The following is a 72089-nucleotide window of genomic DNA, read 5'->3' as shown; positions in this document are numbered from 1 at the left end:
AGCTATCAAAATAGGACTTTTGCATTTTATGCGATTTAGTCTTTTTTCTTAATTGAGCTCACGAACGCCAAAATTAACACACCAAATTTTCCATGCATTCAATAATCATGCTATAAGATCAAAATAATTATAAAATAATTTACTCGACTCTGAATTTTTTATTTCGAGACCACTATTTTGACTAGGCCCTAAATCGGGCTGTTACATAAGAGCGCAAAGTAATAGCATATGCTTCGAGGAAATTAAAGCCACACGAGAAAAATTATCCAACACACGACTTGGAGCTAGCTGCCATTGTATTTTCCTTGAAGATTTGGAGACACTATTTGTATGGTGAAACTTGCTGTATATTCACAGATCACAAGAGTTTGAAGTATTTGCTAACTTAAAAGAAATTAAATATGAGAGAACGAAGATGGTTAGAATTGATTAAAGATTATGAGCTGATAATTGATTACCACCCGGGAAAGGCGTACGTTGTCACTGATGCCTTGAGTAGGAAGTCCTTGTTTGCATTGAGGGCTATGAACATGCATTTGGCATTATCTGATGATGGTTCAGTTTTGGTTGAGTTAAGAGCTAGACCAACATTTCTCCAAGAAGTTTGCACAGCTCAGATTAATGATAGTGACTTATAGGCCAAGAGAGCACAATGTGAGAAGGGCATTGAATCAGACTTCTAGGTTGACTCTAATCGTTGCTTGATGTTTAGAGATAGGGTCTGTGTACCCAAAGATGATGAACTTATTCAAAAAAAATTTTCAAGATACACATGGTAGTCGTCTGTCCATTCACCCGGGAAGTACTAAGATGTACAATGACTTAAAGACCATGTATTGGTGGAATGGTATGAAAAGAGATATCTCTGAGTTCATGTCAAAATACTTGATATGTCAACAGGTCAAGGCTGAACATCAAGTGCCTTCAGGTTTATTACAGCCCATGATGGTCCTTGAATGGAAATGAGACATATTTCTCTTTTGATAGATTGGCCGACTTGTACATATCTGAGATTGTGAGACTACACGGGGTACCATTGTCGATCATTTTAGATAGGGATCCAAGATTCACTTCAAGATTTTGGAAGAAGTTGCAAGAATCCTTGGGTACAAAGTTGAGTTTAGTACGACATTCCACCCATAGACTAATGGTCAGTCTGAGCAGACGATTCAGACTCTCGAGGACATGTTAAGGTGTTGTGTCCTTGAATTTCAAGGCAGTTGGGAAAAATATTTACCATTGCTGGAATTTACCTAAACAATTTCCAGATGAGTTTAAAAATGGCACCTTATAAGGAATTGTAGGTCTGAAAGTGCCGGATACCATTGTACTGGACAGAACTCAAAGAACACCAGATTCATGGAATTGATTTGATCAAGGAAACTGAAGAAAAGGTTAAAGTGATACGTGATTGTTTGAAAGCGGCATCGGATAGGAAAAAGTCATATGCTGATTTGAAAGGAAAAGAGATTGAATTTCAAGTTGGACACAAAGTGTTCTTGAAAGTATCTCCATTGAAAAAGGTCTTGAGATTTGGTCAAAAAGGTAAACTGAGTCCAAGGTTTATTGGTCCCTAAGAGATCACTGAGAAAGTTGGACCGTTAGCCTACCGCTTAGCATTGCCATTCGAATTAGAAAAGATTCATGATGTATTCCATGTATCTATGTTGCGTAGATATAGATTGGACCCCTCTCATGTGATTTCACCCACGTAAATTGAGATTAGACCGAACATGACCTATGGCAAAGAACCGGTTAAGATTTTGGCTCAAGAAGTCAAACAATTGAGGAATAAGAATATAGCCTTAGTGAAAGTTTTATGGCATAGACATGGAGTAGAAGAGGCCACATGGGAACCTGAAGAAACCATGAGAAGTTAATATCCAAACTTGTTTACTGGTAAAACTTTCGAGGACGAAAGTCCCTAAAAAAGGAGAAATGTAACATCCCAAAATTGGGCCAAGTCAGAATAGTGGTTTTGGAACCACAAATCTGACGTAAAAATATTTGTTTTATGATTGCTATGAGGTTTAGAATCTAAAAATAAGCATGTGTTAAAGTTTCATGAAGAAATTCTAAGTATAAGGTGTCCAATTGGAAATTAGGGACCAAATTGAATAAATGGAAAAACTTGGGTTCTAGAAGCAATTAGTATGAAACTGCTATGGATTATTAATTAGGAGGCCTTAAGTAGCAATTTTCCCAATTTTTAAGTTTTTGGACAAAAATGGACATGTATGGAAAATTTTGAAAGGTTAGTAAGGAAGGGCATTTTGGTCATTTGGCAATAAAATTAATAAAAAGGGAAAAAGGAAGCAAAATTCAGCCATATTCTTCTCCATGGATGCCGAAAATTGAAGGGTCTCCATAGCTAGGGTTTTCAACATTTTCAAGCTCAATAATAAGTGCTCCCTAGCTCCGTTTTTAACGTTCTTAATATTTTTATATCCTCGTAACATGTTTTCTTTATTTCTACCCCTATTTCAAGCTAGGGTTCATGTTAGAAATTTGACCCATGCATGAGATGGTTGTTCTTTGATGATTTATGGAGGGTTATGAAAGTTATATGTTAGATAAACATCTTTTGCTAAGTGATTTCTCATAAAAACACCAAAAAGGGACCTAATTGTAATAGGCATAAAATGTGGGGCAAAAATGCAAAATAGAAGAAAATATGGGCTAGCATAAGCATGAAAAATATTTTTCTAGGCTTGGGTATTCAAGAAATTTCATGCATTTCATTATATGAGCCTAGGGACTAATTTGTAAAAGTGTGAAAGGTTAGGGGCAAAATGGTCAATTTGTCGTTGGATAAGTTTTAGGCTGGAAATAAACAATGTGAGGCATTAATAATTCATTTTTACTGATATAGACCCCGAGGAACCAACTTCGGAGGTCGACCGTGGAAAATGAAAGGTTTTAGAATAATTGAAATACAAAACCGAAACAATTACCAAGTAAGTTCGTGTAACTCGAAGTAAACTTTAAATATACTTGAAAATGCATATTTTTAAATGTATGGTAATTTAAATATTGATTGCATGACAATCCATGAAATGTGATAGTGTAAAATGAAAAAGATGACAGTTTTCCCGGTTGAATGAAAAAGGGAGATTCGATGGGTAAATTCTTGTTTACATGCAATGAGATCCTGCATGTGTTGCAGAAAGGGATTTATCCCAGATGGGTAATCCGATGATCTCAGCATAGTAAGGATCCAACCCGAACTGGTGTTCCTTAAGTGATTGAACCTCCCAATGAATATATGTGCATTGTGGAATTAGCCCGGATAGGTAATATGATTAAGGACTGAAATTAGCCTGGACTGGCATTTCAGATCTGAGCGTATTGGAGTAATTTTTGTTATAAGGGATTTAGCCTGGAATGGTAATCTTATCTTTCTTTGGTATATAGATACCTTTACTTTGTTTCAAGGCATGTATAGTTTTTTTGGTTATTTTGTTATATGTGTCATTAGTTAGCCAATGTAAGGGCTTGAATGATATACCTATTCATTTTGTATATGGCCATAAGACATGGCTCATTTTGATGTAGGTTGTAACTTACTAATTGTGCATGTTGGTGTTACATGTATGGTAATTCCGAGTATCCTTTGTATTCCAAGTGGTTCAACAGGTAGCCCGAGGATGTGTCAAAGAAATGATGATGTATAATCATGTTGAAAGGGTATAGGTATGCACGCCAAGCTTGTAGTCATTAAGATTATGAAATGATAAGGCTTCGGTAAGATGAGAATGAAGGCATTAAGATCTTAATGTTCCATTGAACCTTATGTAACTTGAATGAGATAGGATACGACTACCATGATTGTTGAAAATGAGATGATTTAAGTTTGTTATGTATGTGTGTGAAAATGCATATTTTTATTGCTTATTAATTATATGCAAGCTTACTAAACTTTATGCTTACCCTCTCTCTTTTTCCATTTCCTTTTAGTATTGCTAAGCTAGCTCAGGGATCATGGGACATCGGAGGCTCGTTCACACTATCAACTGGATCTTTTGGGTATAGCTAGTCTCAATATTTTGAGTATGGCATGTATAGGGACTTGGTCTTTTTGTTATATGTCATATTGGTCTAGCCAATTGTGTTTGCTCATAATGATAGTTGAATCATTTTGTATATGTCCATAAGATATGGCTGATGATGATTGTTGAGTTGTAAACTTATTCATCTATGTATGTATGTGCCGATTTCATTATGATATGACCTATGGTTATGGATGATTGAATGTTGATAAATGATATGTGAATGTATGTTATGTTATGGGAATGCATGCATGCAAGTCTAGGAGATATTGTTTATTTGTACATATGCGTTTGTTTAAATAAGGGTGGCAATTGGCTTGGAAAATAGCCCTAAAGTTGTCCACACGGGTAGACACATGGGCGTGTGTCTAGACAGTGTATGACACACTGCATTGCCCCATTGGTGTGTGATACGGCCGTGTATCGCTTGCACTCTAATTAATGCCAAACAGAATGCCCAGTAGTAAACACACGGGTAGAGACATGGCCGTGTGAGAGGCACAGGCTTAAAACATGGGCGTGTGCCCAGGCCGTGTAATGTCTGCTCCTGATTTTGGAATTTAATCCGCCACACGGCCTAAGGACACAAGCGTGTGCCTTGGTAGTGTGACTTTATTTGGTTGATGACGTCATAGTTAGAGAGTTACATGGGCTGAGGACACGGGCGTGTCCTAAGACATACGGGCGTGTCCTAAGACACACGGGCGTGTGTGACCATACGATCTACCCACATGGGTGTGTGACTCTCCAACACATGAAAATTTTCTAAATATTTTAAAAGTTCTGAAAGTTTTCGATCTAGTCCTAAATCTTTTCCAATACATGTCTTTGGCCTTGTAGGCCCGTATAAGGGATGTTGTGTATATGTTTGAATGACCTTAATTGGAACAAAATTTTATGGTTTGGTTTTGTGTGTTTGATTACATTTACGTCTGGTACCACCTTGTACCCTATTCCAGCGTTGAATACGGGTAAGGGGTGTTACATTTAGTGGTATCAGAACTACGGTTTAGTCGATTCTCAGACTAACGTAGCGAGTGTACAAGTCTACCTGTACATGCTGTAAATACATTGTGATAGTGTGATGACTCTTGACCTTTTAATTGTGTTTTTATATAGTAATGGATCCCAATCGAGCTGAAGTTGACGACGTAGAAAGTAACGCGCCTGCTCCCACTGAAGGTACATGCCCCAAGAGAGTAGACCTCCCACAGTTAGTCAGGGACGAGGAGATGGGGCTTGGGTAGCCTTTCTTTACATGATGGATGCTTGTTACATAGAGTTTGTTCTGACGAACCCGAATGCTCAACCACCTGCACCCCCATCTATTCCCCAACCTATTCTAGTGGCACCCCATGGTATGGATTTTATAAGACAGAATAGACCTCCGGTGGATAAAATTCGAAAGCAAGGAGCTGAAAAGTTTCGAGCTAATATTGATGATGATCCAGAACAGAAAAATTTTAGATCGAAGACACTGTAATGCCCCATACCCGAGACCGTCGCGGAGTCGAACACAAGGTGTTAACAGACTTAATTCATTACTTAAACAGCTCAAACAATTTATTTTTAAAATTTTCAGTCAAGCTAGCAATCTGCGTCACAGTCGCTTAAAAACTCATATCTCGAGTTACAAAACTCGAAATCCAATTCCGTAAATTTTTTCTGAAACTAGACTCATATATATATTCACTAATTTTATTATAGAATTTTTGGTCGAGCAAATTAGTACATTTTATTAGTTAAAGTCTCCCCTGTTTCAGAGTTTGACTGCTCTGACCTCTGTGTATTACGAATCAAATATCTCCCTGTACAGAGTTTCAATGACTATACCGTTTGCTTCTAATAAAACTAGACTCAATAAGGAATCTGTACATATATATCATGACTTCTAATTATCTTTGAAAAATTTATGGTGAATTTCTAAAGTCAGAACAGGGGATCCAGAAATTGCTCTGGCCCTGTTTCACAAAAATTTAAACATCTCATAAAATATAACTCATATACCTATTTTGTTCCATCCATATGAAAATAGACTCATAATTATTCAATTCCATATATTATTCATCATCTAATTGTATCTCTACTATTTTTAGTGATTTTTAAAATTCACGTCCCTGCTGCTGTCTGAATCTATTTTATGGTAATTTTACCTATTTCATGGTTTCCATGGATTAGCTAGCAATTTAGCATACATAACACCAAATATGATCATGATTAGCCATTCCAATGGCTAATCATTACCAAGAATTTCCATACCACTCAATAAAATGGCTAATCATTACCAAGAATTTCCATACCACTCAATAACCATATCATAAGACCATATACACAAAATGATTATAAAGCTATACATGCCATACTCAAAATATACAAGCCATTATGCCAAGATGGTATACAGGTAGTGTGAGTGTGCCTCCGACCGTTTCCGATTTCCGAGCTGGCTTGTCAACACTACAAGGAATGAAAAGGAGGGAGTAAGCATAAATGCTTAGTAAGCTCACATGCAAATAGAAAGTAACACAACTATATACGCAAACATAAAACATCATTTGCATAATCATCACCGAGACATTCATATCACATTTTCATTTATCATCTTACCATATTGTTGTTATATCGAGTTTTCAACCCGAGGGTTAAGTACATACCTGTTCAAAGTATTCATTTCACAACACTTACCAATATGTCCCTTTCATCTCGAGTATTCCTCCATTTGAGTAGAATTTTACCCGTTGAACACATCGGAATATAATTCGGATACATGGAAAGTTTGCATATAAGTGCCACATATGTAGCCAAGCTACCATGTAACCCGCCCATAAGTGAACTCAGACTCAAATCAACGAGCTCGGGCATTCGCATCCATAAGTGAACTCGGACTCAACTCAACGAGCTCGGATGCCTAGTTACATCTCTCGAACTCGGACTCAACTCAACGAGTTCGGACATTTGCATCCATAAGTGAACTCGGACTCAACTCAACGAGTTCGGATGCCCAAACATCCTAGTGACATGTCACTTGTATCCTAATCCATTCCTAAGGTTCAACGGGACCTTTTTCCCGATCATGTGTCTCAACCATCTTCTACGGAATGCCGTTATCGATATTCGGTAGTATTTCACATTTTCCAAGTATATCACATAATTTGACATATTAACAAACAATTATCACAGTATAATATTTCATAATAATTATCATATCATTTAAATAACATTAAAACATTTAAAATAATAACTATGTTACCAACATTTACATATGAACTTACCTCGTATGCGAAAATGGCTACTTTTACCATTTCGTCCACAACTTGGTATTTTCCCCATTTTAGCCCAATTATAGTTTTCCTTGCTCTATCATTTAAAATATAGTCTAATTAGGACTCACACTATTCAAATTGACCCAAAATCATATTTTGGCAAAATTACGCTTTTGCCCTAAACTTTTGCATATTTACACTTTTTCCCCAAAGCTCGTAAATTAAACTTCAGCCTATTTTCTTATGTTTTATGACATGCTGATCATTTTTCCTTCTATGGTAACATCAAATTCTCACTCTAACATGTACTTATGACTATTAGGTATTTTTACCGATTAAGCCCTTTTGCTCGTTTTCACTTAAAACAGAGTAGTACAAGTTGTCTAACATAATTTAAAACCTCATATTCTATCATAAGACACCAAAATACACAAATTTCACCTATGGGTATTTTTCCAAATATGAACCCTAGGTTGAATTATTGCTAGCATAAGCTTAATCGAGCTAGGGACTCAAAAACGTAAAAATCATTAAAACGAGGCTAGAACGGACTTACAATCGAGCTTGGAAGCTTGGAAAACCCTAGCCATGGTTTCTCCTTGCTATATTCGGCCATGGGGTTGAAGATTAGCAAAATTGGCTTTAATTTTGTATTTTAATTCATTTTACCCTAAATGACCAAAATGCCCTTACTACTAAACTTTCCAAAAATTCCATCCATGTCCAATTTTTGTCCATAGACTTAGAAATTGGTAAAATTTCTATTTAAGACCTCCTAATTAATATTTCAAAACAATTTCATACTAGAAACTTCTAGAATGCAAGTTTTACAAATTATTCGATTTAGTCCTTAATTTCAATTTAAGCACTTTATGCATAAAATTTCTTCACGAAATTTTCACACAATCATGCAATCATATCATAGACCTCAAAATAATCATAAAATAATTATTTCTATCTCAGATTTTGTGTTCACGAAATCGCTATTTCGACTAGGCCCAAAATCAGGATATTACAACTCTCCCCCGCTTTAGGGATTTTCGTCCCCGAAAATCTTACCAGAAAAGTGGACTTCACTTTTAATCTCATATTCGGTGTTGAAGAACTTTCACTTAGGCTGTACCTCCAATACATCTCTTTAATTTCTCATATGATCTAAAAGCTTACAGTCTCAACTCTCAACTGTTCTTAAATTTTCAACCCTTCTCAGTTTCCCATGATATCATGACATAAAACTCGGATCTTAACTTGATTTAATGGAGACCGGAATTCCAAGAAATCCAACAATCAAAGAGACCTGAAATTTCATGAATCTGATGAGTAGGAATTCATTCAATACATATATGATTTATAAATCTCGCCAAATATTTAACAATAGGATACATCACATTTTCCTCTTTCCGCCATGGAAATATTTCTGATATGGCCTCAAGAATTATCCTTCTCATTTCCATCCCAATATCAACACTGACAAGGATAATTTTGATAGATCCCAATGTTCAGCTTTAACCCCTTTAACAACTCCGATTTTATGTAACATCGAATGCTCTAAACTATCACATTACCTCACTGTCTTGAAACACATCACAATTCATACAACAGTACATTACTGAAAGTCAGGAAGTCTTTACTCAATGTAGACTAGTCTAGTTCAGACGCTTCGGTTACCAATATTCTCATCTATCCAAACTTTTTCAACATGTAATAAACTTTTCAGCTTTCACAAGATGAAAACCTTATCATTCGTAGTGATTTTAACTAATATCCAACTCTTTCTAATAAATATACACTTCTCGTTCAGACTATTTACTCTTTTATCCGTACAAAATGAAATTATATTATCGGACTTGAGAAAATAATCCGACATAATTGTCACATGAAATCTTTCAAATAAATAATTCACCATACCGATGAAACTCGCTTTTATCACCTATGCCTTTCTCGATGTCAAATCCTTACGAAATTAGAAAAAAATCCCAATACTAAAATCACCACATTACCAAGATCAAATTAGAAGTATAGTCATATTTGACATGATTATCACGAGTGAAGAACGACTTGAACATGAGTCATAATTGACAAATTATAGAACAAAGATAACAAGAAAACTGAATAAAGAAATCCAAGATACGATACTATGCCGAGAATCAAAACCAAACTCATAGAGAAAATACGAATACCCGATAATTCTTCAAAGAAAGAAAGTCCAAAAGAAAACATCATTTAATCCCACTGGAATCAAATATAACAAGAACAATATATCTTCCCATACATATATATCGATGAAGCATCAAGTAGAAGAAAGCAGAATCATAATATCATATGTATTCTCTCATCAATTCTTATCGACGAAATGGAATAGAATACCCGATGAAATAGAGCAATATAAATTATAAACTAGTCGACTACCAATGCTTTCATCCAACACTAGAATTAGAAGACATTCCCATATAACAAGAATTTCTTCAAAAGATCAATAGCCATAGAAATATTTCTGAGAACGGGTAAACACATAGAACATCTCAAAAGAGACTGCTAAATCTGTCCAGTCATAATTGTCACACTCAGATAGTTCACATTTCAAATATCATTTCCCCAACTAGTTCTGCCATCACAAATTTCATATTAAACCATTCACTAAAAAAGGTCAGTTCTGAATAAATTTTGATTTACACTTTTCTCGACCTTGCACCTGAGTAATTCGATTTACCAAAGAGAATTTCCTTCTCTAACTGGGACAGTGCATAATTCCAATAATCTTTATATCAATCCGATACTTTACTGACTCTGACTTTACTTATTAGCTCATTTTCAATCTCTGATCATCCTTATAATTATTCTATCACTGAACTCTTTGGGTTCTCAACCGAAACTTATTCAATACAAATCTCATGAAATTCTATTATAAGTATCACTTTGGTAAGGGGGAGGGGTTGTAGGACCTCTGACTCAACTTTCTTATACATACACATATGACATAACTTCCATCATCATAGCAACATCATCAAAATCATGTCATTCATTCAGGCAATGCAACATTCATGTTGGCTTACACAAATTTTCCTATTGTCCCATTTAGACAATATACTTTTGCATACATTCTATGTTTTCTAGATAGCTTTACTTATCCATTCATTTAATTAAATTAATTCATGCTGATGACATCATATAAGGCTAAACAAACATAGATATTTGCATCACAATCACAACATTCATTTCGTGCATCATCATGTACATATCATTACAATCATATAATTCAGTCCAACAATTTAACATAGATAAGTTCATTTCATTATAATCCTTTATCTCATAAAAATTATATATCATTAGCATTCATCAACATTCGACGTCCAAATCAAGACAAGGACATTTTCATTCGTATCATAATATTATGACTTTTATTCATACCTCTACTACTTTCTATTTATTCCGTTCATCTTATCAAGTAAGCCATATACACTACATCATATGAGCATGAAGCAAATATGGATATTTATCACATATGTATCATAAACTTTCATTCATACTTTTCTGAACCGAGACTTATCATAATCATAATTTTACTCAAATACCTTCACATAACATTGAACATGGTCGGCAAGACTCGGTTGGAGAGTACCTGTCTAAATAAGGCGGTACTCATACGCGTCGGAAGACATCACACTATCACAGATCAGTGGCATGTATAGCTAAACTTTTACACATGCTAGGTTAGTCCAAGAACCGACTAAACCTTCTCTGATACCACCAAATGTAACGCCACGTACCCGAGACCGTCGCCAGAGTCGAACACGAAGTGTTAACAGACTTAATTCATTACTTAAACAGCTCAAACAATATATTTTTAAAATTTTCAGTCAAGCTAGCAATCTTAAAAACTCATATCTCGAGTTACGAAACTCGAAATCCAATTCCGTAAATTTTCCCTAAAACTAGACTCATATATCTATTTACTAATTTTTTTTATAGAATTTTTGGTCAAGCAAATTAGTACAGTTTATTAGTTAAAGTCTCCCCTATTTCAGAGTTTGACTGCTCTAACCTCTGTGTATTACGAATCAAATATCTCCCTTTACAGAGTTTCAATGACTATACCGTTTGCTTCTAATAAAACTAGACTCAATAAGGAATCTGTACATATAAATCATGACTTCTAATTATCTTTTACCAATTTATGGTGAATTTCCAAAGTCAGAACAGGGGATCCAGAAATTGCTCTGGCCCTGTTTCACAAAAATTTAAACATCTCATAAAATATAACTCATATACCTGTTTTGTTCCATCCATATGAAAATAGACTCATAATTATTCAATTCCATATATTATTCATCATCTAATTGTATCTCTACTATTTTTAGTGATTTTTAAAACTCACATCACTGCTGCTGTCTGAATCTATTTTATGGTAATTTTACCTATTTCATGGTTTCCATGGATTAGCTAGCAATTTAGCATACATAACACCAAATATGATCATGATTAGCCTTTCCAATGGTTAATCATTACCAAGCATTTCCATACCACTCAATAACCATATCATAAGACCATATACACAAAATGATTATAATGCTATACATGCCATACTCAAAATATACAAGCCATTATGCCAAGATGGTATACGGATAGTGTGAGTGTGCCCCCGACCATTTTCGATTTCCGAGCTGGCTTGTCAACACTACAAGGAATGAAAAGGAGGGAGTAAGCATAAATGCTTAGTAAGCTCACATGTAAATAGAAAGTAACACAACTATATATGCAAATATAAAACATCATTTGCATAATCATCACCGAGACATTCATATCACATTTTCATTTATCATCTTACCATATTGTTGTTATATCGAGTTTTCAACCCAAGGGTTAAGTACATACCTGTTCAAAGTATTCATTTCACAAAACTTACCAATACATCCCTTTCATCTCGAGTATTCCTCCATTTGAGTAGAATTTTACCCGTTGAACACATCGGAATATAATTCGGATACATGGAAAGTTTGCACATAAGTGCCACATATGTAGCCAAGCTACCATGTAACCCGCCCATAAGTGAACTCGGACTCAACTCAATGAGCTCGGATGCCTAGTTACATCTCTCGAACTCGGACTCAACTTAACGAGTTCGGACATTTGCATCCATAAGTGAACTCGGACTCAACTCAACGAGTTCGGATGCCCAAACATCCTAGTGACATGTCACTTGTATCCTAATCCATTCCTAAGGTTCAACGGACCTTTTTCCCAATCATGTGTCTCAACCATCTTCTACGAATGCCAAATATCGATACTCGATAGTATTTCACATTTTCCAAGTATATCACATAATTTGACATAGTAACAAACAATTATCACAATATAATATTTCATAATAATTATCATATCATTTAAATAACATTAAAACATTTAAAATAATAACTATGTTACCAACATTTACATATGAACTTACCTCGTATGCGAAAATGGCTACTTTTACCATTTCGTCCACAACTTGGTATTTTCCCCATTTTAGCCCGAATTTTAGTTTTCCTTGCTCTATCATTTAAAATATAGTCTAATTAGGACTCACATTATTTAAATTGACCCAAAATCATATTTTGGCAAAATTACGCTTTTGCCCTAAACTTTTGCATATTTACACTTTTTCCCCAAAGCTCGTAAATTAAACTTCAGCCTATTTTCTTATGTTTTATGACATGCTGATCATTTTTCCTTCTATGGTAACATCAAATTCTCACTCTAACATGTACTTATGACTATTAGGTATTTTTACCGATTAAGCCCTTTTGCTCGTTTTCACTTAAAAGCAGTAGTACAAGTTGTCTAACATAATTTAAAACCTCATATTCTATCATAAGACACCAAAATACACAAATTTCACCTATGGGTATTTTTCCAAATATGAACCCTAGGTTGAATTATTGCTAGCATAAGCTTAATCGAGCTACCGGGACTCAAAAAACGTAAAAATCATTAAAAACGAGGCTAGAACGGACTTACAATCGAGCTTGGAAGCTTGGAAAACCCTAGCCATGGTTTCTCCTTGCTATATTCGGCCATGGGGTTGAAGATTAGCAAAATTGGCTTTTAATTTTGTATTTTAATTCATTTTACCCCTAAATGACCAAAATACCCTTACTACTAAACTTTCCAAAAATTCCATCCATGTCCAATTTTTGTCCATAGACTTAGAAATTGGTAAAATTTCTATTTAAGACCTCCTAATTAATATTTCAAAACAATTTCATACTAGAAACTTCTAGAATGCAAGTTTTACAAATTATTCGATTTAGTCCTTAATTTCAATTTAAGCACTTTATGCATAAAATTTCTTCACGAAATTTTCACACAATAATGCAATCATATCATAGACCTCAAAATAATCATAAAATAATTATTTCTATCTCGGATTTTTTGGTCACGAAATCGCTATTCTGACTAGGCCCAAAATCAGGATATTACAGACACCATCCGGGTTTTTGAGGAATTGTCATGCACATCGAAAGAGTGAATGAAATGTGTTTGTCATTGCTTAGAGATTCGGCTTACCACTGGTGGAAGACACTTGTCTCAGTTGTGCCGAGGGAGAGAGTGACATGGGAATTTTTCCAAGAGGAGTTTTAGAAAAAGTATATCAATTAGAGGTTTGTGGATCAAAAAGGAAAAAGTTTCTTGAGTTGAAGCAAGGTAGAATGAACCTAACTGAATACAAGCATGAGTTTGTGAGACTCAGCAAATACGCTCAAGAATGTGTGTCGACCAAAGCCAGTATGTCCAAGAGGTTTGAGGAAAGATTAAACAAAGACATAGGAATGTTTGTCGGTATACTTGAGCTGAAGAAGTTCGTTATACTTGTCGAAAGAGCTTGTAAGGCCAAGGAATTGGCTAAAGAGAAGAGAAAGACTGAGTTTGAGGCTAGGGATTTAAAGAAAAGATCTATGGACAAGTCATTTCAATCCACATCAAAGAACTCGAGGGACTTCCATACTCGTTCCAATGCTTCTGTTGAGTTTTCAAATAGAAATAGAGGTAAACAGTATTCGGGTACTAAGGCCCAGACCACCTCGATTGCTAGTGTCGGTAATGCTCGATCGATTAGACCAGAATGTCCTCAATGTGGTAAACATCACTCCAATGAGTGTCGAGGGAGTGACAGGACCTGTTTCAAGTGTGGACCACTTTATTAGAGAGTTCCCTGAAATGGCAGAAAAGGAGAGGTACCAAAGTGTAAGTTTGGGAAGCACTGCTAGTCGAGGTAGATCACAGAAAAAATTTAGTGGAGCTAGCAGCAAGAATGCTCCTAAAGATTCCACTATGAGACTCGAGGGTAGAGCTCCTGCAAAGATGTACGCCATTCGTGCTCGCGAAGAGGCTTTATCCTCGGATGTGATTACGGGCACCTTTTCTATCTATGATGCTACTATTATTGCTTTGATTGATCCAGGATCTACCCATTCCTATATTTTTATGAAATTGGTGTCTAGTATGAGCATGCTTGTTGAATCTATGGAATTTTTAATAAAAGTGTCAATCCGTTAGGAAAATGCGTGTCAGTTGATAAAGTATGTAAGAATTGTCCTTTGATGATTAGGGGTCACTGTTTTCTGGCTAACCTTATGTTTTTGCTGTTTGATGAGTTTGACATAATTCTTGGTATGGATTGGTTAACTGTTCATGATGTAGTAGTAAATTGTGGGAGAAAATTTATTGAACTGAAATGTGAAAATGGTGATATTCTCTGGGTTGAATCAAATGAGTCGAATAGCTCGCTTGTAGTGATTTCTTCTATGACCACTCAAAAGTGTGTAAGGAAGGGTTACAAAGCTTATCTTGTGTTTGTGTTGAATAAAAAAGAGTTTGAGCTAAAGATTGAGTCAGTACTGGTAGTTTGTGGGTATCCGTAAGTGTTTCCGAAAGAGTTGCTTAGATTGCCTCCAATTAGAGAAATAGTGTAACAACCCGATTTAGACCCTATTCGGAACGGTGGTTTTGGGACCACGAATCTGAGTTAGAAAAATATTTTAAAATTATTTTCTGTGTTTATTATGTGTGAATTTATATCTGTGAAATTTTCGTGTTTTAATTTTATCGTTTGAGTGGTCGATTTAATAAAAAAGGGCTTAATCGCGTAAAATGAAAATTTGGTGGTTAATTGTGAAAGGGCCAAATAGTTGCTGTTATTTTAATATGGAGGTTTTAAGTTGCAATTAGACCATAATATTATGTGATGGACGGTTGTGGACAACCATTATAAAGATTATATATTAAATTGCAAAGGTTAATTTAGTAAAACATGTAATAATATATGAGTTAATAAAACATAAAAATTAAACCAAGTGTTCATATTTTCTTTCTATGACCGAAACCTAAAATAAAAGAAAAGAAATAAATTTTTCTTATATTCGGCCATTGCTAGGCGCAATTAAAGTATGTAGCTAGCTCGATTTTTGATAATTTTTACGTTTTTGATATCGTTGCAGTGTAATGTACAAAGCCCATGCTTGAATTTCTAATTTTGATGAATATTTTGAGTTATGCCATTGATGAATATTTGAGTTTTGTGATTTTATTTGATGAAATATGAAAGATCTGTTTTGGATTGATATGTTTTGTATTGGAATTTTTGACGATTTTGAGTAATTAGGACTAAATTGAAAAAATAATAAATTGAGGGACTAAAATGTAAAATAAATGAAATGTATGGACTTGTATAAACATAAGAAAGATTCAGCCTAAGCATGATATATTGAAATTTTGCATATTTTGTGTTTTGTGAAATTTGGACTAAATTGTAAAAAGTGTAAAATGTCAGGGGTAAAATGGTAATTTACCCATTTATGTGTTTTTGGACTAAATTGAGTGAAAATATGTTTGAATAACTTTAATTTGAATATGTTTAGATCAAGAACCAAAGTAATCGAATTTGGATCGTGGGAAAACTAAAGTTGTCGATTAGTCGTCCCGTTCCAATTTTCATCGTCCGAGGTAAGTTTATAAGCAAATAGATGTTGTTTATTTTAAATAAATACGATTTTATTATGCTGAAATGAATTATGTGAAGTGTAAATGTTGTTAGCTGAATGTGAATATGATAAGGAATTATGTTTAAGAATTCGTTCCGACCGAGTTACGACATCCGAAACTCCCGTATGAACCTTAGGAATAGCTAGGATACATATGTCATGATATAGGATCCGATATGTGTTTTTGTGTAACACCACGTCTAGGACGTTGGCATCGATATATGTGGTTATGTGTAAGACCATGTCTGGGACATCGGCATCGTATTTGATTCGTGTAAGACCCTGTCTGGGACAGTGGCATCGATATGAGATATCATGTAAGACCACGTCTAGGACGTTGGCATTGTTCGATATATGTGATTATCCGAGTATCCTATTCAATTCCGAATGGTTCAATGGAAAATATCAAGTTAAGATCGAATGTGAAATCCAGCTAACATGTCTAGTATGTGCTAAGTAAGTTGATTTGAAAGATAAGGTAAGTATATACCTGAAATGAACAAATGAAATATGCATTATGAAAGTGAGAATTATATATGCTTATGAACTTATGTGTATTCGGCCAAGTCAATATAATTAAAATATCATTCATGTGATGGTATATGAGTTTTAAGCATGAAATATGTGTATTTGATTAAAGATTATTTTATTTGGTTTAGTTGATTAAATACAAATGTTCATTTGATTATTATTTGCTTATGACTTACTAAGCTTTGATAGCTTACTCTGTGTTTATATGTTTTGTAACACCCCTTACCCGTACCCGAGGCTGGGATAAGGTACGAGGCGTTATCGGAAAAACATACAAACATTAAACTAAAATACGGGCCATAAAATTTCATTCATATTTCAAAACGTTCATTCACTTACACATAGTCCCTTATTTGAGTCTACGAAGCCCAAAACATACTTTAGAAAGGGTTCGGGACTAAACTGAGAACTTACAAAAATCTTGGAAATTTCATGCTTTAAGGCTCCACACGCCCGAGTCCCAAAGTCGTGTTCCATACACGGCTGAGACACATGGTCGTGTCTCTGCCTGTGTGGAATATACCTAGGCTATTTTCCAAGCTTTGATCAACCTTAATCTCTTACACACTTATACAAAATCAAAAGCATATAACATGGTATTCATTTAATGATTAAATATTCTCAATTAAACCACAAACATAGCATTTGCATGTCATCATACATGTGTCTCTCATACTCATTTTACCTTGTTTATTATAGTACCACTTATACATTTATACCAAGATTATCATCTTACCAAATATCTTCAACTTAATCATCAAGCATTCATATTTAAAACTAGATCATACCTTTATAAAATACCACAATTCAAATGCGCAAAATAACATGTTTGCCTGAAACATTTCAATTCAACTCCATACCCAATAAGCATTACATTGAGACCAGTCATATATATATATACATGTCATGATACATATCATTCTCTTTCTGTTTTCTTATAAACACATATCATTTATTTCATTATATCAATATTTCATATACCATAGTTTCCATGTATTCCACATATATTTATTTTCCTCCTCCTCCTCTCCATTCCACATCCTTAATGTATATAGCATTCTTGTAAGTACGATTTCACAATTTACTAATAAATGCTCACATCAAACTGTCCACACGAGTCATAGTCACTTACTTATTTATAATTCGAGCTAAAGAGCTCCAAATTAATATCCATAAATTTCCCATAAAACTAGACTCACAAATGTTTCCACCATAAAATTTTCATAATTTTTGGTTTAGCCAATTAGTACAGTTTATTCATTAAAATTTCCCCTATTTAACTTTCTGATAGTTCTGACCTCTCTTCACTAAAAATTAATTATCTCATAGTACAGAACTTCGATAATGTTCTTATTGATTTATATTGAAAATAGACTCATTATGGATTTTAAAAATATAAGTTTAAGCCTCTAATTATTTTTATCCAAAATTTTGTGATTTTCCAAATTCAGAACAGGGGATCACGTAATCATTCTGAACCAGTCTCACAAAAATATAAATATCACAAAATATAGAACTCCTTTTCTTGCTCTATTTCTTTTATATGAAAATAGACTTATTAAGATTTAATTTGATATCTTATTCAGTCTCTGATTCAATTTCTACTATTTTTAGTGATTTTTAAAAATCACATCACTGCTACTGTCCAAAACAGTTTTATTGTTAATTCACTCTTTCACACTTTCTTTGTATTAACCTCATTTTAACATACATATCACGAATCATTTTCACCACATTTCATACATCACAAGTATAGGCCCATGATCACAAGGTCACCATAAAATCATCCTCATGTATAACTTACTTGTTTATAACCTCACCACATCCTGGTCACTTAATGAACACATCATTCACATAATCAAGTTCCTGCACTTATTCATCACAAAACTCACAAAGCAATACATAGAGAGTCTCCCGTTGAACACTTCGGATCAATCCTTGATACTTGGTGGTTTCAGCACATAGCTCCACCCATCATATAGTTCGGCTCTCTTGTACACATGGTGAACACTCAGTACCACACATGTGACCTAGCCAATTTATCTCGTAGCTCTCTTGTCTGCATGGTGTCCTTCACCTGGAACCACGCATGCGACCTAGCTACATATATCCTATAGCTCTCTTGTCTACATGGTGTACACATAGTATCACCCAGGCCACCTAGCTACATCATAATGTCTTGTAGCTCTCTTGTACACATGATGTGCACTCAGCACCATACATGTGACCTAGCTACATACTATCTCAGTATCATCCAATCTTTCCAAGGTTCAACCGGATTTCTCTCTTTTCCAACAATTTCACCAATCAAGTAATTATCCACAAACATATTTCCAATATTATTATAAAATATCGAATACAAGTAATATTGATGTATTACTTACATATAAACTTACATCTCATTTAATATCAAGGCAATAACATTAAATTATACATTGCCTTATTAAAAATCATATGAACTTACAATTTCCCATAATATCCATAATCATAGAAATCACATTTATGTAAGATAATTCAATGCACTTCATGTACCATAGACATATTTTTAAATCAATTCATAAACTTGGCACCATAATCATTTAATTTAATATAATTCAATTAATTCACTAAATTTAACTTTCAAATATAAATTACAGTATTATTGCTGTATTATTATCATACCAACTTACATACTTTCAACACCTCGGAAATCATAATGAATATATCAATTTTACATTCAAACATGGATAAATTAATGCTTATTATACATATGAACTTACCTCGATACTAAAACGGCCATTTTACCAACTTTCCCAATTTTTGATTTTTCTCTCATTCTAGGTTCAAATCTCATTTTTCGGGACCTAAAACATCATATTTTACTTATTTAATTAATGTACTATTCAAAACAGTCCTTAACTCAAACTTTGGAAAAATTACAATTTTGCCCCTAAACTTTTGCATATTTAACTTTTGCCCCTAGGCTCGGGAATTAAACTTCATCCCTTATTCTTATGTTTTATGACATGCTGATCACTTTTCCTTTCTATGGCAACATCAAATTCTCACTCTAACATATACTTATGACTATTAGGTATTTTTACCGATTAAGCCCTTTTACTCGTTTTCACTCAAAGCCGAGTAGCACAAGTTGTCTAACATAATTTAAAACCTCATATTCTTTTATAAAACAGCAAAATAAACACATTTCACCTATGGGTATTTTTCCAAATATGAACCCTAGCTTAAATTATTGCTAGAATAAGTTTAATCAAATTACCGGGATTCCAAAAACGTAAAGAACTTGAAAAACAGGGTTAGAACGGACTTACTATTGAGCATGGAAAGCTTGAAAACCCTAGTCATGGCTTCCCCCATGCTAATTTCGGCCTCCATGAGAAAGATGAGTCAATTTTGGCTTTATTTTCCCTTTTTATTTCTTTTAATTACCAAATGACCAAAATGCCCTTCCTTACTAAACTTTCAAAAATTTCATTTATGTCCAATTTTTGTCCATCACTTAGAAATTGGTAAAATTTCTATTTAAGTCCTCCTAATTAATATTTCAAAGCAATTTCATACTATAAACTTCTAGAATGAGAGTTTTGCAACTTATTCAATTTAGTCCCTAACTTCAAATTGAGCACTTTATGCATAGAATTTCTTCACGAAATTTTCACACAATCATGCAATCATATCATAGACCTAAAAATAATCATAAAATAATTATTTCTATCTCGAATTTTGTGGTCCCCAAACCTCTGTTCCAACTAGACCCAATTTTGGGCTATTACAACTCTCCCCCCTTTCATAGATTTTCGTCCGCGAAAATCTTATCGGAGGGAAGTTTAGTATCTGTCTCATAATTTCCAGCATTACTAACTAATTGTTTTCAAGACGATACTTTCAGAAACACTCTGTCATCAATTTGAATCTTAAGATAACTCAGTCAACTCTGATATTTCTTTAACTCTGTCCTTCACTTGTCAACCATTCTCAGTCTCTGGTCATATCTATAATTATTTTATCACTGAACTCTTTGATTCCACATTTAGGAACTTAGTCAACATGATTCTCATGAATTTTCGTTATATACACCTTATCGGTAAGGGGGTGAGGTCGTATAGTCTCTAACTCGATTCTGACATATATCTATATGACACATTTTTTTCATTATCCACATATTTCATTATAATCATACTATCCACTTCAAACAATTTATTATTCATATCTGTCTTACATAAAATTTCCAATTATCTCATTTCAAACAAGTGCACTCACTCATACATTCTATGAATTTTGATTAACTTTAGTCATCACATTTACTAATTAATTTAGTCAAGCATGCAACAGCATATGTAGACCAAACAAATATGAATAAATATATCACTATATAAACTTTCATCTCACATATTATCACATATACATATATCACGAATTCTTATTCATACCATCCCGAGTTTAACACATCATAGCTACACTTTATTCAAATACTTCAATATTACTATTAAATGGTCAGATGTAGCTCGGTTGGAGAATACTTCATTTTAAACAAAATGATCCTCATTAGTGTCGGGAGACATCACACTATCACATATTTGTGGCATGTATAACTAAACTCTCACACTTGCTATGTTAGTCCGAGAATCGACTAAACCTGCTCTGATACCACTAAATGTAACAACCCTTACCCGTGCAGAGGTAGGGATAAGGTACTGGCGTTATCGAAAAACATACAAACATTAAACTAAAATACGGGCCATAAAATTTCATTCATATTTCAAAATGTTCATTCACTTACACATAGTCCCTTATTTGAGTCTACGAAGCTCAAAACATACTTTAGAAAGGGTTCAAGACTAAACTGAGAACTGACGAAAATCTTGGAAATTTCATGCTTTAAGGCTCCACACGCTCGAGTCCCAAAGTCAGTGTTCCATACACTTTGAGACACATGGTCGTGTCTCTGCACTGTGTGGAATATACCTCGCTATTTTCCAAGCTTTGATCAACCTTAATCTCTTACACACTTATACAAAATCAAAAGCATATAACATGGTATTCAGTTAATGATTAAATATTCTCAATTAAACCACAAACATAGCATTTGCATGTCATCATACATGTGTCTCTCATACTCATTTTACCTTGTTTATTATAGTACCACTTATACATTTATACCAAGATTATCATCTTACCAAATATCTTCAGCTTAATCATCAAGCATTCATATTTAAAACTAGATCATACCTTTGTAAAATACCACAATTTAGATGCGCAAAATAACATGTTTGCCTGAAACATTTCAATTAAACTCCATACCCAACAAGCATTACGTTGAGACTAGTCATATATATATATACATGTCATGATACATATCATTCTCTTCTGTTTTCTTATAAACACATATCATTTATTTCATTATATCAATATTTCATATACCATAGTTTCCATGTATTCCACATATATTTATTTTCCTCCCCCTCCTCTCCATTCCACATCCTTAATGTATATAGCATTCTTGTAAGTACGATTTCACAATTTACTAATAAATGCTCACATCAAACTGTCCACACGAGTCATAGTCACTTACTTATTTATAATTCGAGCTAAAGAGCTCCAAATTAATATCCATAAATTTCCCATAAAACTAGACTCACATATCTTTCCACCATAAAATTTTCATAATTTTTGGTTTAGCCAATTAGTACAGTTTATTCATTAAAATTTCCCCTATTTCACTTTCTGACAGTTATGACCTCTCTTCACTAAAAATTGATTATCTCACAGTACAGAACTCCGATAATGTTCTTGTTGATTTATCTTGAAAATAGACTCATTACAGATTTTTAAAATATAAGTTTAACCCTTAATTATTTTTATCCAAAATTTTGTGATTTTCCAAAGTCAGACTAGGGAATCACGTAATCATTCTGAACCAGTCTCACAAAAACATAAATATCACAAAATATAGAACTCCTTTTCTTACTCTATTTCTTTTATATGAAAATAGACTTATTAATATTTAATTTGATATCTCATTCAGTCTCTGATTCAATTTCTACTATTTTTGGTGATTTATCACATCACTGCCACTGTCCAAAACAGTTTTATTGTTAATTCACTCTTTCACACTTTCTTTGTATTAACCTCATTTTAACCTACATATCATGAATCATTTTCACCACATTTCATACATCACAAGTATAGGCCCATGATCACAAGGTCACCATAAAATCATCCTCATGTATAACTTACTTGTTTATAACCTCACCAAATCCTGGTCACTTAATGAACACATCATTCACATAATCAAGTTCCTGCACTTATTCATCACAAAACTCACAAAGCAATACATAGAGAGTCTCCTGTTGAACACTTCGGATCAATCCTCGATACTTGGTGGTTTCAGCACATAGCTCCACCCATCATATAGTTCGGCTCTCTTGTACACATGGTGAACACTCAGTACCACACATGTGACCTAGCCAATTTATCTCGTAGCTCTCTTGTCTACATGGTGTCCTTCACTTGGAACCACGCATGCGACCTAGCTACATATATCCCGTAGCTCTCTTGTCTACATGGTGTACACATAATATCACCCATGCGACCTAGCTACATCATAATGTCTTGTAGCTCTCTTGTACACATGATGTGCACTCAGCACCATACATGTGACCTAGCTACATACTATCTGTATCATCCAATCTTTCCGAAGGTTCAACCGGGATTTCTCTCTCTTTTCCAACAATTTCACCAATCAAGTAATTATCCACAAACATATTTCCAATATTATTATAAAATATCATAATACAAGTAATATTGATGTATTACTTACATATAAACTTACATCTCATTTAATATCAAGGCAATAACATTAAATTACACATTGCCTTATTAAAAATCATATGAACTTACAATTTCCCATAATATCCATAATCATAGAAATCACATTTATGTATAATAATTCAATGCACTTAATGTACCATAGACATATTTTTAAATCAATTCATAAACTTGGCACCATAATCATTTAATTTAATATAATTCAATTAATTCACTAAATTTAACTTTCAAATATAAATTACAAGATATTATTCAGTATTATTATCATACCAACTTACATACTTTCAACACCTCGAAATCATAATGAATATATCAATTTTACATTCAAACATGCATAAATTAATGCTTATTATACATATGAACTTACCTCGATACTAAAACGGCCATTTTACCAACTTTCCCAATTTTTGATTTTTCTCTCATTCTAGGTTCAAATCTCATTTTTCGGGATCTAAAACATCATATAACATCCAGATTTTCGGGTTTATTTGCGATTTTCAATATTTTGTAAAGATTTTTAAAATTTTGTATTTGGATGTGGAATTAGTATTTTGAGTAGGTAAATGGGCTTATAGAAGGCCCATGAGTTGGCCAAAACCAGTTGAATTTTTGGAATTTTAGACTTAGGAGTTAGGGGTTCGGCTAAGTGGCCTTAAGTGGAGTGATGGGTAAATTGCATCACAAAAGAGCCTTGGTTAAGTGGCAAGGGTGACGCCACTAGGCTCCTAGAAAAGTGGCGTGTGGAGCTTTGGGAAGGCAAGGATCGATTCCTGTGTTGGCAAATAGATGCATTTATTTTTTAGTGCGGGAGGGTAAGTGTTGGAGTTCGGTGGATTCTGCTAAAGGAGAGTTGGATCGGTTTAAATGCTTGGATTAAGGAGGGATAAGGGAGAGATTTAAGGATTTGGATGAGGCTAGGAGTTGGTCAATTATGGGAATTGAAGAGGGAAAAATCGGCGGGGGCTATGTTGTTAGTATTTGGCACTTAGGGTATTGAGTGGTGCCGTTTTCTTCGCTTTAACACCTTAGGGTTGTTTTCCTCTCTTTTTCCTCTCTAGCCAAACTACCACCTCCCTATTCCTCTTCTTCTATTTTTTCTTTCTTCTTCTTCAAAACTATTCATCATACCTGCTATTCATCAATACTTTTGCCGAATCCATAAAAGCCGAAATCCGTGATCATTGCTTGTGCCGATTTCTTCAAAGCCGTGTTCTCCTATGTTCTTTTGTTTTTATTAATTTGCAATTATCTTTTCTTAATCCTAGATCTCGACCGCAATTCTACTTCAAGGTTGTAGCCCCACATTATCATCTTCTTCATCACATAAAAGTCGAAAAACCATAGATTTGGGGGCTTATAGCCGAAACTTCAAGACTTTGGGGAATCGAGTTCTGCCATCGTTTGATAGATAAATCTACACTAGATTGCGTGGAAATCAAGTGGGAGTAAGGGGTAAGTACGTATCATCTCGGATCTGTTCTTATTTTGCAAAGTTAAGAAAAGTCAAGTCCCTAAAATTAGGGAGGCTGTCGATTTGGGCATATGGCTCTAAGAGTCTTTAACGATGTTTTGTTTGGTGACTAGAGTCTTCTTAAGCGTTGAGTCTAAGGCGTGGTTCATTGGAGCAATCGAATTGAGCTAACTATCGATTTTGGCAAAAGGTAAGGTTTCAAAGGTTTTAGGGATATGGTTCGATCATGGATAAGTAAGTTTTGGGGTTTAGTGATTATGGTTTGTAAATAAGAACTGTGCTAATAAATTGTAGGACATCGAAGGGATCTCGAAGCGATCGTCATGAATCGTGTGTCTAGAACACCCTTTCTTAGTTCAATTAAGCAAAAGTTTAAATGCCAAATTCCGGCATTTCATGGTCATGTAAGTATGTGAATGCTCTCAAGTCATAGAGGAATTGTTAGATCCGCACCGCAAGGTGGTAAGCACGTTCAGCGTGATGCTTTAGCGTATTTGGAAAAAGGGCTTGATGGGCCAAAACGGGCCCAATGGGCTTACGGACCAATATGGGTAAGAGATGGGCAAATTAGCACATTAGGTAGATGGTGGAATCAAATTGCATAAAACGATAAAATTACTGAATTAGCTTGCGATAGCGTAGATCACGAAATTACCCTAAAGAGCAAAATTACCAAATTACCCCTAAAGAGCAAAATTACCGATATACCCCTAGGGTTTTAAATTGGTGAACGCATGATTGATCAATGTTGTATTTTACATGATATGCTTTTATTAATATCATTGCATGGGGTTGGGGTATTAATGGAGGAAATCTTGAAAGTGGTTCATCCACGTCTTGGAGGCTTTGCCTCAATCGACTCGAATTTGAGTGCGTTCTGCGCAACTGTGGTGTGTAGGGTGGGTGGGTTGAGATATTCCCACATGGTGTGTAGGGCTGGTGCAGGCGATGTAGCGGTTGGTGGGTTGAGTAGTCTCCCGGATGGGCTTGCATTCATTATTTCTGTTGATACTCATGTTCTTGAATCGGGCCTATGGGCCACACTTGTTATGTAAAAGGGCTAAGGCCTTGCTATCAGATACGAAAAGGGCTTGACCTCTGTATCTTGTTATCTGAATAGGGCTTAGGCCCAATGGGCTCGAGTGAATTGGGCTTTGGATGGGTTTTCAGATACACCGAGTTTTCCAAACTCACCCCTTCCTCTTCCTCCTTGCGGGTGAGCCCTAGTTGGTGGACTTGGAGTTGGGCGGGATTCAGAGTGGCCATGAAGATGGATTGCCAATTTTAAATAAGTTTAGCATTTAATTTGGATTATTTTATTTTTATTATGTTTAAAGTTGTAATAAGACTACTCTTTTTAATTATTTTTATTTTGGGGATTATTAAACTGGTTAGCACTAGGGTTCGTTTTATAAAAAAGCTACTTGATTTTTAAAAGATCACGATGACGCGCAAAGTTTCCGCAAAGTAAATGTTTTTCCAAGGAAATAAATATTTTAAACAAACGTTTTCAACTTAAACATTTTCTTAAGACGAACATAATCAAATGATTTTCTCAAAATTATACGAGATGTTAGAGTGTGGCAATGGTGGTGTGCATGTCTAGGATTGGATCCGGAAGAGCTTGGTACTTAAGCAAATCCGACGGACTCACCTCCTCTTTTTCTGGTTTCCTACTTGGTGCATGACTTCTATTCACTTTAACCTACCTTTAAAAGTGTCTTTACAACACCAACTCAGCTTTTCCAAACTAAGTAATCTGAGAATGTTTTGAACGCATCAATGTGGCGATCGATCCGGTCATAACGCCCGGTAGGGTTTGGGGTGTTACATTTAGTGGTATCGAGCCAAAGTTGCAACAACTCGGTACGTGGATCGGGTCCAAAATCTGTTCAAAAACTTGGGCCTAAGAAGGGTATGTTTTAGAAATGGTAAGTCTTTCGAAGATGTTCAAGTTTTTTTTTTCTATTTGTTAAACGGGGTTAAATCAATAGTTTTAAAATAAAAGTGTTTTCAAATAAAATCTTTTTATTTTCGGTAAACAAAAACATGGTATTTGAAATTTTAAATAGACTGATAAATGAGTGGCACACTGAATCCCCGGCACCAAGTCTGTAAGTATCTTTCGCTTATATATATATATCTTGCATCTTGTCATGTAAATATCGTAGATAATCTTGAGCCTTAGAGATAGAGCTATTGATGATGTAGTATTAGGACTACAAGACTGGAACCATAGCTAAATTATGATTGCGCGAAATAACTTTAAAACTTTATCTGTTCATAAGACATTCGGTATTAAACAGTGAAACCAGTAAACTAATGTCATAAAATTCGTAATCAGATAAATTGTTATGAGTACAAGGGCTACTCGAGGAAGAGGCCGTGGTCGAGGCCGAGGTAGCACTCAAGCTGGATCGGCGTCATCTGAACACGTGCCGGTGGCGGGTACGCCCACCACCGATTAATGAAAATGGGCCGTATGACCGGCTGCAGGGATGACGCTTTGTCTCGTGCCATGTTGAGGGTTTTGGAAAGGGTGGTCGAGCTAACGTCGGGCCCATGAATAGGGGTCCATTTCGAACGACTTCGCCAACGGAGTGAGATTTTAGGGCGATCTGGAGTGGCCCCAAATGTGGTAATCTTGGTTGGAAGCCACAGAGCGGATCATGGACGACTGACCGCTCGGGAGAGCGAAGTTGAAAGGGCGATGTCGTTCTTTGCGGGATGAAGCGTGTCGATGGTGGATTTCTTGTGAGAGAAGGTACCCCAGCTGAGAGGGTAACATGGGAGCTGTTCAAACAGACCTTTAAGGCGAAATACGTTGGAGCTAGCTATGTAGATGCACGCAAAAAGGAGTTCCTGAATCTGACTCAGGGAAATAAGACCATTGTTGAATATGAGGCGGAGTTTCTACGATTGAGTCGGTATGCTAATGGCATCATTTCCACTGAATATGAGCGCAGCGTACGTTTTGAGGATGGCCTTAGAGATGAGTTAAGGGTGCTCATAGCTCGCAGAGGGAGCGAGATTTTCTCTGACTTGGTAGAGAAGGCTAAGATAGCCGAGGAAGTGAAGCAAACCGAACGGAGGAATCGTGATAAGGACGGAATCGGTTCGGGAGGGATCTTGGACCAACGGTGTGTAAATCAAAATGTTAAGAGAGCTAGGATGGGGAACCGGTTCGGCGATTCCGGTGAACAGTGTAGACCGCAAGCTTGTGGAGATTGCGGCGAGAATGCATCAAGGAGAGTGCTGGAAGCGTTCTGGGGCTTGTTTTCGTTGTGGGTCTAAGGAGCATAGGATTAAGGATTGTCCTAGGAGGGCCACTCCAGCTCAAGTGGCCGAACAAGGGGCTGAGCGACCGGCTCAACCTGTGAGGGATGGACCACCGCTGCCAAGAGGTCGTGGACAAGGTCGCGGAGGTAATGGCCGTGGACGTGGGGCACCCGGTAGGGGTATTGGTAATGCGGATGCTCGTCAGCCAGCTTTGGTGTATGCTGCTCGTCGCCGCGAGGAGGGTGACACACCTGATGTCATAAGCTGCACGTTTTTATCTATGGTGTACCTTATCTCGCTCGATTGATGTGGGATCAACCCATTCGTATGTGGCATATAACATTTCGGGGCTTTGGGTGTGCACTTCGAGGAGACCGTATGTGGGGTGTCGTGATAAGTCCTTTAGGTCACTTTCGGTTAAGGTAGAGAAACTCTTCAAGGAGGTGCCTCGGAGATTCAAGGCAAGGTTTTCGTGGGGATTTGATGGAGTTACCGCTTGAAGAATTCGATCGATCCTAGGGATGGATTGGTTGACCAAGCATAAGGCAACTTTGGATTGTGCACTAAGAGGATGGTGTTAAGAACTGTCAATGATGAAGAGGTTATAATCATTAGAGAACGAAGGATTACTTATCCAATATAGTATCGGCGTTGAGGTCGAGAAACCGATGCGCAAGGGATGCGAGGCATATCGGCTTTGGTAAGTCAAGTTGGCGAGGATCGATTGTGGAGACCATCGAATCGTTAGGGAATTCAGGATGTTTTCCGGAAGAGCTTCTGGATTACCTCCCAATCGGAAGTTGAGTTTGGAATCGATTTGTTACCGGGACAGCTCCGGTCTCTATTGCACCCTATAGGATGGCACGAAGGAGTTGGTGGAACGAAGGCTCAAATTCAAGAGCTATTAGATAGAGGCTTCATTAGGCCTAGTGTGTCTCCTTGGGGAGCACCGTCCTGTTTGTAAAGAAGAAGGATTTAAACGATGCACATGTGCATCGATTATCGCCATTGAACAAACCGACGATTAAGAATAAGTATCCACTACCAAGGATTGATGACTGTTCGATCAATTTAGGGAGCTTCGGTATTCTCCAAAATCGATCTTCGATTCGGATACCATCGCTAAGGGTAAAGAAGGGATATTCATAAGACAGCATTTGAACTCGATATGGACATTATGAGTTTGTGGTCATGCCGTTTGGGCTAACGAACGCACTGCAGCTTTTATGGATCTGATGAATCGAGTATTCCAACCTTACTTGGATCGGTTTGTAGTCGTCTTTATCGACGATATCTTGGTATACTCAAACAGAGGCGAAGCATGATGAGCATCTCCGTATTGTCTTGCAAGTGTTAAGGAGAAGGAGCTCTATGCGAAATTTAGCAAGTGTGAATTCGGTTGAAAGAGGTAACCTTCCTAGGGCATGTGGTCTCTGCCAGGGGATTAAGGTGGATCCTCGTAAAATTGAAGCTATTCTGGAATGGAAGCCACCTAGGTCAGTATCAGAAATTCGGAGTTTCCTAGGGTTGGCAGGTTACTACAGAAGGTTTGTGGAGGGTTTCTCGGTAATGGCGGCGCCCTTGACAAAACTCATAAGGAAAGGAGTACCATTTGTCTGGACCAAGAAACAGCAAAAAGCTTTTGATCAGTTGAAAAAGGTATTGACCGAAGCGCCAGTGTTGATTCAACCGGTGTCTGGGAAGGACTTCACCGTATATAGCGATGCGTCGCATGTGTGGTTAGGTTGCATACTGATGCAAGAGGGCAAGGTGGTCGCTTATGCATCACGACAGCTTAAGGCTCATGAGGTGAATTACCCTACGCATGATTTGGAGCTAGCAGCGGTGATTTTTGCGTTAAAAATTTGGAGACATTACTTATATGGGGAGAAGTGCATCATATACACAGATCATAAGAGCTTAAAGTATTTGTTGACTTAGAAGGAGTTGAACCTTAGGCAACGAAGGTGGGTGGAGTTGCTTAAAGACTACGACTGTTCGATAGAGTACCACCCAGGAAAGGCTAATGTGGTGGCGGATGCATTGAGTCGAAGGGTTGTTACAGATTTGAGAGCCTTGTTCGCACGATTAAGTCTATTCGATGATGGAAGCTTGTTGGCAGAACTGCAAGTAAGGCCTACTTGGACTTAACAGATTAAGGAAAAATAGTTGAAAGACGATTCATTAGCTCTTCGGTTCCAGCAAGTTAAGAGTGGTGAGAACGAGGATTTTGGGTTGAACAGTGAAGGAGTTCTGTGTTTTCGTGGAAGGGTTTGTATTCCAAAGGATCCCGAATTGAGGCGATCAATTCTAAAAGAGGCTCATGGTGGACTCTGTGCCATGCATCCTGGAGGGAATAAGTTATACCGAGACTTGCGAGAGGTGTCTTGGTGGCCGGATTAAAACGAGAGGTGACTGAATTTGTTGGGAAATGTCTGACGTGCCAGCAAGTTAAGGCTGAGCACCAACTGCCGTCGGGATTACTACAACCGGTGAAAATTCCACTATGGAAGTGGGAAAGAGTAACAATGGACTTTGTGAGTGGGTTACCTTTGACACCCACCAAGAAAGATTCATGTGGGTAGTTGTGGATAGGTTAACAAAATCGCTCATTTCATACTGTTCGCACCGACTACTCACTACAAAAGTTGGCTAAGCTATATGTGGCGGAGGTAGTGCGTTCGCATGGGGTGCCGTGTCAATAATCTCGATCGAGACCCTAGGTTTACGTCTCGGTTTTGGCGGAAGTTGCAAGAAGCGTTGGGAACACGATTGGATTTTAGCACGCTTTTCACCCACGCATGATGGACAATCGAGAAAGGGTTATTCGAGTTCGGAAGATATGTTAAGAGGTTGTATCATCGATTTTGTGGAAGTTGGGAGGACTACTTACCATTGGCGGAGTTTGTGTACAATAACAGCTATCAAGCAAGTATTCAGATGGCACCATATGAAGCGCTTTATGGGCGAAGATGTCGTACGCCGACGTGTTGGACAGAGTTGGGTGAACGACGAGTGCTTGGACCGGAATTGGTGGCAGACACTGAAAGCAAGGTTAAGCTGATAAGGGGTCGGTTAAAGGAGGCGTCCGATAGACAGAAGTCGTATGCGGATTTGAAGCGCAAAGAGATTGAGTTCGCTGTGGGGGATATGGTTTTCTTGAAGGTATCCCCTTGGAAGAAAATTTTGAGATTTGGTAAGAAGGGTAAGCTGAGCCCACGGTTTATTGGGCCTTACCGAGTTGTTAAGCGGGTTGGACCAGTGGCTTATCAGCTAGAGTTGCCACCAGAACTGCATTGTATCCACGACGTTTTTCATGTATCCATGTTGAGGCGGTATCGATCTGACCCAACTCATATCATACCAGTTGCTGAAATTGAAGTACAACCAGATTTAACCTTCGAAGAGGAACCTGTGCAAATACTTGATCGTGACGTCAAGATGTTGAGAAGGAAATCAATTCCACTAGTGAAAGTACTTTGGAGAAACCATGGCAAGGAGGAAGCTACCTGGGAGACTGAGGAGGCTATGCAGCAACAATACCCTCAACTGTTCTGATAAAGTAAAATTTCGAGGTCGAAATTTCTTTAAGGAGGGTAGAGTTGTAACATCCTGATTTTCGAGTTTATTCGCGATTTTCAATATTTTGTAAAGATTTTTAAAATTTTGTATTTGGATGTGGAATTAGTATTTTGAGTAGGTAAATGGGCTTATAGAAGGCCCATGAGTTGGCCAAAACCAGTTGAATTTTTGGAATTTTAGACTTAGGAGTTAGGGGTTCGGCTAAGTGGCCTTAAGTGGAGTGATGGGTAAATTGCATCACAAAAAGAGCCTTGGTTAAGTGGCAAGGGTGACGCCACTAGGCTCCTAGAAAAGTGGCGTGTGGAGCTTTGGGAAGGCAAGGGATCGATTCCTTGTGTTGGCAAATAGATGCATTTATTTTTTAGTGCGGGAGGGTAAGTGTTGGAGTTCGTGGATTACGCTAAAGGAGAGTTGGATCGGTTTAAATGCTTGGATTAAGGAGGGATAAGGGAGAGATTTAAGGATTTGGATGAGGCTAGGAGTTGGCGAATTATGGGAATTGAAGAGGGAAAAATCGGCGGGGGCTATGTTGTTAGTATTTCGGCACTTAGGGTATTGAGTGGTGCCGTTTTCTTCGCTTTAACACCTTAGGGTTGTTTTTCCTCTCTTTTTCCTCTCTAGCAAACTACCACCTCCCTATTCCTCTTCTTCTATTTTTCTTTCTTCTTCTTCAAAACTATTCATCATACCGCTATTCATCAATACTTTTGCGAATCCATAAAAGCCGAAATCTGTGATCATTGCTTGTGCCGATTTCTTCAAAGCCGTGTTCTCCTATGTTCTTTTGTTTTATTAATTTGCAATTATCTTTTCTTAATCCTAGATCTCATTGCAATTCTACTTCAAGGTTGTAGCCCCACATTATCATCTTCTTCATCACACAAAAGCCGAAAAACCATAGATTTGGCGACTTATAGCGAAACTTCAAGACTTTGGGGAATCGAGTTCTACCGTCGTTTGATAGATAAATCTACACTAGATTGCGTGGAAATCAAGTGGGAGTAAGGGTAAGTACGTATCATCTCGGATCCGTTCTTATTTTGCAAAGTTAAAAAGTCAAGTCCCTAAAATTAGGGAGGTCTGTCGATTTGGGCATATGGCTCTAAGAGTCTTTAAGCGATGTTTTCTTTCGGTGACTAGAGTCTGCTTAAGTGTTGAGTCTAAGGTGTGGTTCATTGGAGCAATCGGATTCGAGCTAACTATCGATTTTGGCAAAAGGTAAGGTTTCAAAGGTTTTAGGGATATGGTTCGATCATGGATAAGTAAGTTTTGGGGTTTAGTGATTATGGTTTGTAAATAAGAACGTGCTAATAAATTGTAGGACATCGAAGGGATCTCGTAAGCGTCGTCATGAATCGGTGTGTCTAACACCCTTTCTTAGTTCAATTCAAAAGCGAAATGCCAAATTCCAAGCATTTCATGGTCATGTAAGTATGTGAATGCTCTCAAGTCATAGAGGAATTGTTAGATCCGCACCGCAAGGTGGTAAGCACGTTCACGTGATGCTTTAGCGTATTTCGGAAAAAGGGGCTTGATGGGCCAAAGCTGGGCCCAATGGGCTTACTGGACCAATATGGGTAAGAGATGGGCAAATTAGCTGTTAGGTAGATGGTGGAATCAAATTGCATAAAACCGATAAAATTACTGAATTAGCTTGTGCAAGAGCGTAGATCACTTAAATTACCCTAAAGAGCAAAATTACCAAATTACCCTAAAGAGCAAAATTACCGATATACCCCTAGGGTTTTAAATTGGTGAACGCATGATTGATCAATGTTGTATTTTACATGATATGCTTTTATTAATATCTGTTGCATGGGGTTGGGGTATTAATGGAGGAAATCTTGAAAGTGGTTCATCCACGTCTCGGAGGCTTTGCCTCAATCGACTAAAATTTGAGCGTGCGTTGTCGCAACTATGGTGTGTAAATTTGGGTGGGTTGAGATATTCCCACATGGTGTGTAGGGCTGGTACAGGCGGTGTAGCGGTTGGTAGGTTGAGTAGTCTCCCGGATGGGCTTGCATTCATTATTTTGTTGATACTCATGTTCTTGAATCGGGCCTATGGACCACCTGTGTTATGTAAAAGGGCTAAGGCCTTGCTATCAGATTCGAAAAGGGCTTTGGCCTCTTGTGTAATCGTTATCTGAATAGGGCTTAGGCCCAATGGGCTCGAGTGAATTGGGCTTTGGATGGGTTTCTCAGATACACTGAGTTTTCCAAACTCACCCCCTTCCTCTTCCCTCCTTGCAGGTGAGCCCTAGTTGGTGGACTTGGAGCTGGGCGGGATTCAGAGTGGCCATGAAGATGGATTGCCAATTTTAAATAAGTTTAGCATTTAATTTGGATTATTTTATTTTTATTATGTTTAAAGTTGTAATAAGGCCGCTCTTTTTAATTATTTTTATTTTGGGGATTATTAAACTGGTTAGCACTAGGGTTCGTTTTATAAAAACTACTTGATTTTTAAAAGATCACGATGACGCGCAAAGTTTCCGCAAAGTAAATGTTTTTCCAAGGAAATAAATATTTTAAACAAACGTTTTCAACTTAAACATTTTCTTAAGACGGACATAATCAAACGATTTTCTCAAAATTATACGAGATGTTAGAGTGTGGCAATGGTGGTGTGCATGTCTAGGATTGGATTTGGGAAGAGCTTGGTACTTAAGCAGTCCGACGGACTCACCTCCTCTTTTTCCTGGTTTCCTACCGGTGCATGCTTCTATTCACTTTAACCTACCTTTAAAAGTGTCTTTACAACACCAACTCAGCTTTTCCAAACTAAGTACTACGGAATGTTTTGAACGCATCAATGTGGCGCATCAGATCCGGTCATAACGTCCAGGCCAGGTTTGGGGTGTTACACATCATATTTTACTTATTTAATTAATTTACTATTCAAAACAGTCCTTAACTCAAACTTTGGAAAAATTACAATTTTGCCCCTAAACTTTTGCATATTTACACTTTTGCCCCTAGGCTCGGGAATTAAACTTCATCCCTTATTCTTATGTTTTATGACATGCTGATCACTTTTCCCTTCTATGGCAACATCAAATTCTCACTCTAACGTATACTTATGACTATTAGGTGTTTTTATCGATTAAGCCCTTTTACTCGTTTTCACTTAAAACCGAGTAGCACAAGTTGTCTAACATAATTTAAAACCTTATATTCTTTTATAAAACAACAAAATAAACACATTTCACCTATGGGTATTTTTCCAAATATGAACCCTAGCTTAAATTATTCCTAGAATAAGCTTAATCAAATTACCGGGATTCCAAAAACGTAAAGAACTTGAAAAACGGGGCTAGAACGGACTTACTATTGAGCATGGAAAGCTTGAAAACCCTAGCCATGGCTTCCCCCATGCTAATTTCGGCCTCCATGAGAAAGATGAGTCAATTTTGGCTTTATTTTCGCTTTTTATTTCTTTTAATTACCAAATGACCAAAATGCCCTTCCTTACTAAACTTTCAAAAATTTCATCTGTCCAATTTTTTTCCATCACTTAAAAATTGGTGAAATTTCTATTTAATTCCTCCTAATTAATATTTCAAAGCAATTTCATACTAGAAACTTCTAGAATGCAAGTTTTGCAACTTATTCAATTTAGTCCCTAACTTCAAATTGAGCACTTTATGCATAGAATTTCTTCACGAAATTTTCACACAATCATGCAATCATATCATAGACCTAAAAATAATCATAAAATAGTTATTTCTATCTCGAATTTTGTGGTCCCGAAATCTCTGTTCCAACTAGACCCAATTTTGGGCTATTACATGTTTTCCTCTGTTTTATAGATTTAGAGATCTAGTTATGAGCTTAGGGATTGTCCGCAAATTCTATTACACTATCGACTATCTTCAGTATTTTATGAGCTAAATTTTCGAACCTATGTCATGTTGTAACGCTCGGGTTTGTGCAAGTGTACACAGTCGTTATCAAGTAATAAGTAAGTATCAAGTTATCGTCTCTACATGGATTGTATTTGTGCTAAGTCACTTAATTTGTAAAATTGTATTAACAATTTGATAAATAAAAACAATATAATTGAGAAGTGATGAAAAATTAAGTATATGAAACTAAATGCAATGACCCCTAATGCAATTTATCTTAAGTATGCAAAATATATGAATGAGATAGATTTTAGCAGAATTAACACAACAAGTAATAATTATAACATAAATAAGCTAGGACAATTACTTTAATTAAACTTAAATTATTATCAACATGCTTATTAATATTCGAAAAAACATTCCATGACAACTCGATCTTTCATGAGTTTGGAAACCACATTAGGCCCTATCAGAATCCTTTACTTAGTAAATACGCATTTTACTGATCCTTATTTACTAAGGGTTTCTTAGTATTCGTGCGAGGTAACAGGGACGTGTTAGGTTTGAAACAGTTTAATCACACAACTCTAAAACCTATGCAGATAACAGAGCCTGGTTAGGGATGTTATGCCACCTGCAATTTAATTGGGTTAGAATCTAAATTGAGCAAGCACATTTCAATTATGAGTCCATTAACCGTCATCTGGTTAGGATCGCTCAGCTAATTCAGGTGCATTTCAATCACGTATGATCGAAATACAAACTTGATTTTAATTGAAAACATGATCGATTGAGACACAAATATTATAAGCATGAATCAAATAATTATTATTAAATCAAAGCAATCATCCTAGCTTAAAGAAAATTAAGCTATCATTGTTGTAAACAAGAACAAATAACACATAGCAAAAATTCTTGAATTAAATTAAAGCAAGAAAGATTAAACCCAATTTAGAGTGGCTGTCACCCAAGACTCTGACTGATGAGGGCTCCTTTGTTCCTTCAGTTTGCTCCTTTGCTGATGGCTCTCTGAGGTGGCCGATCAAGGGTTCTTTAAGAGGCTAATTTGCTCAAAATCTATATGCAAAGATGATAGGCGTGAGGGATAAGAAAGCTAAGAGAATTGAGAGAGGAGAGAATGATGAATGAGCACTACAAGAAAATAGGGCTTTAGCGGCGTTTGGGCAAAAAGCACCGTAAAGATTATGCATTAGTGGCATTTGAAACAAAACACCGTAAAAAACTCAATAATAGCAGCATTTATTTTGAAAACACTACTAAAAACTGAGCAATAGCGGCATTTTTGGTCCAAACGCCGGTAAAAAATGAGAAATAACGACAAAACACCATTAAAAACTAAGCAATAGCGGCGTTTCTGTTAAAAACGCCACCAAAAGTTGATCTATAGTGGCGTTTTTTTGTCCAAACACAACAAAAAGTTGAGCAGCCATTTTCGATACGGTAACCGACACTCATTTCGATTTGATCCGATTTAATTTTCATATTATTTTCTTATTTTTGTTTTGAATTCGATTTTATTTTGATATTTGAAACTGACTTTATAAAAAATATAAACTACACCATTTACTTAGCAATGAGAAAGTTTCATTTTAGTTACTTAATTATGAAAAGTTACAAATTGATAACTAAACTAGTTAGAAGTTTTCATTTAAGTTACCAAGCTGTTAAAATCAACGCCGTATGGCTTTTTCTAAACCCCTAAACCCTTAAACCCTAAACCTTAAATTCTAAAACATATATAAACCCTAAACACTAATCCATAAACCCTAAACCCCCAAAAAAATTCGTATGGATGTTGATGTGTATATGCATAGATATTAATGTAAAAGCTTATGTTTTTAATAAATTGTGGAAGCAATACTTAATATTGATTAAATTTATTTTTGGGTTTAGGGTTCAATATGTAAGGTTTAAGGTCTATGGTTTAGGTTTTTGTGGTTTAGGGTCGTTTAATGGTTATCATGTTAAGTTTATAGTTTATGGTTTGTTATTTTGGGTTTAGGGTTTAGTTTTTTAAATTTTTTGTTTGTGGTTTACTATTTAGGGTTGAAGGTCTTAGTACGTGTTTAGGGTATTATGGTTTTAGGGTAAAGAGTATTGATAAAAATGAGAAAAAAATCTAATTATTTTAGGGTTTAAACAAGCAATAAGAGTCTTGACATTTATGGTTACAAATTTAGGGTGCATGGAATCAGGGTTTATGGTTTAGAATTTAGATTGAAGATTTAGGGTACGGTTTTGAGTTTAGGATTTAGTTTATAGGGGTTAAGGTTTAAAGTTTAGGGTATTGGGTTTAGGGTTTAGGGTATTGGGTTTAGGGTATTAGGTTTAGGGCTTAATTATACTTATAAAAATTTGTGTCTAAATCAAAGGCTAAAACACCGCAAAAAAAAATTAACTTCAAATAAAACGACGCCGTTTTGGTTTTGCATTAGTGGCAAATTGTAAAAAATACCACTAAAAATATGGGAAAGTGAATAAAAACGCCGTTGTTTTAAGTGGCGCGGTAGTGGACTTAGCAGCGCTTATTTAAAAACACCGCAAAAAAATGATAAATTGAATGAAAACGACATCGTTTTAGTTGGTGGGTAGTGTACTTAGTGGCCCTAGGCAATAAACGCTGCAATAGATCAGAATTAGCGGTGCTTATTAGAAAACGCCGCTAAAAATATGAGAAATTGAATGGAAACGGCGTCGTTTTTGTTGGCGGGGTAGTGGATTTAGTGGCGCTAGGTAATAAACGTCGCAATAGATCAGCATTAGCAGCGCTTATTAGAAAACGCCTCTAAAAATATGAGAAATTGAATGGAAACGGCATCGTTTTATGTGGCTCGGTTTAGGAATTAGCAGCGCTATGTTGGAAATGCCGCAAAAAATTAGCATTATTGGTGCTTATTCAAAAACGCTGCAAATGTCATTTTGTTTATACCAAAACTGTGTCATTTTGGTTTCATCTATTTTATCCCAATCCCTCCCCCGATACTTGTTAGTTTTCCCCTTAGCAAAATTTCCCCAATTCCCAAAATTCCCCCTAAATCCTTAAATTTTCCCTAAATCTAAATCCCAACTGATTCGCTACTGAAGACGCTGACCCTACCACTGCTGCATCACCCTCGACTAACCCCTCTGCTACGTCGCCGTTGGTCTCTGCTATTGCAGTCAATCGGTAAATCTATCTCCTCTTTTGACACTTTCTATTGTTTATGTTAATAGAAACCCAGGGAACGCAGATTTCTATTGTTAAGGCTTGCTATTGTTAAGCCTTTGATTTGTTTACTTTTCGGTAAAGGGGAAGAATTCAAACCCTCCTTTAATGTCAGTAGTCACAAAGCACGGCCAGAGGAATTATAGGGTTTTATGTTTTCGATTTTTAGCATTACCGAGAACTTCCTGTCTAATGATGAAATTATCATTTTTGTGCTATGGATTTTTAGTTTTTATGTGTATACATACACACAAGCACATAATCATGAAGCTCTCTGTTTGGTAGATTTTCCATAACCTATCCTGGAATTGTATCAAAATCATCTTCCAAAAGATACTGACGAATCAAGTCCAAGAGGCTAAGATCAAAATTTGAAGCACTATCACAGTACATGTTTGTGTGTTGGTAAAAACGACTTTGACGCTTTGAGACTGCCAGGTATGGATGTTAATTTCAATGGCTCCGTTGAGTTTCTATAATTTGTTGTTTGATTATATATATATATATATATATACCTTGAAAATTTGGGTATTAAAATATGGTTATTTGCTTTCTATTTCTGTTTTGTTTAGACAATTCCAGGAAATAGCTAATGACCGAGATCTGAAACTATTTCATCATGTTTTTGAGGTGCTGCAACTGTTCATTTATTTAATTTACTTTTATACTTTGCATTTTTTATGCATTGAACATTTATGGTCATAAAAGCTCCATTACTTCATATTCCATAATTGTCCATTTAAGAATCAATGAATAAACTAAAATTAATTCTTATCCATTTGTTGAATGATTTCTCAACAATATGGTAAAGGCTCCAATTAAATATTCATCCTATAATTGAAAGGTTTAAATATAATTATTAAATCTCTCTCCCTCCCTATTCTTGAAAAGAAAAGTCAAATTGGTTGGCAGAAGCATTAGTCCGTAGATTTACTGAAATGTAATAATACATAATAATCTTAAATTTTGTCCTTATACTATACTATACTATACTATACTATACTAGACTGCATCAAACAATATTTTTACCCTTTAAATTTAATTTTCCAGGCTAATGTTGCAAAAATCTTTAGTTTTCTACCATCCTGTTTGCTTAGCTAAAATCCACATTCTCTAAGGTAAGTCAGTTCTACTTCCTTTCTTTCTCCAATTTTTGTTGCTTGTTTTCCTGTGCCGTTAGCAACTCAGCATCATTGGCTTTAAATTCTTTTAAATTTTATTACCATGTTCTTCTCTAAAATTTATGTATACCTTTTGTCTTTGACATGCACACCTCGTGCTGTGAAATTGTCGCTAGCCCTCTGTTGCTTCTCCAGTTTGCTGCTCTCTAGTTTTCTGTTATCTCCAGTTTTGGTATGTATGATAGAATCTCAATTTTTTTGTCTAGTCACTTCTTCAATCACTACGTTATTGTTCATGAGCCTAATTTTGATTTTAACTTTTTCAGGTGAAAAGGGAACCAAACATATCTTACATCTGTTCTAGGTACTATCGAACACCTGAATTAATATTTGGTGCAACTGAATACACCACAACCATTGACATCTGGTTAGCTGGTTGTGTTTTGGCTGAGCTATTGCTTGGGCAGGTGCATGTTTCATTGCATACTTTTTTTGCTTATTTATATGCATTTTCCCTTTAAATTACTTAACAATTACTATTTTGCTGACTCCAACCTCTGTTTCCTGGTGAGAGTGGAGTAGACCAGCTTGTTGAAATTATTAACGTACGTTTTAGTTCAAAATTCTCATCAATAATAGTTTATCATGATGATTTTGGAAAAATTAATCTTCTGGGGCTCCAATTTTGTATAGATTTAATTGCCATTTTTCCTTTCAAATATTGGATCATTTTACTTACTTTACATTTGCCATCTAGTTTTCTGCCTTATGTTTTCTGTTATCTGCCATTCAGTTTGCCATGTTCCTTTTTTGGTAAAATTTTATTTCAATGTTCTTTTGTAAAAATTAGTTGTGAACAAAATAATATACAATTTTGAAATGAAATATGGAAGCAAAACTGAATTTGATGCCATAGAAATCATTTCATTCGCTAAACAATACGGCTTCCACCTATAAATTTTTTCAATTACCTAGAAAAGATTTAATTATGTTATTTTATTTTTAATATCAATTACTATTATTCTTATTTTTCATACAAACATAAATTGGATAATAACACAAATATGGCTTTATTTCTGTTATTAAATTGGGCCAGTGTAGTCATAAAATAAACTTCTTTTCCAGTTTAGTCATTTAAACATATACAATGATGGTGGTAGTTTGGATGATTGAGATGACATTGTACTAACCTTATCTTGATTTAATTCCATAGCTTGCGTGTCTATTAAAATAACAATAATGACCCGACTTTTCTCTAACCTTTTTAAGTATTTTATTTTATTTTAAATTACCTAATTGAATTAAATTGTATTTAAAGTTTTATTTTGAATAAGTTATTTTATTTTATTTTATTTTAATCACGAAAAATATTTTGTCTACTTTTATTTTATTTTTAAATTACCTAATTAAATTAAATTGTTTTTAAAGTTTTATTTTAAATATTTTATTTTATTTTATTTTAATCACGAAAAATACTTTTCTGCTTTTATTTTATTTTATTTTTAAATTACCTAATTAAATTAAATTGTATTTAAAGTTTTATTTTAAATATTTTATTTTATTTTAATTTAATCACGAAAAATATTTTGTTTACTTTTATTTTATTGTTAAATTACCTAATTAAATTAATTGTATTTTTAAATATTGTTCAAAAAATTAGACTTGACTTACTTGGAAAATAATTTTTTTAATTTATTTTAAGGAATTAGTCCATTTATTCCCATGTTGATTTAGCATTCATGTGACTCAATAAAAATAACCATAATTGAGCACACATGATGGACCTAATTAAATTCAAAATAAATAATTAACCCTAAACTTGTAAATTTAATCTAATAACCAATTCTTCACTTCCCTTGTGTTTTCCCATCAACACAATCACAATCCTATCAACATAAATATATATCATATCTTACATAATTTACATAACTTACAAAATACATAAAATATATCATATCTTACATAATTTACATAAGATAAACAATTTACATAATTTACATAACTTACATAACTTACATAATACATAAATATATATATCATATCATAACTTACACAACTTAATCATACTTATAAATAAACAACTTACCCATGTAATATATTGTCAACTTTAGATTTCAAGAACTACGAAATGGATAGGAGTTGGATGAATTTGTCAAGGGTAAGCAACGCCTATCAAAATGGAGTACAAACTTTTCTAAATTTCGAATTTCAAAATGCAAGCCAAGAGAATATGATTCTTTGCCTTTGTAAGAGGTGTGGCAACATCAATTGACATTTTCGTGAAGTTGTCTATGAACATCTAATTGTTGATGGCTTTATTCAGGGGGTATAAAAAATAGATTTTCCATGGAGAGTGTACATCTAGTGGAACTTCTTCAACGATTAATCCGACTTATCCTGATACTTCTTATTGTCAGTATGTTAGACAAGATGACATGAAAGGTATGCTGTGGGATGCATTTAATATGCACAGTCATGGTGAGCAATCGTTTCCACCTGACTTTATTGCATCCGATGATTGTAATATTGGTGGAAATGTTTTTTGCGAAATGGGAACAAGCGCACCTGATGAGGAGCCAAATGAAGAAGCGGCGAAGTTCTACAATTTACTTAATGAAATGAACGAAGAACTTTACGAGGGATCAAAATATTTGAAATTGTCCTTCTACATTCGTCTATTTCACTTAAAATGTTTGGGAGGATGGAGCGGAAACTCTTTCACAATGCTGCTAGAGTTTCTCTGAGAGATGTTTCCGTTTGCAAAAATCCCCCAGTCTTGTCAAGATATGAAGAGACTAATAAAAGATTTAGGACTTGGGTACGATAAAATTCATAGTTGCCCAAATGACTGCATGTTGTAGTGGGGTGATTAGAAAAAACCAACAGTCTTATCATGTTTGCGGTAAGTCTCGTTGGATGGATAGGAATATAGAATATGTGAATGCGGATGAAGGTGGGGCACAGTTAATAAAGAAGCCAGTCAAGGTTTTATGATATTTTCCCCTAATATTAAGACTTTAAAGGCTTTTCATGTCGTCAAAGACAGCCGATTCTATGAGGTGGCATAATGATGAATGGACCGATGATGGATTATTAAGGCAACCTGCTGATTCTTTAGCTTGGAAATCGTTTAACAGCAAATTTCCAAGCTTTGCAAGCGATCCTCGAAATGTGAGGCTTAGGCTAGTAGCTGACAGCTTTAATCCTTTTAAAATCATGAGTACTTCCTACAGTACTTGGCCTGTAGTGCTTGTTCCTTACAATTTGCCTCTATGGATTTGCATGAAGCAATCTTCTTTTATATTATCTATGATTATCCCTGGAGAGAAAGGTCCCGGAAATGATATCGACATTTATTTGCAGCCACTTATTGAAGAGTTAAAATAATTATGGTCAAGGGTTGAGACATATGATATGTTAAGAAAGGAGAACTTCAATTTACATGTAGCTTTGTTGTGGACAATTAATTATTTCCTGGCTTATGCTAATTTATCTGGTTGGAGTACCAAAGGACGTTATGCTTGTCCTTGTTGTGCTGTGCAAACATGTTCGAAATGGTTATATAATGGGAAGAAGTTCTGTTATATGGGGCATCGTCAGTGGTTGGATGGAAATCATAGATTTAGATTTCAGAGGACTTTATTTGACAGTACTGAAGAGTTTAGAGAAGCTCCTGAGCAGACCATTGGATCTGAAATCTTGTTCATGTTAAAAGATATGGATTTCAGTTATGGGAAGATGAATCAACCATCCAACATACAAACAAGGAGAAGATCGAGGGATGAATCTTATGAAGAGGATGATCCTAATGAGGCAAACTTGTGGAAAAAAAGAAGTATTTTTTTTAGTTGCCTTATTGGGAGCATCACATTTTATGACACAATCTTGATGTCATGCATATTGAGAAGAATGTTTGCGAGAACATCATCGGGGCAATTTTGAATGTCGATGGAAAATCAAAAGACAATCTTCAGAGTCGAGTTGATTTAGTTGACATGGGAATTCAGCGTGATCTTCATCCTCAAGTACTTCCGAATGGGAAATATCAGTTGCCGCCTCCAATTTTTGCAATGTCGAAGGAAGAGAAAGAAGCATTTTGCACGGTGTTGAAGGATATAAAGGTCCTATATGCGTATGCATCAAATATATCTCGATGTGTGAGTATTAAAGATCGAAGACTATATTCTTTAAAATCACATGATTATCACATCTTGATGCAAGATTTACTGCCACTTGTTTTACAGTCTATATGTTAAAAAAGTTTACGTCCTGTATAATTGAACTTTCCAATATAATGAAAGCTATTTGTGGCAATTTTTTGGATGTTGAAGAACTAGAGAAAGTACAGGATTGAGCTGCTTTGACTTTGTGCAATTTGGAGAAGACTTTTCCACTTTCCTTCTTCACTATTATGGTGCACTTGGTAATCCATCTCCCTCGTGAAGCAATAATTGGAGGACCAGGTTTCTATCGATGGATGTATCCTATAGAAAGGTAGTAATTTATTTGTAAAGTATTCATTCATTCACCTTTATACATTTAGTTACAACTTTTGATAATGTTGTATATCGTGTTTAGGTTACTAAGCAAATTGAAGTCTTATTGTTGAAATAAGCATTATCCAGAAGGATCAATTGCTGAAGGCTACTTGGTAGAGGAGTGTATGACCTTCTGTTCTAGATATTTAGAAGATGTTGAAACAAGATTGAATACACCAAGTAGAAATGCTGGGCTCAATGTTCCCAACTTTGCTGAAACTTATTTATTTCAAAGTTATGGAGAACCAATCGGTAAAGTTGAAATTGTAGAATTAGATGAAAGATCTTGGGTACAAGCACATATATATGTTCTTTTTCACCACGATTCAATTGAACCATTAGGAAAGTAAGTTCTAGAATATGATAAATATTCATCATTTTTATTTGTTTATTTTCTAACCAATTAAACCTTTTTTTAACATAGTGAGTACAAACAAATCTTGAGATCTCGTTCACGCTCTAGAAGATTACAACAACGAGAGATTAATAAGTTATTCACAAAATCTTTCCATGAATGGTTAAGCGAAACGGTATGCAACTCAACCTTTTATCGACAACTAATAATGTTTTCTCATAACATTTATAATTACTCAATTTACTTTCGATTCAATAGGTTTGGAGTGGGAAAGACGTTAATGACAAAGTTAAATGGATTTCCCAAGGCCCGAATAGAATAGTAAAAAGAGTAGTAAAAAGATATAGTGCCTTCATCATCAATGGATTCAAATTTCATACAAAATATCGCGAGAGATTGAGGAGAACTCAAAATTGTGGAGTAGTTGTTAATTCTTCAATTACAAGTTATGCTAGTGCTAGGGACAGTAATCCCTTTGAGGGAAATGTGGAGTATTATGGACTTCTTACTGATATTATTGAGTTAGATTACTATGGAAAATGGAAAGTTGTCTTATTTCGATGTGATTGGGCTGATGGTAATACTGCTCGCCGAATTAAAAACGATGAACTTGGTTTTACAATGGTGAATTTCTCTCGATTGATTCACACTGTAGAACAATTGATAGATGAGCCGTATGTATTTTCTTCTCAAATGAAACAAGTTTTTTACTCAAAAGATCCAACTGATGAGGGTTGGAACGTTGTACTCCGAAACAACCCTAGAAACTTGTTTGACTTGGGTAATAGAAGTAGAGATGACATCGTCGAATGATCAGAAACTTTGTCTTTTCTAGAACAAAACTTAAATGAAAATATCCCTAGTACTAGTACACAATTTCAATGGGTTCGTCAGGATGTGGATGAAGATATTTACGAATTATGATGCAATAAGATTTTGCGATTTTTTAATTATATGTAATATTATAATTTTAATCTTGCTCATGTTATATAATTTAACTATTTTATATGTACGATTATTGTTGTAATTTGTTACTAAAATTTCAAATATTTTATGTGTATTGCAGGAAAAATGCATAGAAGAAGATTACGAGATTTAAGTATTGTCCAGAATACTCCAAATTCGGAAGAAGCAAATAGTGAACAATAGATAGTAATTGGATCTTCGAATCTGCCGGAGACACTTGACGAGCCTACAGAATTTCAAAGTAATGTTAAGTTTATTTTACATGTGTGTTTACTTTTATTATTGATTTATTTTTTATTTTTAATATAAATAATAACATATCGTTTTTCAGCTGAAAGTGGTGGGACGCCCAGAGGTCGAGGACGTACGCTACTTAAAGATTTATACGACTTAAATCCTGTCGAGCGTGTCAAAGTAAGTAGAAACAGTCATGGTCAGTCGGATCTGAAGCTCGACTTTTAGCAGGATATTTGGACATTATAGCATGAAATGTGTAACGCCCCGTACCCGAGACCGTTTCCGGAGTCGAACACGAGGTGTTAATGGACTTAATTCATTACTTAAACAGCTCATACAATTCATTTTAAAATTTCCAGACAAGCTGGCTAACTGCATCACAGTTGTTTTAAAAATCATATCTTGAGTTATGAAACTCGAAATCCAATTCTGTAAATTTTTCCTGAAACTAGACTCATATATCTATCTACTAATTTTTTTCTAGAATTTTTGGTTATGCCAATTAGTAAATTTTATTAGTTAAAGACTCCCCTGTTTCAGGGTTCAACTACTCTGACCTCTGTGTATTATGAATCAGATATCTCCCTGTACAGAGCTTCAATGACTATGCTGTTTGTCTCTAATAAAATTATACTCAATAATGAATCTGTAAATATAAAGAATGACTTCTAATTATCTTTGTAAAATTTATGGTGAATTTCCAAAGTCAGAATAGGGGATCCAGAAATCACTCTGGCCCTGTTTCACAAAAAATTAAAGATATCATAAAATATAGCTCATATACCTGTTTCGCTTCTTCCATATGAAAATAGACTCATCAAGATTCGATTCCATAACTTATTCATTATTTAATTCCATTTGTACTATTTTTAGTGATTTTTCAAATTCACGTCACTTTTGCTGTCTGAATCTATTTTATGGTAAATTTTACCTATTTTATGGGTTCCATGGATTAGCTAGTAATTTGACATACATAACACCAAATATGATCATGATTAGCCATTCCAATGGCTACTCATTACCAAGCATTTCCATACCACTTAAAAACCATATTCTAAGACCATATATACAAAATGATTATAATGTTATACATGCCATACTCAAAATATACAAGCCATTATGCCAAGATGGTATACGGATAGTGTGAGCGAGCCTCTGACCGTTTCGAGCTGGCTTGTCAAAACTACAAGGAATGAAAAGGAGGGAGTAAGCATAAATGCTTAATAAGTTCACATGCAAATAGCAAGTAACATAACCATATAAGCAAACATAAAACATCATTTGCATAATCATCATCAAGACATTCATATCACATTTTCATTTATCATTTTACCATATTGTTGTTATATCGATTTTTCAACCCGAGGGTTAAGTACATACCTGTTCAAAGTACCCATTTCACAACACTTAACAATACATCCCTTTCATCTTGAGTAGTCCTCCATTTCAGTAGAACTTTACCCGTTGAACACATCGGAATATAATTCGGATACATGGAAAGTTTGCACATAAGTGCCACATATGTAGCCAAGCTACCATGTAACCCGCCCATAAGCGAACTCGGACTCAACTCAACGAGCTCGGGCATTCGCATCCATAAGTGAACTCGGACTCAACTCAACGAGCTCAGATGCCTAGTTACATCTCTCGAACTCGGACTCAACTCAACGAGTTCGGACATTCGCATCCATAAGTGAACTCGGACTCAACTCAACGAGTTCGGATGCTCAACCATCCTAGTGACATGTCACTTGTATCCTAATCTATTCCTAAGGTTCAAACGGGATTTTCCTCAAACACATCTCCTTGCCATCTTCCGTAAAATACCGAAACCAATACTCGGTAGTACTTTATATTTAACAATTAATACACATAATTTGCATTTTATTCGAAAATAACCACAAAGCATAATATTTCATGATAATAATCAGCATCATATCATATAAACAACACTAAATTGCTTAAAATGACAATCATGTTACTACATTTACACATGAACTTACCTCGTATGCGAAAATGGCTACTTTTACCATTTCGTCCACAACTTGGTATTTTCCCCATTTTAGCCCGAATTTCAGTTTTCCTTGCTAATCGAGCTTGGAAGCTTGAAAAACCCTAGCCATGGTTTCTCCTTGCTATATTCGGCCATGGGGTTGAAGATGAGCAAAATTGGCTTTTAATTTTGTATTTTAATTCATTTTACCCTAAATGACCAAAATGCCCTTACTACTAAACTTTCCAAAATTCCATCCATGTCCAATTTTGTCCATAGACTTAGAAATTGGTAAAATTGCTATTTAAGACCCCCTAATTAATATTTCAAAATAATTTCATACTAGAAACTTCTAGAATGCAAGTTTTGCAAATTATTCGATTTAGTCCCTAATTTCAATTTAAGCACTTTATGCATAAAATTTCTTCACGAAATTTTCACACAATCATGCAATCATATCATAGACCTTAAAATAATCATAAAATAATTATTTCTATCTCGGATTTTGTGGTCACGAGACCACTATTCTGACTAGGCCCAAAATCAGGATATTACAAAATGTCAATATGTTACCCATCAACTACGAATCATGGCATCACATGCCTGATAGCAACAAAAATCAAGCTCTCGATAATATTAAGGTAACAAAACGTGAATGTAATTTATAATACTTTGGTTTAAGTTTCATTTATATTTATATTCTAAACTTGTGGTTTTTTAGGAGAGATTTGCTTTAGAGGTCTTGGATGACTATATTAAGAAGGCATTGGGTAAAAAATGGAGAGACCATAAAAGCACTTTGAAAAAACAATATTTTAAGAAAGACATAAGCCTCGAAGAAAAATTGCAAAATGTCCCACCGAGAATGCTGAGGTACCAATGAGAAGATGCGGTTAGATTTTGGAATTCAAAGAAAGGAGAGGTATTACATCCTTCCAAATTCTTATAAATTTTTTTGGTATATAGTGTTTACTATATACATAATAATAATTACATTATGTAGGACCGTGAGCGAGTTGGAACAAGCAGTAGGCAAAAACAAAAATTCACGCACACGGCAGGGTCGAGAAATTTTGCTTCTGTAGCTGAGGCCTAGGTATTATGAATTTATTAATTTTATCAAATATTAATTATTTTCTACAATTAAATAATATTTTTACTACTATATTGTAGGAAGTCTCGTCTGGTCAAAAAGTTGGACGCCTTCAGCTTTTTTAGATTACGCATAGGAAAAAAGATGGATCTCCTATGACATCCAAAGCTGGAGAAATTATGGTATTGTTACTTAATAAATTTTGATTCATTATAAATATTTATAATGTTTAATTATAATGGTTTAATTCTTTGTTAGTAGTTTTAAATAATGTTAAGTTATGTTGCATTCCTTTTTATTATATATTTCGTTTCTAACTCTTTGATTGATTTATTAGGACAAACTAAATGACAAGAAGGCGGAGTATGAAGCGATTGCTTCGACTGATAGTTTTGTTAATCTTGAGAACATTGATAACAGAATTATTACTGAAGTTTTAGGTCCTGAAAGGTATGGTCGGATTCGATTTCAAGGATCTAGTGTTACTCTGACCCAATATTTTGGATCCGGCTCCTAGCAATACATGCCTTCCGGGAGTCAAGCTCAAGCTGAAGTTCAGAGGTTAAAAGACCAGATAGCTCAGATGCAAGCGAGCACATTTGAGCAAATTGTTGAGGTTGAAAGAAAATATGAAGAACTCCAGCAACAACTTAGAGCGGATACAAGAATGAGGAGGCAGAGGCGAATGATGGCAAGCAGAAAGCGAAGCGAAAGTACGATGAGCTCCAGCTACAGCTTTAGCATATGATGAATATGTTTCAGCAGTCACAAAAGCCGCCATCTTAGACATTTTTTTTCTCATTGTAAAAATATTTTTAACATTGTCACATTTAACATTATTGTAAGAATATTTTGAGTTACTTCATTTATTAATTTACATCGAAGTATCATTTTCATTTAAAGTTTTTTGTTGTATTTTTTATGCTACATTTGTTATTTTGGTTGGATTTCATGTTATATTTCCTGTTTTTGGTTGGATTTAATGCAAGAAGGGTTACTAGTGAAAAATCTGGATTGCAAATCTGCCAAAATTAGCGGTGTTTTTACCACAAATGTCACTAAAAGCCATGACTTTTAGTGGTGCTTTCCCCACAAATGCCACTACAAGCCATGACTTTTAGCGGAACTTTTCTCACAAATGCTGCTAAAAGCCATGATCTTTTGTAGCATTTTTTTCAAATAAACGCTGCAAATTTTTTCGGCGTTTTTTGCGGCGCTTGTGGAAACGCCGCAAATAGTTCTAGTGGCACTTTAAGTGCCTCTAAAGGCCAAAAAAAATGCCGCTAAAAGTCTGTTTTCATGTAATGGAGTGAGGGATGAATGAGGGATGACGAATGATTGAAAAAGTGAGAAAGGGGCTCTTATTTATAGGTGAGGCATGGGAGCTAGTTTGCTAAAAATAGGAGTCCATCTTTCAAAACTCCTTCCAAGGGTGGCCGGCCATGAATTGAGGGAATGTGGCTGATTTTGCTTGATTCTTGGTCAATTTGAGTGCCACAACAACTCAGGACTAAGACTCGGTCACCAGCAAATCTTCGGGCAAATCTCTGATTTCTTCAACTCTTTAAGGACCTTGTGTAATTAAACCAAAAGATGGTTTATGAACCTCCATATTCAGCTGAATTTTGGGTTTACTTGGCCCTCCATTTGGACGGTTTTGTAATCAAATTAAAGCTCTCACACTTGTCCAAAAATAAATCAATAAGTTAGAGGACCAAAATATTAAATTTTTCCAACCTAATTAAATTAATTAAAACCCAAATTATTAATGAAATATTTTAAAATGAATTATTAAATATGATTTTATATTTTATTATTTAATTTAATCATGCATGGTCCACTTAATGTCATAAAAATATAATATGCTCAATTTAATATAAAATAAGCCATTTTATGCATGAAAACTATAAATAAAGCATAAAATCACATTTTAATAATTTCTATGTCATGTTTTCATATTTTCACATATTTCATTAATTTATTAAACAATTACTTGGTTTTAACAACAAATTTAAGTAAATAGGTGATAATTTATATAGGAAAAATCCTATATATTTTTAGGTTTACACATGTATAGGCTGAATTATATTTTAAAATGTTGGATTTTGGTTTATGTAAACATGAGCCATGTGAAAATGGCTTATTATTTGTTAAGTTTGGATTTAATGCTTCGTTTAGGTGATGGTCATGTTTGATTTTGGTGTTTGGCTATTGCTTATATGTAAATATATGCATATATATATATATATATATATATATATATATATATGTGAATCTTAGTTGATATGTTTTGATAAGGTTTTGTTAGAGACTTAATATTATTGCTTTCATGCATTCATTTTTGGCATAGGAATTTTAACAAGGCATATTATGGTAAATATGTTTCATGATATATTTGAAAGGTAAATTAGGTATAATATGAAATTTTGTGGATAGATCTCCTTGTTAAATAAATATGTATGTATATATATATATATATATATATATATATATATATATATATATATATGTTTATGTTTGGTATATACTTATTATTTAAAGTAATAATATGGTTAACTTATGACCATTCATTTTGGCAAGCTTGTTATAATGGTATGTTTTGTATATGCATATCTTTATGAATTAGCTTAAATGAAGTAAGCATGGTTGATGGATATATATTTATATGTAAATATTTCAATTATAAATTAATTTTGGCTTATTTGAAATACACGATTTGTATTATGAATTAGATAAAATTAGTAAGCTTAATACAAAGTTCATATGTTTGTTATATTGGTTATATGATTCGGTAATGGGTTATTGATAAGTATATTGTATTCGCTATGTGACTAAACTATCTAGAATTGTTTCTATGACCTAATTTATGTGATAGAATAGTATGATTGTTGTATATATATATATATATATATATATATATATATATATATATTTGATGACTAAAATTATAATCATTTGATTCGTTAAAATGATAAGTTATAAGTAAAATAATTGCGCATATCCCTTGGTATAAGTATGAGTACTTGGCTATGTGATTGCTATTTATGTATGATAGTTAGCATGTATACAGGGTATTCGATGGTCTGTATTTTGTACTCTTTTAATGGTTCATTGTAGTATGTTAAAAATATGCCTAATATATATATGTATAAACTGCATTAAAGCCACGTTCTACCATATAGTAATGATATTAAGTTTGCATATGCGTTTGAACAAATACTTGGTGTGTAAAGATATGTTTGGTTACTAATATGCACACATGTAGAGCTAAAGCAATGACTTGTTGCTATTTATTTAATTAAAGAAATATATTGGCACGCATTTGATAAACATGAATAGTAAAATTGACTTTCTTAAGTTGTGTATGGTTAGGTAATGCCTCGTAACACTAATCCGGCAACGGATACGGGTTAAAGGTGTTACAAGTAGAATTTGGTATTGATCTAGTTCTAGGTACAGCACCCATTTCTATTGCTCTGTATAGGATGGATCCAACTAAACTAAAGGATTTGAAAATCCAATTACAAGAATTGATGAATAAAGGTTTTGCGAGACCTAGTTATTAACTGTGGGGTGCATCGATTTTATTTGTGAAGAAGAAAGATGTTTCGATGAGACTACGCATTGACTACCAACAACTCAACAAGGTAACGATAAAGAATAAGTTCCCTTTTCCGAGTATAGATGATTTATTTGACCAATTGAAGGGAGCCACAGTATTATCCAAAATAGACCTGAGGTCTGGTTACTATCAGTTGAGAGTTAAAGACTCGGATGTACTGAAAACTACATTTCAGACGAGGTATGCTCACTACGAATTTTTAGTGATGCCTTTTGGTTTAACAAATGCTTTTGCAGTTTTCATGGATTTAATGAACCGAATTTTCTGTCATTATTTAGATAAATTTGTTATGGTGTTTATTGATGATACCTTGATTTATTCTCGTGATGAGTCTGATCATGCTGACCACTTAAGAACTATTTTGCAAACCTTGAGAGATAAGCAGTTGTATGCTAAGTTTAGCAAAAGTGAGTTTTGGCTTAGAGAAGTCAGATTTTTGGGGCATATCGTATCAGGTGATTGGATCCGAGTTGATCCGAGTAAGATTTTGGCTATTGTTGATTGGAAACTGCCAAGGAACATTTCCAAGGTTAGAAGCTTTTTGGGCTTAGCCGGCTATTATCGAAGGTTTGTTAAAGGATTTTCCATGATTTCCTCTCCAATGACCAAATTGTTGTGAAAAGACACCAAGTTCGAATGGTCAGAAAAGTACCAACAGAGTTTTGAGAAATTAAAGGCATTATTGACTGAGGCTTCGACATTAGTACAACCCGAGCCGAGAAAAGAATTTGTGGTTTATAGTGATGCGTCCTTAAATGGATTGGGGTGTGTGCTTATGCAAGAAGGCAAAGTGTTAGCCTATGATTCGAGGCAATTGAAACCACGCCAGAAAAATTATCCGACACATGATCTATAGCTAGCCGCCATTGTGTTTGTGTTAAAGATCTAGAGACGTCACTTGTATGGTGAGAGGTGTCGGGTATACACCGATCACAAGAGTCTTAAGTACTTGATGACTCAAAAAGATTTAAATTTGCAATAACGGAGGTGGCTAGAGTTGATAAAAGATTATGAGTTGGTGATTTACTATCACCCGGGTAAGGCGGACGTGGTCGCCGATGCCTTGAGTAGGAAATCCTTAATTGATTTGAGAGCCATGAATACTTAGTTGTTTTTGTTTGATGATGGTTTGATACTAGTGGAGTTGAGAGCTAGACCGATGTTTCTCCAAGAGATTTGTGAAGCATAGATAGGTGATAGTATTTGCAAACCAAGAGAGCTCAATGTAAGTTGGGTGTTGAATCAGATTTTTGGATTGGTTTCAATAGTTGTTTGATGTTCAAGGATAGAGTTTGTGTACCTAGAGATGACGAGCTTATTGGGAAAATCCTACACGAGGCACATAGTAGTTGTATGTCAATTCATCCAGATAGTACCAAGATGTATAATGACTTGAAGAGATTGTATTAGAGGCCGAGTATGAAAAGAGACATCTCAGAGTTTATTTCAAAATACTTAATTTGTCAGCAAGTGAAACCCGAGTACCAAGTACCTTCGGGTTTACTTCAGACTGTGATGGTTCCCGAGTGGAAATAGGACCGGATTACTATGGATTTTGTGACAGGATTGCCATTGTCATCAAGAAAGAAAGATGCTGTGTAGGTCATCGCTGATCGATTAACAAAATCAGCTCACTTTATTCTAGTACATACCGACTACCCACTCGATAAGCTAGTCGAGTTGTATGTTTCTGAGATTGTGAGACTTCATAGAGTACCTTTGTCGATTATTTCGGATAGGGATCCGAGATTCACATTACGATTTTGGAAAAATCTACAAGAAGCATTAGGTACAAATTTGAATTTTAGTACCACTTTCCATCTGTAAATTGATGGTCAGTCAGAGAGTATAATACAGATACTTGAAGACATGCTCCGGTGTTGTGTTCTTGAATTTCAGGACACTTGGGAAAAGTACTTGCTGTTGCTGAAATTTGCCTACAATAACAGTTTTTAGTCGAGGTTGAAAATAACACCTTATGAAGCATTGTATGGGCGTAAGTTTCGGACACCATTATATTGGATAAAACTCAGAGAGAATCAAATTCATGGGGTCGACTTAGTCAAAGAAACCGAAGAGAAAATAAAGGTGATTCGAGATTGCTTAAAAGCGGCTTCGAATAGGTAGAAATCTTGCGCGGATTTAAAACGAAAGGAAATTGAGTTTCAAGTCGGTGATAAGGTGTTTCTAAAAGTGTCCCCATGGAAGAAAGTTCTCAGGTTTGGTCGGAAAGGCAAGTTGAGTCTTCGTTTTCAGACCATATGGGGTGATTGAGAGAATAGGACCAGTAGCTTATCGGTTAGCCTTACCACGCGAGTTGGAAAAGATTCATGATGTGTTCCATGTGTCTATGTTGTGCCGATACCGATCAGACCCTTCACATGTGATTACACTGATAGAGGTTGAGATACGACTAGATATGACTTATGGTGAAGAACCGGTTAAGATTTTGACTCGGGAAGTCAGGCAATTAAGAAATAAAAGCATTTCCATTGTAAAAGTGTTATGGCAATGACATGGGGTTGAAGTGGCCACATGGGAACCCGAGGAAACAATGAGAAGCCAATACCCAACTCTTTTTACCGGCAAGATTTTCGGGGACGAAAATTCTTAAGGGGGAGAGTTGTAACATCCCGATTTTGGGCCTAGTTGGAGCAGTGGTTTCGGGACCATATATTTGAGGTTGTAAAATTATTTTAATATTATTTTTAGTGTTTATAATATGTGAACATGTATGTGCACAAATTTCGTGAGCTAATTTTATTGTTTAGTAGCTCCATTTGAGAAAAAGGACTTAATCGCGTAAAATGCTAAAGTTGTGTTCCATTAGCTAAAGGTGTTAAAAAGCTATAGAACTTAAATTTTGAGGTCCTTTATGAGTATTTAGGCCGTTATATATGTGTATGGCTGTTCATGAAGAGTAATAAATGAAAAGTCAAAAAGTCAAAAATTGGGTAGGGTTGGTATTTGATGACATTAGCTAAATGAATAAAAAAATAAAAATCAAAGGGGTCATCTTTCTTCTCCATCTTTTCCACCAAAAATTGAAGTGAAAAACCCCCCATAAGATCTTGAAAATTTTCAACACATTAAAACCCCTACATATAAGGCATTTTGATGGTTATTTTTGTTGATTTTTGTGTTTTTGGAACCCTTATAGCTTAATCTATCTAATGAGGGGACTATTTTTCACTATGGCTAAAAGTATAGTGTTTTTCCAAGAGAGCATTAATATTGTTTACTGAATTTTTATGGAATAAAATGAATCTTGGTTGTTAAATATACAACTTTTGTTAAGTGATTTTCATGAAAACACCTAAAGAGGACCTTTTTGTAAAAGTTGTAAAATAGGTGGTAAATGTGTAGAATCATTGAAATTGTGAGCTGTTATAAGTTTAATAAAGGTTTGACTGGGCTTGAATAGTGAGTAAATTTGATGAAAATCATTTTACGAGCCTAGAGACTAAATTATAATTATGTAAAAATTTAGAGGCAAAAATGTAATTTTGCCAAAATATGATTTATGAGCTGTTTTGAATAATGTGATAATTAAATAAGTGAAATTTGCTATTATAGATCAAGAAAAACAGAGTCTGGGACTAGACTGGGGAAAGAGAAAGATCTTGGACTAAATCGAATTAGTTGTCCATATTTTGTACCGAGGTGAGTTTTTGTGTGACTGATACAACTTTTTATTATGCATTTAGCAATTAATGTTATATGAATGTATAATTGTCTTCGTGAATATTATTGATGTTGTTCGATAAAGATTTGAGGTGATAAAAGCCGGTTAAACTTTTGGAATACTTAAGGTACAAGTAGTATGACATTTGGGTTGGTGAGATCCCGTACAAGACCACATCTAGGATATGGCATCGAAATCAGCATGAGTTATCATGTAAGACCATATCTGAAATATGGTGTTGATACGAGATTTTGTGTAAGACCACATCTAGGATATGGCATCGAAATAAGAATTCGTATAAGACCATATCTGGGATGTGGCTTTGATGTGAGATCCCATGTAAGACCATATATAGGACATGGCATTGGCATCTTATTATGTATAGTAATTTTGAGTATCCTTATATATGGTAATTCCGAGTATCCTTAGTATTTCAAGTGGTTCAACGGGTAGCCCGAAGATGTATCAAAGAAATGACGATGTATAATCATGTTGAAAAGGTACAGGTATGCATGCCAAGCTTGTAGTCATTGAGATTGTGAAATGATAAGGATTTGGTAAGATGAGAATGAAGACATTACTATCTTGATGTTCCATTGAACCTTATGTAACTTGAATGAGATAGGATATGATTACCATGATTGTTGAAAACGAGATGATTTAAGTTTGTTATGTATGTGTATGAAAATTCATATTTTTATTGCTTATTAATTACATGCAAGCTTACTAAGCTTTATGCTTACCCTCTCTCTTTTTTCATTTCCTTTTAGTACCTCCAAGCTAGCTCAGGGATCAAGGGACGTTGGAAGCTCATTCACACTATCGACGGGATCTTTTAGGTATAGTTAGTCTCAATATTTTGAGTATGGCATGTATAGGGACTTGGTCTTTTTGTTATATGTCATATTGGTCTAGCCAAATGTGTTGGCTCATAATGATAGTTGAATCATTTTGTGTATGGCCATGAGGTATTGTTGATGATGATTGTTGAGTTGTAAACCTATTCATCTATGTATGTATGTGCCGATTTCATTATGATATGGCACATGGTTATGGATGATTGAATGTTGATAAATGATATGTGAGTGTATGATATGTTATGGGAATGCATGCGTACAAGTCAAAGAGATATTGTTTATTTGTACATATGAGTTTGTTTAAATAAGCGTGGCAATTGGCTTGGAAAATAGCCCTAAAGTTGTCCACATGGGTAGACACACGGGTGTGTGTCTAGACCGTGTGACACACTTCATTGCCCCATGGGCGTGTGATTCAGCCGTGTGTCCCTGCACTCTAATTAATGCCAAACAGAATGCCCAGTGGTAAACACATAGGTAGAGACACGGCCGTGTGAGAGGCAAGGCCTTAAAACATAGGCGTGTGCCCAGGCCGTGTGAAGTCTGCTCCTGATTTTGGAATTTAATCCGCCATACGGCCTAAGTACATAGGCGTGTGCCTTGTCCGTGTGACTTTATTTGGTTGATAACGTCATAGTCAAAGAGTTACACGGGCTGAGGACACGGGCGTGTCCCAAGCCACATGGGCATGTGTGACCACATGGACGTGTGACTCTCCAAAACATGAAAATTTTCCAAGTGTTGTAAAAGTTCTGGAAGTTTCCGATTTAGTCCTAAATCCTTTCCAATACATGTCTTGGGCCTTGTAGGCCCTTATAAGGAATGTTGTGTATAAGTTTGAATGACCTTAATTGGAACGAAATTTTATGGTTCGGTTTTGTGTGGGTGTTACAAGTTTTGTTTTCCATACTGCCACCAAACACGGGCACTTCAGTGTTCTGCCTCCCACTAACAGAGTGTCGACTAGGGGTCGTGTATTCCTCTCGAACAATAGTTGATGTTGAAGTCGCAAATGTTTCATTTGGCGATGAAATTGAACATATAACTCAAGATAGAGTGATCCACTAGCAAGATGAGTTTTCACCATCGCCTCAAAGCTACGAACACCTTTAATATCAAATGAGTCATATGTCACGGGATCAATCAAAGCACAAAATCGATACTTAATAGAAGAAACCCTACTTGGCATCGTTTTGCTCTTAATTCTTTTACAAAATTCTGTAAAATCTATACTCTGGTTAAAAACCATTCACGCTGTATTCTCTGATAAAAAACAATGTCGTTCTCGGTGTCACAGACCTCAGCATCATAGTAAATAACACCACTAATACGTTCACTCATCTTCAATTTCTATTCTATTTAGCCTCTAAAATTTTACTTGCTGTAACTTATGCACCCTGAGAATGAAATTTGCCTTATTTATACCCTAAGGCCAATCATGAACTACTTTTGAAAAAGAGCGTCCACGTGGGAGCTTTTTTCAGAAATTTTGATGAGATTACATCCTGCTTGAAGCGTTTTTGACACTATTTGTTTAGAAACATCTTCTCAAAATTATTTTTTAGGAACTACTATAGAAAAAGAGCGTCTACATAGGAGCTTTTTTCTTTAATTTTGCTGACACTGCATCCTGCTTGAAGCATTTTTGACACTATTTGTTTAGAAACATCTTCTCAAAATTATTTTTTAGGAATTACTATAGAAAAAAAGCGTCCACGTGAGAGCTTTTTTCTGTAATTTTGCTGACAGTGCATCCTGCTTGAAGCATTTTTGACACTATTTTTTTAGAAACGTCTTCTCAAAATTATTTTTTCAGGAACTACTGTAGAAAAAGAGTGTCCACATGGAAGCTTTTTTCTGTAATTTTGCTGACAGTGCGTCCTGCTTGAAGTGTTTTTGACACTAATTGTTCAGAAACGTCTTCTCAAAATTATTTTTTCAGAGTACAAAATAGACAATTTTGTTAAAAAAATAAACACAATGTTATTTTTAAAAAATCCTAAACCCTAATTTAATTAAACTTAACCTAAACCTTACACCATAATTATTTTTTCAGGAACTACTGTCGAAAAAGAGCGCCCACGTGGAAGTTTTTTTCTGTATTTTTGCTGACAGTGCATCCTGCTTGAAGGGTTTTTGACACTATTTGTTCAGAAACGTCTTCTCAAAATTATTTTTTCAGAGTACAAAATAGACAATTTTGTTAAAAAAAACACAATGTTATTTTTAAAAAATCCTAAACCCTAATTTAATTAAACTTAACCTAAACCTTACACCATAATTTAATTTATTTAAAACCCTAGAACCCTAGTTTATTTAATTTATTTTAAAACCATAAACTATAAACCCTAAATCCTAATTTATTTAAAACCCTAACTTAATTTATTTAAAACCCTAAAACCCTAATTTAATTAATTTATTTAAAACTTTAAACCCTAAATTAAATAATTTTAAAAAATAACATTAAATCTTAATTTAGTTTTGAAATCTACTAAAATTCTAAACCATAACTTTTTTAACAAAAACCTAAACATTAAACCCTAACTTATTTTGGCAAAATCCTAACCCTAAAACCCTAAAAAACCCTAGGGACTAAACATGAAAATATCCTTAACATATAAAAACATGGAGTAAAGCGTGCCCCTAGGGGAGCCTGTAACAGCCCTCACCTGTATCCAACACCGGGATAGGGCTTGAGGCATTACCGAAACTTTACATTTTCAATATACTAACTCATATCACAAAATTTCATTCAAATTTAAAACTTTTCATTCATGAATCTCGTCCCTTGTATAGGCCTTCGAGACCTATAACATACCAAGAGGTAGTGCGGGACAAATACGGGCACGTTCGATTAACCTCAAGCTTCTCAGGAAATTTTCCTTAACATAAAGGGACACACACCCGTGTAGATGGGCCGTGTGGACTCACACGCCCGTGTGACTTGGGTTACGCCCATGTCCTTCAACCGTGGGCAACACTAACTTATCAACACGGCCATGGAACACGCCCGTTCTGCCTACCTATGGACGAAACTGTCATTTTAACACGGCCATGGCGCACGCTCGTGTGGCCTACCCGTGTACAACTTTGAGCTAAAATTTTAAGTGCAGGGAACACACGGCCATAAACACACCCATGGGAGGGAATCGTGTGTCACACACGGCCTAGACACATGCCCTTGTGTCCAACCATTTGGACTTTATTAGGCTGTTTTCCAAGCCTTTAGTCACCTCTTTCTACTACTTGTGCTTAGTGGTTACCAAGTTTGAGAGAGAACATAATTTTACGCTTGTAAATAATCTTAATGAAAATAGTTGTATGGAAACCTCGTATCATTGGTTTCATACAAAAAGGTTATTTCCCATCTAGTATTTATGGGTTCTTATGTTATTGTAGCACATTCAAAATTTGGCTCGTTTTTTAACTCATTGCCACTTGTAGCGACCCATCATAATAGAGCATAAACATGCATATAAAGGCAGGTCATAGCCTACTTTCAAATATGCCAATTTCCATGGCCTTGTACAAAAAGATGAATGCATCTTTACATGCCTTCATTCGGCAATTCAAATGACACATATGACAAAATACTCAGAGCCCTATACATGCCATTAACAAAATAGAAGTGTCTTTATACCAAAGCTTGACTAGTTGATAGTGTGTTGCTTCTCCAACCGTCTTCCAATCCTTATGAGTCCTCGAGCTCTGTAAAACAAGGAAAAAAGAGAGGGGTAAGCATTTACATGCTTAGTAAGCTCGACTAACCGAAAAGTAAACTTACTGAGTAATTAGCATACATCCATACTTAATTCATGAAATCATCCATTACGAAATGATTTCCTATTACATGCACTCAATCAATGAGTTAGTCACATAATCATGTATCATGTAATTTAACTAGATGAGCTCATCATTCTACATTTCATTCATATATGTATATCCCATGTTAATCTCGTTGAGTTTCTAGGAAATCTTAATGGAATACCCATTATCCGTCAATTTATTCGAATGATCATTCCATATATGCACTCCTGCGAACCTCACATCATATGGTGGGATTACCAGTCCAGGCTAAATCCCCCATTATATGAACTCGTAAGGTGATGTCGAGATTACTAGTCCAGGCTAAATCCCTTATAACGAAAAAAACCCTTAGTGAGCTCAGATCTGAATTACCAGTCCAGGCTAAATTCAGACCCTAATCGGATTACCCGACCAGGCTGAATCCATCATACACACATATTCTTCGGGAGGCTCGATCATTCAACGAACACCCATCCGGGCTAGATTCCTTTCCATACTTGAGATCACGGATTACCCGTCTGGGCTAAATCCTTACTGCAACACATGCAGGATCTCAATTCACATGTAAAACATGGTTTATCCATCAAATTCCCTTTTTAACCTCAATCGAGACAGTTATCAACAAGTCATTACCAAAGGTGCATTTCATGCATTTTCATATCATCAATAAATGCAAATATCATGCATTCATAAATCATACAATTATGCATATTAGGGGTTTACTTTAAGTTATCCGAACTTACCTGGTATTCTTTTTGGGGTTATGTTTCGGTTATTCGAAAACCTTACGTTTACCACGATTGACCTCTGGAATTTGTTCCACGGGGTCTATAACAGCAAGATTAACTCATTAATACCCCACATTATACATTTCAAGTTAATATCTACCCCCGGTTCAAATGACCGTTTTGCCCCTAACCTTTGACATTTTTACGGTTTAGTCACTAGGCTCGTATAATGAAACACATGCAAATTTCTATCTCACCCAAGCCTAGCCGAACATTTTTCTCTCTTATGGTATCTCACATTATCCATTATTTTCTCATTTCTACCACACATTTACATCTTTTGCAAAATGGTCCCTATAAGAGTTTTTCATGAAAATCAACTAGAAAAAGATGTTTAACACACATTAATCTTTCATAATCCTCCATAATCCATCAAAATACAATTAACTCATGCATGGGTAAATTTTTAAACATGAACCCTAGCATAAAATATGGGATTTCAAAATACAATTAACTCAAGCTATCGGGATTTCAAAAATACAAAGAACATGAAAAACGGGGCTTGGGAGCACTTACTATTGAGCTTGAAAATTGAAGAAACCCTAGCTATGGTGTCCTCTAAATTTCGGCAGCTATGGCAAGAAGATGAGCATATTTTTGCTCCATTTTTCCCTTTTTATTTCATTAAAATGCCTAATGACCAAAATGCCATTATGCCCTTTCTTTAAAATTTCATCCATGCAAGCCCATTTTTATCCAAAAATTTAGAATTTGGGCAAATTCTCTCCAAGAATTTCTAATTCATAATCTAAAGCAAATTCATACAAATTGCTTCTAGAAACCAAGTTTTGAAATTTTTTCAATTTAGTCTTTAACTTTCAATTGGACACCTTATACTTAGAATTTCTTCATGAAACTTTAACACATGCATATACTCATATTCTAGGCCCCATAATAATCATAAAGTAAATATTTTGATACCGAATTTGTGGTCCTGAAACCACTATTCCGACTAGGCCCTATTTTAGGATGTTATAGAGCCTTTTTTTGCCACGTCAGCAAAATGCACTGACATGGAATCGTTTTGCTGACATGGAAAAAAAGCTCCCCCAAGGGCGTGCTTTGCTAGCAATTTCCCCCTTAAACGCGGCCACGTAGGCACGTTTTGCAAAAAGTGGCCCTTTTACGTAATTAATTATATAATTGGCCCATATCCGTAAATATACTTGGAAATGGGCCTTTTTAGGTAATTTAGTCAACTTTTTCTCTCTTAAAAGAGTTAATTAATACCTAAAAAGAATATTTTTATGATTTAATAACTCTTAAAATACAAAATTTTACTATTTTAACCTGCATAAATCCTTTAAAATGGTTCAAATATTTTATTTTACAAACATAAACGGAAATATGATTAGAATTTGATAATGTCTTCTAAACATATATAATATAACTGCATTATTATTTTTAAATGATATGATTTAAAATTTTCTAAATAATGTATTACAATTTCTTATTGAGTTTAAAATCTTAAACAATATTTTTTAAGGTTATTAATTAACTTTTTAAGAGAAAAAAAGTTGTACATGGGGATTAAAAGTTAATTAATACACTTTAAGAAAAGTGATAATAGAGAGGGGAGAAATTTTTTTCTATGTACAACTTTTTTTCATATTAAAACCATAATTTTTTCTTACCTTGAAACCATAAAAAATCATTAATTATTTTTGGTGAATATAAAACAAATCAAAGTGTTCACAAGGACTTAAACTAAAACATTTAAAGGAGGTTGTTCAAGCATAAGTAAAATGTTTTCATTACTGCAATTCATTTTGCAAGAAAATCCGCATCTTTATTATCTTCTCTAGATACATGTTGGATACACCATTGAGCTATCCTTCCCAATAGTTGATGTATACACCTCGCCAAAGTTGAATTTGAGTTCCTTGAGTTGTTGTCTTGAATAATCTAAACTGCTTCCAAGCTATCTATATTAATCAACACTCTATCAAATCCCTGCTTCAACAGAAGAGACATGCCCTTAAAAATACCCCATGACTTAGCCTCCAACACTGAACATACTCCCAGAAACCTATTGAATCCTAAGATCCAATTCCCTTTCATGTCATGCATAACCCTTCCTGCAGTAGTAAGACCAGAATCCACCTAGACAGCACTATCCGTGTTTAACTTAATCCAATTACCTTCCAATATCAGACAGAAATATGTTGTATTCCTTTTGGACACATATACCTTGCACGTAGAAACATACTGTTTAGCCAAACTATATGATGCTTTAATCACTTCATCAACACTCCATAATACTCTTTGAAACATATGTAAATTTTGATTTTTCCAAATACGCCAAGCGATAAACCCAAAAAGGCATGACCAATCCACCTCCCCAAACAAAATCTGTGGTTGATTCTGCAAATCAGCCACTAACTATGCTTTGAAGTCTCCAGAGAAAAACCATTTGCGCTTATCTTCAAGAATCACCTATAACCAAATATCTTTAGTTTCTCTACAATCTTTGATAACATGTAAGGCATCCTCAGATTCATGGTCGTAAAATCCACATTGTAACACCCCTAACCCATATCCATTGCTGGAACAGGGTTACAGAGCATTACCAAAGTTTATCGATCAAATAAACAAACATATCATATCATATACATTCATGTTAGAAACCAATCGAAATTAAACATATCGTCCCTTATACGAGCCCTCGAAGCCCAGAATACGAGTTAGAAACAAGTCGGGACTAGATCGGGTACTCGAAGAAATTTTCAAAAAACATTAAAATTTTTCAAAGTTGCAGGGGTCACACGGCCAAGTGGCCAGACCGTGTGATTCAACAGCCAAGAGACACACCCCTGTCTTAGGCAGTGTGGACATTCGAAATATGGACACAAGGCCGTGTCCCAGCCCATGTCCGTGCCCGTGTAACTCTCTAACTTGGGTCACATGGCCAAGTCACACGCATGTGTGCTAGGCCATGTGAGCATACTGACTTGCATTCTTAAAAAGATACAAGGAACACACGGTCATGTCACTTGGCCGTGTGTCACATACGGTTGAGACACACGCCTATTTCTCTACCTGTATGGACGAAAATAGGTCATTTTCCAAGCCACATTTCTCACCCAATTTGGTACCAACATAAACTCAACAATTTGCTTATAACCAAGTCATAACAAGGCATTCAAAACAAGTTAAAATCAAGTCATAAACTTGTATTACAACCACATACAATCAATATGCCCTTAGGTACCTCAAGTGACAACTTAAAAACATGTCAACCAAGTATCCAAGCTTACCTAAATAACCAAAAAAATATATGCATAATCCCAAATGGTACCAAATATACCATTCTAACAAACATCAATATGATAAGACCACATATATATACACATCAAAATATACCAAATACAAGCCATTTAAGTGGCCAATCTCAACAAAACACTTATATGCCAACATTGGCCAAATTACCCTATACATGCCATTATAACCGGGGTTAATTAACTGAAAGTACCAAAAGAGCAGATAGATAGTGCGATATAGCTCCAACAAGCTTCCAACCAGAACAAGCTTTTGAATCACTAGAAAATATGAAAAATAACATAGAGTAAGCATTTAAACTTAGTAAGTTCGTATAACAAAGAAATTAACTTACCATTTACTTACATTTAAGGTAAGCATAGAAAACATATCCAAACCAATTTGCCTGAAATCCTATACACATATCCTCAACAAGTTAGCCATGTAAAACATATATAATAGCCAATAAACATGGATGAACATAACCACTAAGCAAGTTTCATATACATGTATCATCCATTTCATGTTTCAATATATCATGTAATATCATTTCTATGTATTTCATGTGTATACCTATAATAGTTCGTATCTAACTCATATTGTCTCATAATAGAACATTACCCGTTGAACCATTTAAAATATCGTTGGATACATAGGTAGTACACAAGAGGTGTACTGAACTGTAATCCGTCAATTCATGTACATATGTGCTTATACAAGCTATGAATTGGTAAGCTCTCAAGAGCTGTGAATCGGTAAACTCATACGAACTAAGAATCAGTAAGCTCTCATGAGCTGCAAATCTAGAAGCTCATACGAGCTGTGGTGTGTCTGCAACACATGCAGGATTCCAACCAAATTGGTAACCCTAATGACATGTCATTTGTATCCTATGAATTCTTAAGGTTCAAACAAGACTCGATAATCGTCAGATATGTGATCGGTATTTATACATGGCAATTATGCAAGTCACATACATTTAATTCAATTTAAAACATATAAATATACAATTTAATTACACGAACTTACCTCGATAAGTGTACGTAGATACGGAGGCAACCAATCCGATATTTTCTCTTTTCCTCAATCTAACTCTATACGAGGTCTGACAGGATCTATACGAATGAATTTAACTCATTTCAATATAATTTTCATTCAATTTAATCCAACATGGAATTTTGGCAAAATTACCATTTTTCCCTATACTTTTAATTCCTTCAAAATTTAGTCCCTAGGCTCAAAAGTGAATTTCATGCAATTTAATCCTTACTCAAGCCTAGCCCATTTTTATACATATTAATAGCAGCACATATATTTCACAAAATTCCCAAATTTTACCATAAATTTATCACCTTTTTCAATTTAGCCACTAATTAATTATTTCATCAAAATTCTCTTTACAAAAGTTTTTTTATCTAACAACAGCCATTCATTTTCTATCATTAAACTTCAAAACTCAAGTATGTTCATCAATAGGAAAACCCTAATACTTTAACAGTTTTACAAATTAATCACCGGGCTAGCTAGATTAAGCTACAACGATCCCGGAAACATATAAATCATCAAAAACGAAACAAAAATACATAGCTAATTGAGCAAAACAAGCTTGCCTATTTTTCAAGCTTCCATGGCTATTTCTTTTTTTTTTCATGGAACATTATGATAATAGTTTATTTTATTTTTATTTATCATAACTTTAATCACTAATTTCTAAAATTAGCCTTAATAATTCATTCAATTTCCAATAATGACTATTCATGCTTATCCACAAAAAATTTTAATGGCTAATTACTATATAAGGACCTTCAATTTAAATTCTGTAGCTATTTAATACGTTTAGCTCTTAGAAATCAACTTTTGTACTTTACGCAATTTAGTCCCTTTTATCAAATTATGTAAATGATAAAATTTCTTAACAAAATTTTTATATGGTATTTCTATCATACTATAGACCATAAAATAATAATAAAATAAATTTTTCTGACTTCAGATTTGTGGTCCCAAAACCACTGTTCCGATTTCACTGAAAACAGGCTGTTACACACATGAACTGCTGTTGCTCCTTCTCCTCTTCCTCACACGCTCGATATTAGTAAGAATACGTTCTTTAATCATCATCCAAATGAAGAATCCAAGTCTTTGTGGACAATGAAATTTCCACAGAATTTTCCATAATCCATTTTTTGGATTCCACGTCATCTCACGAAGTTCCTAGTAAGCATTTTTAACAAAGAAGGCCCCAGTAGTAGACCTAGCCCATATAATTCTATCCTGACCTACAGAAGGATATGAGAGAGATCCCTACAAGTTTAGCAAATAGGGTAGTTCTAATTTCCTCATCTGTAACCTCATTGCTCAAAAAATGAACCTCCGCAGTCTCAAGTTTAGGAAACTCACTAGATGGACTTCCCTTTAAAGGTTCAAAAACCTCCCCATATAGCCTATGAAAAAACTTAACTGCCTCAACCTCCAGAGCCTCATCGAAAACTCATTCTTCGTTATCATTCCTTAGAGCAGTAATCCTATTATGTTTTCTTTTTTGAACTATTTGCCTATAGAAAAATTTGGTGTTCCGATCCCCCAAGACTAACTAATCACATCTTGCTTTTTGGCTCCAAAGAAGTTCTTCATGATGGATACTCTCCAAGTCTTCATGCACTTCCATTTCTTACTAAATTAACAAATCAGAATCTGACCTTCACATAGCTTTTTGAATGCTAGTAAGTTTCTGTAACAATTGTCTTTTACGATATCCAATGTGACTATAGGCAGACTTATTCCAATTTTTAATATTAGAAGTTAACTTAGCAATAGAAGTAGTTATATCCCCATTATAACTCCAATTATTCTTAGCCAATTCTGAGAATTGTGAATGTTCAATCCATCTAGCAAAAAAACCTGAAAGGATTCCTTCTAGGTGGGATAACATCTGATCTTAGAGACATGAGTAGAATCATGTGATCAAGCTAAATTCTAGGAAGGTAGGACACCAAAAAAATATGGAAAGGCTTCAATCCAAGCATTATTACCTATGGCTTTATCAAGGCTGTAACACCCCTTAACCTGTATCCGTCTCCTCAATAGGGTTACAGAGCATTACCGAATTTTTCTGATCAATTACGAACAATTAATATTGTTTAACATACATATCATAAACTAATCATAGTCACTCATATTGTCCCTTATATGAAACCTCGAGGCCCAAAATTTATTTTAGAAATGAATCAGAACTAAACCAAAAACTCAGAAAATCTTTCCCAAATTTTCAAAATTTTCCTTAGGTGCAGGGGACACACGCCCGTGTGGTCAGGCCGTGTGGCTCACACAGTCAAGAGTCACGCCGATGTCTCAGGCCGTGTGGACATTCGATGTGAGGTATACGGCCATGTCCCAGCCTGTGTCCATGCCCGTGTACCTCTCTGAATTGAGTCACACGGCCAAGACACACGCCCTTGTGCTAGGCCTTGTATAAGGTGCAAAGGTCACATGGCCAAGCCACATGCCCGTGTGTTAGGCCGTGTGCAAAAACCTAGGTATTCTGTTTCTAAATTTTAAGATGCAGGGGACACATGGCCAGATTACATACCCATGTGCTAGGTCGTGTGTCACACACGACTGAGACACACACTCGTGTCTCTGCTCATGTGGACAAAAATAGGCCATTTTATGGCAACTTTTCTCACCCAACCTTGGTATCAACCTAGACACAACCATTTGCACATTCACAAACCACAACAAACCCTTCAATTCAAGCTAAAATCAAGTTTTTATACCTATTATATCATCACATATAGTCAAATATCCTAACTTATCAAATTAACCACATACATCTATATGCATATTTTACTAATTTTGTAGTTCAAATAATGCTTCAATATACCTATTAATTAACCATCATCTAAGCAATTCATACATACCTAATGCATAATTAATCCATACCCATATAAATTGATTAGAAATATAATCAAAGTATAGTTCTTAATATTTACACAAACCAATTTTACTTAAACCATTATAGCCTTATACGCCATGTAAACCTTAGTGTATGTTGTAAAAGCTACCAGAGAGAGTTAGATAGCATGGCTTGATGTGTTTATCCAATATTTTGACCTTACGTTAATCTACAAGGACATTAAACAACACAAGTAAGCTTAATGAAGCTTAGTAAGTTCGATAGGTTAAACATAGATCTTAACAAACTTAATATAATAAATTTAATAATGAATAATTCATACATTCTCCCTGTCAGTCACAACATAACTTGATGAACACACTTCTTTCAAATCAATATCAATAATAAATGATAAATCTTTCAAATCCAATCACATAAGTCTTTTATCAAATCTTACTGAATCAGAGAACGACTTACCGATATGAGTACATCATATTTAGAAATCTTAAGGCTGCACAGAAGCACATAAGTGCTAAACAGAAACCCATAAGGGTTGAACGGAAGCTCATAAGAGCTGAATGAAAACCCATAAAGGTTAAACAGAAGCTCAATAGAGCTGAACGGAAACCCATTAGGGTTGAATTAAAACTCATATGAGTTAAGCAGAAGCTCGTGAGAGCTAAACGGAAAGTAAACACGAAAGTTAGCAACAAATGCTGAACCTCGGTTTACTTGGATAATTTGCCGTCAATTCATCCTTTTCATATACCGTCAATTTATCCTTTGCATTTACCGTCAATTCATCCTTTGCCATAGAACGATTATACTCAATCTCGCGTTCCATTTGTTTTGAATATTCAATTCAATTTCATAATTTAACAATAATTTTATTTCCAACAATAGATATGAATAATACATAATAACATTCATCAAGTTAGTAAATAAATATTAAAGTTTAACCATACGAAGTTACCTAGGTTAAATGGTAAGATTTGTAGTAGTTCAGGGACTATTCTGCTAATTTCCCTTTTTCACGATTATCTACGGGCTCTTGATCTAAAATATAAAACTATTCATTCATTAGCATATATTTCAGTTCGAATTCACTTCAAAATTAATACCCCTTATTTTTTTGAAATTACACAATTACCCCTAAACTTTTACAATTTTTGTAATTTAGTCCCTTACTAATTAGTCTATCAAATGAACTAATTTTTTTTAAATTGATAATTCAATTTAATATTTTAGGCTATTACAAAACTCTTGATATTCAGAATATTAATACCAAACCCTGATATTTAAATTTTTCACAATTTGGTCCTAAAATTAATATTTATCAAAATTACTTGATAAAATCATCATATAGCAAAATTAAAGCTCTAAATCCTTGTTATTTTATCAAAAACATTCGCTATTCTTCAGTGATAACTTTCAAAATTACCAATAAAATCAAAAACTAATGAAATAGTTGGTTGGACCGAATTGTAAAAGTCTCAAAAACATAAAAATTTCAAGAAAAGGGTAAGAATTGGACTCATTTCAAGTAAAAATATGAAACAGAAGCTTCAAGGTCTTCCTATGGCATTTTTTGGACTGAAAATTGATGAAGAATTGTCTAGAATTCAATTTGGTCATTTGTTTTATTTTTAATTTCAACTAAATTATCATTTTGCCCTTAGTTCACACTAATTTTGTTTATTTCTTCTACCCTCATGCTGCCTTGGCCTTCTAATGGGTGTCTAATTGCCTTTTTGGTTCTCCCTTATTTACCACTTGCGCTATTTAATCATTATTTCTTTAATTAACAAGTTTTGTATCTTTTTCAATTTAGTCCTTTTTACTTAATTAACTATCAAAACGTTAAAATTTTATAAGAAAAATTTAATACTACCTTAATGACACTTCGTAAATATTTATAAAAATTTACGGTTCGGTTTATAAAATTGAGGTCTTGATACCTCGTTTTTGAAACTAGTCAACCTAATAAATCATTCTAAAACACAAATCACTACTAATTCATAAATTTTTGTAAAATCACATTTGACTCATAAATACTAAATAATAAAATTCACGAGCTTACTCGTCAGATTTGGTGGTCTCGAACCACTGTTTTCGATGCAACTGAAAATCAGGCTATTACAACTCTCCCCCTTCAGGAAATTTTATCGTCGAAATTTGTTACCTGGAAATAGGTCCGGATATTGTGATCTCATTGATTATTCTATTTCCCAAGTTGCCTCCTCCGAACCATGACAATGCCACAATACTTTTACTAACAGTACTCGTTTATTTCACAATTCTTTAACCTTTCGAGCCAAAATATTTCATATTCAATTGTAGGTCAATTTCACTATGAGGAATCACGCGTGAAGGATCAAATCTATACTGTCTCAGCATTGATACATGGAACACATTGTGAATTTTCTCAAGTTCAGAAGGCAAAGTTAATCGATAAGTTATAGGGCCAATTCTTTCAATAATTTCATACGGTCCAATAAATCGTGGTTTCAGTTTTCCTTTTCTGCCAAACCACAATACTTTCTTCCACGATGAAACTTTTAAGAACACTTGATCACCTATAGCGAATTCTATTTCCCTTCTTTTTAAATCTGGATATGATTTCTGGCGGTCAGAAGTATCTTTCACACTATCCCGGATGATTCAAACTTTTTCTTCAGTTGCCTGGATCAAATTGACTCTTACTAGCTTGGATTCACTCAATTCAGACTAATACAATGGAGTCTTACTTTTACTCCTGTAAAGAGCTTCAAACAGTGCCATTTTGAT

This window comes from Gossypium arboreum, chromosome 10, assembly GCF_025698485.1.
Source record: "Gossypium arboreum isolate Shixiya-1 chromosome 10, ASM2569848v2, whole genome shotgun sequence".
Classification (NCBI taxonomy): Eukaryota; Viridiplantae; Streptophyta; class Magnoliopsida; order Malvales; family Malvaceae; genus Gossypium; species Gossypium arboreum.
This window is presented reverse-complemented; position numbering follows the sequence as displayed.